The sequence below is a fragment of the Amborella trichopoda genome, chromosome 10 (assembly GCF_054954075.1).
Source record: "Amborella trichopoda isolate Santa Cruz 75 chromosome 10, AtrichopodaSantaCruz75HAP2 v2.0, whole genome shotgun sequence".
NCBI classification, from domain to species: domain Eukaryota; kingdom Viridiplantae; phylum Streptophyta; class Magnoliopsida; order Amborellales; family Amborellaceae; genus Amborella; species Amborella trichopoda.
In genome coordinates, this window is record NC_142345.1 from 17,798,025 (window position 1) to 17,870,113 (window position 72,089).

Genomic DNA, 72,089 nt, shown 5'->3' on the forward strand with positions numbered 1-72,089 from the left:
TTTCAAATTTTAGATCAAACAAATGGCCGTAACATAGTTTTGAAAATTGTTGCATGAAATTATTATGCAACCGTTGCATGAAATCACTGTACTACGATGAAAGGCGGTGATCTCATGCAAGGTAGGTGCTCACACACACATTTACACATAAAGAGACCTGAATAAAAATAAAGATGTAAAATTATTTAAATAATCTCTCTCAACATCAATCGAGAATAGTGGTACATCAACACAAGTCAGGAATCCTGTTTTTAGAGAAGTCAACTTAATTAAGTAAAATATTTAAAATTTGATATGAGAGGTGTGAAAATTGATCATAACTGCTCTAGAATGAATATTTTGCGAAAAGACATATTTTAATTTTAGGAGTTATTTAAAAAAAGAGAGTATGAGATAAAATTTAAGAAGCATTTAAAATACAAAAATCGTGAAAATTCTTCATACCCAATCTAGTGGTAATATTTATACTTGAAATGCAAGCAGGGTATTCAATCCCTGCATTGGTTTCGGGTGAAAACAAAATAAAAAGGGGTGATAGAGGAAGGTCCGGTCAAATTACTTCCGGGCAAGAGTCGAGCCACAAGGCCTTCTCCCACTCAGACCGCCGGCAAAGCTGGCTTCTTGTATACCTAAGCCTTGGAGTTTAAGAGACGGTTTGAAATATGCTTTACTGAAGACGGGGCAATTTACTGAATGAGTTTTAGAAGTAGAAAAGGGAAAGAAATAAAGTAATAAATGAACAAGAGAGAGAGGGCAAGAACCAAGCAAGGGAAGCATTAAACAAAATAGCAATAAATGAAACTAGACCAAAACTAATATGTAAAATAAAAAATAAGAGCTACTCATAAATACTAACATAACCATGAAAAACAAGAAGAAGGAGGTCAATAAATGACTATAAATGAGAAGACAGAGCAAGAAATGACACTTGAGGCCCCTAGGCCCAATGCGTAGAGTCGATACCGATTTAAAGTAGATTATTGCACGATCAATCCCGGCCCTTCTGGTTTCAACGGGCACGATAATATAGGCAGAAGATGACACGGAAAATTTAATTATGTGAGTCACCTTCGGATTAAATTGTAGCTTGAAGGGTATAAGAGTTCCTATTTTAGGTTAGTTGTAGTTTGGGCTAGGTTTGGGTTCGTTCTAATAGCTTTTGTGCTTAATATGTAAATCTCTTTGACAAAGCTTACACGCTTCATATAAAATCTCTCTATTGACAGAGCTTACATGCTTAATCTAAAAATCTCAGCCCAGACTCAAGATTAGATTCCTTATTTATCAGTAAAACCAGCTTAAGACCACTATTGGATCGTTTTTGGTGCAATCTAGGCCCTTCATTTTTTGTCGCCCTTGAGACATGCTTCGATGTACTGGCAAAGGCGCCGAATTCGCATTAATTACCATTAAATGCGGTCAACAGAATTAAATGTGCCTTAAATGCTTTCTAATCATGTGACCTATTACGAGCACTGTTCTGTTGGCAGAGTGTCAGAGGCTTGGCGACACTGGCAATGACGCCAGCACCAATTGAACCGGCTTCACAACGAAATCCCCCATGTGTCGTCTTTTGAGCGTTCTTCCGTATGTTAAATAGACCAGTCGGAATTCAAAGCATATCTAACTTCCTTTGGCGCACTTGATATGATTCCTTTGGCACACTTCTGAGTTGCGACGGTGCCAGACTGTCATTCTGGCTCTTTCGTACGGTTGGTAGCTGATGTGACATTTCCTCGCTGAATCTGAGGTCGGCAACGGATTTTCATACTGACATCTGACATGTCAATACCTTCCGGCATGTATCAGTCCGTACTGACATGGAACTTTAGGGTCATATGCCAGGTTGTGTCCCAACTTTGACTGCCTGGGACCTGGCGTTGGTCTAAGGGACGCCGGTGCCATTGGCAATGATGTAGGGCCCTTCGCTCTCCATGCAAGTTCGTTTATGTGTCTCATACCTTCTGTATCGCCTTTGGAGCTGCTTTGGCACCATTTGGAGTGGTATCAAAACTTTCTACTCCTAAGTTGCCTTTGGTTCGGTAGTCCCGAGTTCTGGTCTACCTTGCTTCATTCCTTGAGTACTTTTAGCTCTATCAAGACGATATTGGGGCTCATGAGGGCTAGTTTACGAATGGGTTAGAACGATTGTGAGTGATTCAAGTATCAGGCTAGTTTACCCGGGGTACTTTGGTATCCCACAGTTTCCTCATTCAAGATCGGGGTGCCTGTAGGTAGTATTTTATATTTAAAAAACAAATGAAGATACACCAGCACATCCAATAAGGGTTTTTAAATTACCTTTTTTAAATAAGCTTTCATACAAGGAGAGAGTGTTAAAGTGATGGACTCCACATACTTTTTATCGACACCAAATAATCTTCAATTTTACCTCATTATGATATCTTTGAAAATAATAATGCAGCAGCAGTACATTAGAAAAGACCAACTAGTGCTTGTTCTTCTTCCTCTTTAACAACAAATTCCTTCTGTTTTGCCTGTAGCAGATCTAAACTAGTCATAGCACTATGATTTGGAGAATCTCTCATGTGTGAGAGAGAGAGGGAGAGAGCGATAAACATGAGCGAATTTCTCAAAACCTCTTTTTAATAATTTTATAAAGAGATAGAGAGAGGCTCCATTTTAGAACTTACAATATTTCATGCAATAAGCATGCAATATTTAAGAAATACCCATACGATTCATGCCTCTCTTTAAAAATATTGTATATTTTAGGAAGTACATGGTATAAATATGCATCCTTCCTTTTTCTAGTTTTTTATCGAGGATACAAAAAGGGGACGGAGCATCTCTCTATGGTTTAGTATCTCTTTGCTTTCTTCATATATCATTACTAAAAAAAAATGTTTTGTGTATAAAACAAAGATATAAAAAGTGTCCAAAATCTGTTGAGTACATTTATGAAATGCTCTAGAGTATGAGTACTAAAACAAAGGTATAAAAAGTGTTCAAAATTTATTAAGTACAATTACAACATACTCTAAAGTGTGAGTACCCTAACAAAACCCATATATATATATATATATATATGATTTTGGACGCCCATGGGCATACTGCTACAGTAAACACCCATGGCCCAGATTAAATCTGGGCCGATCTGACGATCACAAATGTTCGATAGTGTTTGAATTTTAACTTTTTTGTTTTTTTTTTTGGTTTTTTTTTACAAATCCAAATCACTTTAAACTTTAGGCGTGTGGTCTTAAAAAATAGGCGACTCTATGAAAAATATCAAAAAAATATTTTACATGAAAATATTTTTTTAGCCCAATTAACATAAGTTGTCCATTTTGGTGAGATACTTAGATCTAAGACCTTGGAAGGATTTTTTTTTTTTTTTACAAATTTCTTTAGATGGCTTTATTATGATTAGATGAGCAATGTTAAAAAAGATAAAAATGATTTTGAATTTTTAAAGGCTAATATCTTGAAATTCACCAATTGAATGGTCTAGATTCATTGTTTGAGGGGACTCATTTTGACCATATCAAGGGTTCCAATTGAACTTTTCGTTTTGAGATTGATTGTTGAGATAAAGAGTGTGTGCAAAATTTTGGGTCATACAAATACCACAAATATGGTTTTTTAGAAGTGTCAATTGTTGCATGAAATCATTACCCATATATATATATATATATATATAGGAAAAAGATCATGTATGCCCATGTGCGTACCAGTAAAAGTCCAACGGCCCAGATCGAATATGGGCCGATCTGACGGTCACGGTTGTCCGAGGGTGTTTGAATTTTAATTTTTTTCTACAAATCTGAATGATCTGAAATTTGGATTGTGTGTACATCTTAGTGAGGCTCACCTAATAAAAAATATAAAAAAAATAATTCGTGAAAAACTTACTTACCAAAATACCCCTAAAACATTTCGATGGTATTTTGGTCAATTTATTTTATGTAAAATATTTTTTTGATTTCTTTGTAGATTCGCATATTGTTTATGAACACACGCTCCAAATTTTAAATTATTCTGATTGGTATAAAAAACATGAAAAATGAAACATTACAGGACATCTGTGATCATCAGATCGGTCCAGATTTGATCAGGGCCGTTCGGTGTTTACTGTAGCGGTACACGAATCGGCATACTGTAGCATATGGATGCATCCATAGGTGTAGAGGTAAGGTGCAGCTTCAAATTTTATCATGGGATATAATTTTGATGTAAAATGTTGTTAGGATTATCTCAAAATCTATTTTTACATCTAATTATAGAATTTTAAAGTTTAAAATATAGGGATATTTTAAGTAATTAATCAAAGATAAATAAAATTTTTTGATATTAAAAAATTATTAACTATGAGATATAATGACACCACCTACGTGGAACATTATTTGTTTCTTAACCACTGATATTACACCACTATTTTTTTATAAAAATATCTATTATATCCCCTAATGACGAGAAATGTCCATACTTGAAAATGTTATATTGTAAAGGGTAATGAGAGTTTTACAAATGAGTATACTAAGGAAATATTTCATTTGTCCAAATACTCGTAACAAAAAAATGAGATACGAATGGAAATAGTCAAAAAAAAATGTACACCCAAATTCACACCTCTTCTTCAAACCCCACGTTCTCTTTCCTCTTCCTCAGTCTTAAACTACGACTCCTCTCTCTCTCTCTATAACTAGTAGGCATCAGCTCTCTCCATCTTGTCTCCGTCTTTCCCTATTAATCCATCCTCCCACCCCACCTATCCAGCAATGTAAAACTAATGCAGTAGCTAGAGGAATGGCAAAGAAAGTAATTTCTCAAATTCAAATTAGCAGTTAAAAGAAAGCTTTGTTGAGAGTCACAACACGTTTGTAATATAAATTAATATGGCATACATTGTTTCTTTTTACTCAAGTGTGTTTTTGGTTAGCTTGGTCTTTCATGGGAGACACCGTTCAAGGTTGGATGCAGACCATGTGTGAAACCCCGGGCCCAAAATAAGTGCACTATTTCTTTGATTCTCCGATTCCTGTATTTTAGCAATTCCTCCAACGGGAGAACAAAAATCCAAGTTGTTCCAAGTAGAACTCCATGTTAACAATTTGATGCATCTGTATTGAATAGAGAAGACTGATCCATCCAAGTCCCCAAGTTAAAACCTAGAGCTTGTGGGAAGCCTAACTGCTCCATATCCAGAAACGGATGAAGTGCGCTTACGCTTGATGACAATTGCTGATGAGCTAAGAAGAAATAAACACACCATAATGCCCTGTACAACACGACAAAACCAACCACCAAAAGTTATGAAAGATAAATGAGAACATTTGCTCGCCATGGTTAGAAATTTTGAGCGATTGTCAACCATGTCTAATTATAGAATTTATTCAGAGAAAGGCATGTAGGTCAGCTATCTGCATCACAATCATAAGGCTTGAAGATTCATCTCATAGAATCATTCATAAGTGTAAATTTGGTAGTGCTGGAATAGTTTCAAGAGGCCCCTTGCTGATCACGAATATAACCACTTCCTGACTCTCTCGTCCAAGCTCCACTTGGTTTTTTTATCATCCACAGGAGAAGACAAAATTGTATGGTCCCCTTCTCCATCAGGCGACTTCACAGGCTCATCCTTTTACGACAGCTTAACTTCCACTCCCCCTGATCCCCTTGCACCCTATCCAACTGCAGCTAAGGCTTGGTGTTCTTGCTTACCCCCAACCCCAAAAATCCAGTTCTTTACCTGGATAGCCCTCCATGAGAGAGCGCCTTAACCCTGGATCATCTGCAACAAAGGGGTACCTCTGCCCAACCGTGGTATCATGTTCTGCAAAGCCGAAGAGACAAATCATCATCTTTTTCTACATTGTGAAGTGGCAATGGCCCCTTGGACTGACGTACTCATGCTCTTCAGCTGGCTGTAGGTCACCCCCCAGTCAGTTCCGCCTATATTCTCCTCTTACACTCGCACCCCTTGAAATAGCTCTGGGAAACTGTTATGGATCGCCTCCATTGCTGCAACACTATGGGTTATCTGGATTGAAAGGAATAGTAGGACTTTAAGAAGTGAATCAGCCTCTATCCCTACCCTCACAGAGAAACGACGGTCCCTAGTCACCTTTTGGGCTCTCAATAATAGGAGCTTCGCCAAGTACTCCTTCTCCGACCTTCATCGACAGCTGCAGACATTACTTCATCTGAGGGTGATGAGGATATCTCGAGCATCCCTTTCGAGGCCACCGGAAATAGGGACCATCAAGTTCAATTTTGATGGTTGCTCCCTTGGCAACCCTGGCCCTCCGGCATCGGCGGCCTCTTCAGGAATTCGGCAGGCCTAATTTTGTCGTCTTTTGCTATTCCCATCGGTGTGTCTGATTCCACCAATGCTGAGGCTGTGGCTTTGCTTGAGGGTCTTAGGCGTTTCGACCGAACTTGGGAAACACAGTTAATGGTGGATGGTGACTTACTAAACACTATCTCATGGCTTCTGGATCATCCGCCACCCCGTGCAAACTTGACGCCATCTTTGCTGAGATTGTCCATCTGTGTACTTCCCTCCAAATTGCTTGGAGACACAGACATAGGGAGGCTAACGAAGATGCAGACGCGTTAGCTAAGGAGGGAGCAAGCCTCAACCCCCCTTAGAGCACTAAGGCAGATTCTGTTTTTTCCCCCTTTTTTAGGGGGTCTTAGTGGGGCCTAATGATCTTGTATAGCTTTCCTGAACGCTACGGGTTCTGCTTTAGGCACCTTGGTAGGGGAAACGACTGTTTTTGTATCTACCAATACTTTGTACTTCCTTATTTTATTAAGGGTGCAGTTTGTATAGAGCCTAGGCTCTAAATAATCAAATTAGAGCCTACCTTCAAATAGTGTTGAGAAATGTGGTTTCAATATTGAAGATCTTTCTGATAGCCTTAAAATATATTTTCATTATTTATTTATAAAGTTTAAAGCTTAAAAAATAGTGTAGATCGACATATCTATGAAAACTTGAAAATCTTGAAAATTGACGGTCCAAAAATGTGTCACAAAATACACTATTTCCAAGACTTGCGATCAATTTTTTTTCTTGTGTCCATGCATCTTGATGTCGAGATGATTAATTTGAAGATATTTGGTCATCAAAACAACCTCTTCTAGTGAAATTTTTGAGGTAGGCTCAAATTTGATTGTTTAGAGCCTCGGCTCTATATAAACTTTTCCCTTTTTTTAATACAATAGTCAATTTACTCAAAAACAAAATCTGCTCGTTCTTCCCTGCAAAGAACTGAGATAACAGTCCACTTTGTTAGAAAGGCAACTATGGGCCTTTGAACTCTTTTTGATGTTTTGCACATTTAAACCATCGAGATGATATTGTCTTTGATTGCAACAATAGGCCTTTCCTTACCTTAAAAAGTTCTGCTATTACGTTGCCAGACATTCCAAATGAGAGTGAACATGGAGGGTTTCCACAGCGTAAGACCAGCCTGTGGGAAGGGTGGGGAGAATTAAACCAGGACTAATTGCTGAGTGGTTTCAGGTGTCACCCACTGGCCCCCAAATAGAGTAAGCAGGAGACTTCATAGGTGAGTAACTATGGGACAGTGCCATAAAAGGCGCAAAAGTGTCTTTACTTTCTATTGGCAGGATGCACCTGTTAAGCATTTGCAATCCACATCTTTGTAGTTGGTCTACTGCAGAGTATTGTCAATGGCTGACCAACGAAATGAATATTTGGACCTTCGGTAGTGCAGGGGAAAACCAGGCCCTCGATCTCACAGATTGAGAGGGAGACACATCCCGGATTTCCTTATAGAAAAATGATGCTGTGAACCTACCCGAATGGGAGGAGTCCATAGGTCTGTCATTATCATACCAGGTATAAAGAAAGCATGGATTGAAGAGAAGATATACAATCCAAAAACTCAGCAAGAAAGCATGCCCAGGGTTTTTGCCTCTCTTGCAAATAGAAGTACCCTGGGACCAAGTTCAAGTTGATAGAGTTTCAAAAATGAATTTTATAGGAAAAGAAGTAACTGCAGCTACTGTTTCCAGAAAAATAGTTTCAGGTTTTATCATTTAGCACTTGAAGGATCCCATGTTTGTAACATCTGGTCCATCTGGCCCTGATGATAATAACATGAAGCTTTGTCTAGTTTGAGTTGCCAATTTAGCAGTTTATTAGTGGTTTCATCTCTGCAAAGGCTGGAACTGTTTTTGGAATGTCAGAACTGTTATGAAACTTTTGTTCAACATAGGAATCATCAAGTCAGGCATTATGAAACTTGATGTGTACTTATTCACCTATCTCAGGTTCCTTCAATTTTTTTGACAACGATAAAGTTCATTATTGAATGATAGTTAATTTTAACAGTAAGTAGACTATTTTGTCATTTTGTAACTATTTGTAGGATCCTTACATTACATATTATATTATTTGGTTGAATGTTTGATAGAATCAGCATTCTAAAACTCACCCAAGTCAACTCAGACTTCGCAGCCTGCCAAGCCAAGAGCAGGGTACACATGTATACCATGTACAGTACTTGAATGAGTCTCTACAGTACTCACCCAACAACTGCAAATGTCTCAATTTTAAAACGGGGGTAGAAATCTGGAACACCCCCCCCCCCCCCCCCCCCCTTCCTTTTCTTTTCTTTTTTTCCCTTCAATTTTCAAGATTGGTGACCCTAAGTCGTGCAATTCGAGCCAAATTTTTGCCTAATCTATCTGTTAGTAACATCAGAATTGAGAAAACGTCATAAGATTTGATGGATTTAAGAGATCAGGAAATATGACCATGTTTTTGCCCGATTCAAAAATTTGTTATTTCTTCACAATGGATGGCCAATCTTTGATGAAAAATGATCTCTAAGCCTACTTTTGTGTTCTTCATCCAACCATGGGTTGATCTTCACAAAAATGAACACCAAAATAGGATTTGGGAGATTTCAGAAATCATCGAAATTTTTCAAGAGTTTGGCTATCCTGGATAGGATTGAGGGTTTAGATTGGGATTGTGTGAGGAAGCTTTGAAAGGAATTTGAGGGTTCAATTTGAACCAAGTGTGAAGACAAGGGGATTGGGGGATCAGGCTCGAAATTTTGGGTATGCTTCATTTTTTTCAATTTAAATTCATAATTTGACTTATTTTTACTAAATCAACTATAATTTGATTTATTTTTACTAAATCAACCATAATTAGTCATTTATACACACTGTAATGCTATGTAATTTTTATTGTTTTTCTATTGTTTCTGGTTTTTCCCTTTTTCCAGACTTTTCTTATTATACAAACTAATAGCATCATTTTTTTCCTATTTTATGTTTTATATGTCTTTTTTTATTTTGTTTTTGGATTTTTATATTTTTCCTTTTTTAATGGATTTTTTATACCGTTCTATTCACAACTTTTTCGCCCATTTTTTCCAGCTTGAGTAGGACTAGGGTGAGTCAACTCAGACTCACCTGAGTTACGGGGCACAGCAAGGTGCTGAGTACCTTGCCCGAGCCATGTTACCTGGATAAAGAATCCTATTTGCAGCACTCAATGCGGATGACAAGCCAGGATGCAAAGTCTCACCATTTGCTTTTGGCTCATTAAAATCAAAGTTCATAATATGTTCTAAGTAGCATATATCCTGAGCCCATATTATAACTGTGTCGACAGTATTTTGGGTAAATTAAGCTCAATTTTGATGGATTCTCTTGTGATAACCAGGATCTCTAGGGTGCACGGACAAATCCAGAATCACCTACAGAAGACAATGATGTTTTTGAGAGGTTTCGTTTGATTTGAGGAATACAACAATGGCTGAAGAAAGAGCCCTACTCACTACGGTGTGCATCATCTCCAGCAGGGATTGCTGCTTGGACATTGAGGACTGCCTCAATGTCATCACGTAGTTGCTGCCACCTTGGAGAGCGGGCCATGTATTATCAAAATTCTGGAGGTTTGTGCCTGGATAGACCTCTCTCCTTTTCACATTGATTGTGTGATGCAAATGAGATGGCTGACCTTTCGTTAAAGAAGGTTCGAATGTGTAAGCCAAGGTACTAAAAGGCAGTTGCTTAGCCATCTTGAGGTACCAAGAGGTCATTAATATCTTGCCTAGCATTGAGGGTTTCCTTGGGTGGAGCATTATCAAGCAGGCAGGGCATATAGGCACCTAGGGCCTAGGCAACCTTCCCTGAGCCCCTAACAGGTTGCAAAAATGGCCATAGGAAGGGGGAATTGCATCATTTTTCCCCCACCAAATGCCGTAAACGGTTTTGAGGGGATTCTAACCCCCCAAACCCTTTGCCAAAAAGATTTAAGAGAAAAAAATCTCCCCCAAAACTCTCATTTCAAGCAATCTTTCGGGTCAAAATTTCTTTTAGATAACAAAGAGAAATTCAAAAAAATCAAAGAGGGTTGCTTTTGATAGATTGTGGAACTTTAAAAGGAGTTAGGAAATGTGTTTTTACAACCAAAACTCATTAATCCAAATTCTCTGTGATTGGGTTTCAAGAATTGGGGCTTTTATTGATTTTGTGTTTGGTGTTTCAACTTTTGAATTTGCTTACTGCTATTTGATGCAGTGTCATCTTTTGGATCAAATAAACATAATGATCTAGATTGAATATGCATTTTTGCTCAATGTCAAAGCTAAAAATAAGGTTCAACTTAATTTTATGGAAATAGTTATATGGCCGAAATACATCACGTAAAAAAACATTTGGATGGTATCAAAGGTGATAGCACCATGAAAGAAGGCACCAGCAGAAGTTAGAAGGGAAATTAGAGGAGATTACTAGGTTGGTAAATGTGTATGAGGATGATTATTATGAAGGGGAGTCCAAGGTAGGCTCAACTCGAGTGAGTAGACAAGAGGGGTTTGGATGGAAGAAGCCTCACACGAAGGGGGCCATGGATTGCTTTGTTACCCGGATCTTGTGGCCATAGCAAGAAATCATAAACAAATAACGATAGAATATCACTTCAAGAAGTAGGATATAGGTTGGTTATGTCAATACATACCCAACCCATACAGCTCTACCAAAAGGGCATTTCTTTCAATGTCAATTGCTTGAAGAGCTTCCAAGCTATGTTTGTAGCAGTGGCCCAGTATGGACCAAAGTTGAAGTTCGCAAAGTAACAATGGATGATGGTTTTTGGTCAATCAACAAGAAAATCTTGCAGTTCACAAAGCCAATATGGAAGATGATAAAGTTTGCAAAGAGCGACAAGGCTATTGTGGGCGATGCATGAGAGAAGGGATATTATGTTGCGTGAGATAGTTGTGAGCCCGTATGACCAAGTTATACCAAAGAGTGAGAGCCTTAGTTGTGGCCCAATGGAGGGACCGGGCAAATCTTCCACACATTGTTTGGCATTTCTTTAAAGTCCCAAGTATTACTCTCAAGAGTGGTTGTCTATACCCATGCCTGGAGGGGAGACGAGAGTGAAGCCCCATCATGACAAAGAGATATCATCTTGTGACCATAAAGCTCTTGATATGTTGATTTTGGATGACAAAGAACAAGCTAAAGTGCGACAACAGTTTAGCGATTTTGTTGGTAATAGAGGGGTTCTCCCTCCCAGTGTCAATAGCTGATAGGGGCACGATGTCAGTAGGTTCATGGTGGGACCTATATATAGGTGGTTGTCTCAAAATGTTAATTCATCCTGTGCAGAAAGATGTCGAAGCACTTACAGCTACATCCACAGTACGAAAAGGAACCAATTAAACTCAAATCGATCTGAGTCATTAGTTTATGTTCATTATAATGAAAAAACGTTGAGTAGATTGCGGGCAAACTATGAGAACAAGTACAAGAATTGGGATGCTCACCTTGAGGATGACCACCTCGAGAACGATATGGATGATTCGATTAGAATCAAATGAACGAAAATTCGGCCACTCAGCCGCCAAGGCGGCATTTTAAAAAAACGCCTAGTTGTTCAATAGGCGACATTTTCCTAGGTGCCCGCCAAGGCAGTGTAAAAGGCAAGTGCTTAGGCAGCGTCTAGAACCTTAGCGGAAAATTCTTTTTGGGAAAGGGCAAAATATATAATTTTACCCCGTTAAAAGGGGGAAAAAGGGTTTAGGGAGCCATTCTTACTCCCAATAACTTTTTTAGTGAGGTGTAGAGTGAGAAACAACTTGAAAAAACTAGATTTGAAGACTTGTTGAGGGATTGAAAGTTTTATCGACCTCCTTGAATGGTCACAATATTAAAGGATATTCATCCCCAATCTTTTTGAGCCTTATAGTGGTTGTAAAAGAGGAGATTTGGGAACCCAAAAATTTCGGTTTGGTTCGATATTGAATCCAATTCAAGAAGGTTGGTATATTTATATAGTTTTTATTAGGTTACGTATTTTTGTTTCCACAATGTCTAATGATGTTATTCTTTGCTATTTGTATTATTTTTTTTTTGATACTTTGTGATATGGATTTGATATGTTATTGTCTATTTGGATTATTATTTTCACATTTTGTTATTCTTTACATGAATTTACTTGTATAATTCATAAACCATAATTTTTTATTATAAACTAATTGCTTAATATTTAACAATGTGTAATATGTTTTTCCGATTTTGCCTAGATTTATTTTTTGGCTTAATAAGAACTCAATATATTAAATGGTTAATGTATATACTTTTTTTGCTTCATTTCCTATTTATAATTTTTTAGATGACCATTTTCTAATTTTTTCTAGTTTGACATTGTTGTTTTTGTGTAATTTTCAGGCTTAGGTAATACATTGATACTTGATATATAAAGGTTGTAGGTGAAATGCCTTACTCGGCTTCAAGTAAACAAAGTGATACATGTTGGAAATATGGATATTGTCCCAACCCTAGTAACAAGAATAGAGTAGATTGGAAGTTTTGCACAAGTGAGTACAACGCTGACATTAATAGATTGAAAAAACATTTGGCCGGCATAAAAGGGGATGCGACATCATGTACTCAAGTCCTTGCAGAGGTCAGGAAAGAGATGCTGGATAACATAGAAGGGGTCCAAAAGAAGAAACAACAGGTCAAGAAGGGACATGAAGACGTGAGGACCTCTATAAACATCCATGGCATACCTGAATATGATGAAGATAAAGAGGAAGGAGGCTCCATAAGTAGACCTGTTACCATTGGGCATAAGAGACCTCAAACAAGAGGGCCTCTTAATATATTTTTCAAGCATCCTGATCCCGATGTGGTGGTTCGCGAAAGGGAACTGATATAGAGTATTTTAGATAGTACTCAAAAGAAGCAGGAGAGAGGAAGGGTGAATCAATATGTGGTTTGATGGTACTTTCAAGGGGTTCTACCATTTAACACTGTCACTTTAAAGAGCTTCATTGTTATGTTTGATACAGTGGGGCAGTTTGGCCCAGGATATAGGCCTCCTACACCTTACGAGCTCAACGGATCTTTGTTGAGGAAAGAGGTGGAATTAACACACGACTACCTCAAGATCCACAAGGATGCTTGGAGCAGATGTGGGGGTTACTATTATGACAAATATGTGGACTGATAGGACGTCTATTAGCGCCATGAACTTATTAGTTAATTTCCCATGGGAACTGTTTTGTTGAAGTCCATTGACACATCTGATAAGATTCATGATGCGCCCTTCATATATGGTGTTGTGAATCAGTGCATTGAAGAGGTAGGGGCAGCAAATGTCGTGCAGGTCATCACACATATGGCTAGGGCCAATATGGCAGCTGCGAGATTATTGGAGATTTCGAAGCCGCACATTTTTTGAATGCCTTGTGCGGCTCACTGTATAGATCTCATGCTTGAAAGATTGGTGAAAAGAAATCAATGCATGAGATGCTAAACAAAGCCAAAGCCATAACAGTTTTCATTTATAGCCACTCATGTTTTGGCGATGATGAGGGAATTTACAGGTGGGACTGACATAGTGAGGCTAGGGGTCACCAGGTTTGCCACCTTATTCTTGTCTCTAGATTCGTTGAATAAACAAAAGGACAAACTCTGAACCATGTTTGTATCTGAAGCATGGAAGGGGAGCAAGTGGTCTATGGAGGTCAAGGGAAAAAGGGTCTATAACATTGTTATGTCAAACAAGTTTTGGAGTGGAGTTCAGTTTTGCCTTGATATTTTTAGGCCACTTGTGAAAGTTGCTTCACCTTGTTGATAGCAAAAGGCAACCAGCAATGGGCATATTTTGAAAGCAATGGACGTTGCTAGAGAAGAAATCAAGCATAACTTGAAGCAAGGTGAAAAAGGATTTGGCCCTATCTTGAAAATTGTTCATGGCAAGTGGGATCTGCAGTTGGAGAGACCTGAGACCCCTACACTTGGCAGGGTGTTTTCTCAACTCTATTTATTTCTATTCTGATCCTGAGATAGAGAGAAGGGATTCTATCATGGTCGCATTCAATAAGTGCAAAGTAAGGCTCTACACTGACTCTGATGTCCAAGACAAACTGTCCACGGAACTTGACTTATACAGTTATTCAATGGGGACCATTGGGATGGACTTCGCAATCAAACAAATGACAAAGATATATCCATGTAAGTTGAAGATGCATTTATCATTTCAATTTTCTAAATTTTAAATTTACATAGATAAATGTAATCTACTTATTTTTATTGTTAAATGTATAATAGCCTCTTGGTAGGCCAACCATGGAAAAACTGCCCCCAACATGCAAAAGATGGCACAATGGATATTGAACTTGACTTGTACATCGTCCGACTGCAACTGCAACTGCAACTTCAGCACCTTCGAGATGGTGAATATTCTATTTATCCTCAACCTCATCTCCTATCGATTTACGACAATAACTTTATCGATATTTTTTTTTAAGGTAAAGCATTGTAATATGGAAATGGTAAACTATGAAACAGATACATACAAAGAAGAGAAATAAACTCGAGCAGAAGAGACTAAACGACCTTGTTTTCGTTCAGTACAATCAAAAGCTAAAGGAGCACCATCTAGACTGGTTTCAAATTGAAGATCCCATACTTGTGAAAGAGTTAGATCCAACAAGCGAGTGGTTGGTCAAGCCCAATGTTGGGTATGAGCATGTATTCAAGGGAGAGAGCTTGACATGGACCCGAGTGTAAGAGGCGACTGGTTTGGCATAGAGCCCTATGAGAGCTACTAGATCCCAAATACATAGGAAGGGGAAGGAAGTGACCTAGGAAAAGGGAAAGGGGAAGGGGAAGAAGAAGGTGCAGACAAGGACGAGGACGATGATCATGGAGGAAGAGGAGGATGCAAACTCACAGAAGACAAGGTAAGGAGGTTTCTATGTGGAGGAGGAGGAAGACTCTGATGATGATGACTTGGCATCATCATCAGATTCAGGTGGACTTCATGCCAGATGTCGACCTCGTGTTGCTCGTGATGATGAAACTCAAGCTCATAATTGAGTTCATCATATCTGTGGGGTGAAGAAGAGTTTTTATAGTTTATGGCCTTTGTTGGTCAGATGTGACTTTTTTCTAATGACTTTTGAAACTTTTGTAATTTGTGAGTGACTTGTGATTCGTGAGATTTAAAGGACATCTCGAATTGATTTTATCTTTTAATGTTGCTTTTGAGTTATAATTATTTCATTTACAATCTAAAGTCGTAAAAGTTTATGTTTGATCTGTGCTTCCTTCATCTTAACAGTTTATTATATACAAAACTGATCTGTGCTTCCTTCATCTTAACAGTTTATTATATACAAAACTTATTAAATAAAAAAGGGAAATTATCATAAATATACCTTAATTTTTGGCTTATTAGAAAAACGCTATACTTTTCTAAACCTCGTCGACACCCATTTTATTCACTTTTCGCATTTTGTTGATCAAAATAGCCTTCACAGTAGTCGTATGACCGTGAAGGCAACATGATTTACTAAGTACCGTGATGTTTAATGTTTTGAGGCATCATGATACTTAAAATACCGTGATAACCATTAAAGGTATCATGGTACTTAAAATACCGTGATGACCGGAAGGTGTATCACGGTATATAAAATACCGTTATTGTCTAACCCCTCTCTCTCTCTTCTTTCGAAAGAGATTGTCAGTGACGGAGAAGATGATGACACCGACCTGCGCATCGCACAACACAAAGAGCACGTGCGCCTTCTTGAAGAGTCCCCTCCTCCTCTAGAAATCATCACCTGCCTCACTATGGTTTTGGGAATGAGGATGGGAAAAAAAATAAAAAAGAAAAGGGTTTTCCTCATTAGGTTTATTGTCCCTGGCTTCCCTGGAGCTTCAAGTGGGCGGGCGGCCTTATCAGAGGGTGCTCGCTGTACTTGAGAAATGCCCGGCAATGGAGCGACGCAATTGGCTCCTCAGATTTCTAACTCTTCTCTCTCACTTCTTTCTTGCTCTGGGTGGATGGATAGTTGGATGAAGACCATAATGGTATTTTATGTACCGTGATACACCATGTCGTCATCACGATATTTTAAGTACCGTGACGGAATATACCGTGATGCCTTCACGGTCATACAACTACCGTGAAAGCTATTTTGGTAAAAAAAAAATTGAAAAGTGAACAAAAAGGGGATGGACGAGGTTTAGGAAAATATAAGGCTTTTTTCTAATAAGCTAAAAATTAAGATATATTTTTGATAATTTCCCAAAAAAAAGAAAAAAAAGACAATTCTATATACAATAAAATGGGGGGAGGTGTGGGGGATACAACTTTTAAAAAAAACAACACTGGCTGCCTTTGGGCCTGAGCACCGGTCTTAGCTCCTAGGTGGCCCAGAGCCCAAACCGCCTAGGCTGCCTACGACATCTTGAACATTGATAGAATTAGAAGCAAAGATAGATGTCGATGACAGTGATCGTCCACCTGCTTCCCTTACAATCCCGAGGTCTAACATTCCTTAGGGAACTTCTCTCTTGCAAGGAGATTTGCGAACCCCCTCTGCTGCACAATCAACCCAAAGCACAGCTCCTCTAAGTCAAGGCCTGTCTCCATCATCCATAGCGGTGACACAAAGGCTCCATGATGCTCAGAGGAGCACTAGAAAATTAGAAAAATAGTGTGTTGCTTAAAAAATTGTATCATTCTCTCTCATGATGTGATTGTAAGAGAAATTGTATCTCTCATCTTCTGTAGGACTAGAAATGGGCCGGGACAGCCCTCAGCCGCTATTACCTAAAGGGCTGGCCCAGGCCTGACCTGGCCCTGACCAGGCCAAAAACTGGCCCAAGCCCGACCCTAGCCTATCAGAGCCAAGCCGGGTCTAGCTGAGCTGGGTTAAATAAGATTAAAAAGGGTAAACCAAAAACACAAAGAAAAAGAGGGTCGGGCTGAGCTGTCCTTGGCCCAAGCCCAGCCAGGCCCTAGTAACTTAAGCCAGGCCGACCAGCCCATTGCCACCCCTAATCTTGTCATTGTAAGGGCTGGAGTACACTTTTGGACATCTCTCTCTCTACACCCCTTCTAGTGGTTGTAAAAGCTTGATATTGAAATGTAGACTGCAAGGCCATACTTTTGGACGTTGCTCTCCCTCCCTTCATGTGGTTGTAAAAGCTTGATATTGAAGAGTAGATTGCAAGGCTATAGTTTCTCTCTCTCTCTCCCCCCCGCCCCAAGAATTTAATATCTTATGATAATTTTGCACCTTACACATATAGGTTTCACACACACACACACACACCCAATTAATATTTTATGATAATTTTACACCTCACACAACATTTTACGTCAATAAATTATTCCATGCATATATAGTTTTGGGTTATATTTTCTTACATATAGCCATTTAGAGAAAAAGTTTGTGCAATAAATTTTGCATTAGAAGCTATAAATGTCATAATCTATTTAATGAATTGATTTATCTATTATATTAATGTAATGAACAATGTAGTAGTTTAAGGGTGTGGTTTCCATAAGGTTGCAACCGTAAACAATCCAATTAAGGTGCACCTTCAAATTTTATCATAACATACAATTTTGATGTAAAATATATTTAGGATTATCTCAAAATCTATTATTATATCTAATTATAAAATTTTAAACTCCAAAAATAGTTAAAATCAAGTAGATCTATAAACATATGAAAATATTGAAAATGGACGGTCTAGATAATATGTTGTAAGATGCAGCATTTTTGAGACTCAAAATCCATTTATTTTTCATAGTCATACTTCTCGATGTCGAGATGATCAATCAGAGGGTTTTTCAACATTAAAACAACCTTTTCCAATGGATTTTTGAGGTGCATCCGTAGTTCTACATTTTAAGGTTGCAACCTTATATAAACTTTTTCCGTAGTTTAAAGTTTCTTATTTATTTAATAGAAGATTAATCCTACATATTATTAATCAACAACGATGGGAACTACATTGTAAGGCCACCAATCACTATTCACACTTACACAAGGATCTCGTGTTCTAAGTAAATGGAGCTCGCTCCTATAAAAGTTATCCCTCGCTCCATAATATGTTGGACCATTTTTTTCTATTGCGCTCCTTGAGTTGAGAAACTCAAAAAATTGCCCTTAGGAACTTTGCTTTCAATATATAGGATCTCGCACCCTTATATAATTAAATACTCGATCCCATCTAACAGAGAAGCTCAAACCCCAACACACATGGACCATGATCCCTACATTTAAGGCTGTATGGACATTGATCCCAAGCATAGGGATCTTCAGTGTAGCTTCGCACAAATGGGTCCTGCCCCTAATCCCTGAACCATTCTTGATCCCAAACCCAACAATTGTGCTGTATATTGTTTCGTACACTCAAGGTGTCACTAGTTTCAAAATAAGAAAATCTTAGCAAGTGTGATATGAAACAAGCTATTCAAATAGGATGGAAAATTCTCTCATTTTCATATGAAATTTTCAAATCAGAGGAAGAATGCAATGATTGAGAATAAAAACCTGAGCCTAGGAAAAACATTTCATGCAAGAATACTTGCCTTGAACTAAGCTTCATGCTGTTGGATGGTCATTTTCCTTAGATTAGTTAGCATGGTCAGGATCTTCAATGGCACCTTCTTTCCTCGCTGAACACTTAACCTAATGATGTGCGTGGGAATCAAGAGAGGCCAAAAGAAAAACTAGTGGAAGAGACAAGAGGTTCCACGAAGTCTGAAAATCATGATCTATCATTCCGGCTGGTTGATGTTCAAATTGGAGAAGGCATGATTGAGGGCAGCATGCTGCTTTGTGGCCTGCGATAACTGAGGGCAGCATGCTGAAAACTGAGGCGACGGAGGTGCCTCGTTTCAAGAAATGGAGTTAGGTATGTTAAAGGTGAAATCAAAACTACAGCAACATTTGGCTACCAATGATTTTTTTCCCCATAAAGTTGGCATATGAAAGAGGGAGATGGGCTGGTCACAACCTGATTTGTGGATAGTGGCGCAAGAAGAAATCCATGATTAGCATTAGCATTGCAACAAGGATTGCTGAAGCTGTTCCTCCCTTTCCCTCGACCACATCCAGGACCAATGCATCGGAGTCATTCTAGACAATGTGTCCCTTCATTGCAGGTCGTTTCCTTCAAATGTTCATTTGGAGACATGAGCTTTGATTAAAGTTGCAGAAGTAAAGAGCGCAACTCAACAAATACTACTGTAGGAATCAGTCATAATCAAAGCAACAAATGTTTTATATTATTTTCCTAAACTAGCCAATGTGAACATAAATTTGTCTTGATAAAAAATTGGCTATTCAATGGTTGCCAGTTGATCGGACAGAATCATAATCTTGTTCAAGAAATCAATAACAGATGAAATCTCACCAAATTTGCTATAACGCCATTCAGTTCAAGCATGCGTGCAGTAGATGATTGGGAGTATGAAAAATGAAGTGTCCCGCAAATCCTTCACCATGTCACAGAATCAAGCAAAAATTCTTGAGATAAAATAAGGTAATCCAAGAGATGATAGTGTGGACCAGTGGTTTAAAAAACGGATCGGTGCCCCGAATCGAGCACTCCAAAAACCCATCCATATCGGTGATCCGGATTGGGAATCGGCCGAATCGGTCGGATTCAACCTTAAAAAAAAATTCAAAAAAATTATTAAAATTCATTATAAATGTTGTTTTCTAGGAATCCAATAAGAAATGGAGGTACTCCATTAAGAACTTTCATTTTTTTGCATCAATATGCGAATGTTGAGATGTTCTTTCCCCGCATGAACTACTGTTAACCATCAAATTTATATTACACAAAAGAAGAAGCATAGAATTATCATGAATGAAGTATATCATCATACATGGACTATAATAAAGCGTACAATTCGTAAAATACGACCTAATAATAAATGAAAGACGACGTTGTTCTTCATCTTGGACACGCTAGTGCCATTGATTGAATTCGCGTGACAATTCATTGACTCGATCTAGGAACGAATCATCCAAATTAATGGGTACCTGACTATACCCAAATCCCCGAGTGTTAATATTTTGTTGCACTCCTAATCCACGAAGCTTGTCCATCCTTCATGCTCACCTACACCGTCGTGCTCGTCCCTACCCTCTTGCTGTTGGGAATAATTTGGTTGGGATAGGGTGGCCTCAGAATCATCATCTCTCTCATTTTCCCTTATACCCCCTTCCCACTCTCCCTCATTAGGTGCAATAGCACCGATATCTTCCACGAATTGTGGATATGTTGGCGGGCTCTTTCTCTTTCATGTTGCTCATCACTTTCATCATGATCTTCCTCACGGATAGCCTCAAAGAATGCTCTCTTGTGCAACACTGACTCCTCTTCCTCTACTACCCATTCTTTTGTTGTGTTGCACAAGGAATGCTCTCTTGTGCAACACTGGCTCCTCTTCCTCTACTACCCATTCTTCTGTTGTGTTGCACAAGAGAGTGTTCCTTGTGCAAAAGAATCGTTCCTTGTGCAGAAGAATGGGTAGTAGAGAAAGAGGAGCTAGTATTTCACAAGAGAGCATTCATTAAAGCTATCAGTGAGAAAGATCATGATGAAGCTGATGAGCAGCATGCAAGAAGAAGCAGCCCACCAACATATCCACAATTCGTCGGAGATGTTGGTGGATTGGACCTAATGAGGGAGAGTGGGAAGGCGGTATAAGGGAAAATGAGAGAGATGATGATTTTGAGGCCACCCTATCCCAACCAAATTGTTCCCAACAATACGACAGTGTAAGTGAGCTTGAAGGATGGACAAGCTTCGAGGATTTTTTATTAGGAGCGCAACAAAACACTAACACTCAGGGATTTGGGTATGGTCAGGTGCCCATTAATTTTGATGATTCGTTCCTAGATTGAGTCAATGAATTGTCATGCGAATTCAATCAATGGCACTAAGGTGACCAAGATGAAGAACGACGTCGTCTTTCATTTTATTATTGGGTTGTATTTTACAAATTGATGCTTTATGAAGTCCATGTATGATGATATACTTCATTCATGATAATTCTATGCTTCTCCTTTTGTGTAATATAAATGTAATGGTTAACAGTAGTTCATGCCGGGAAAGAACATCTCAATATTAGCATATTGATGTAAAAAAATGAAAGTTCTTAATGGAGTACTCCCATTTCTTATTGGATTCCTAAAAAACAATACTTATAATGAATTTAATAATTTTTTTGGATTTGTTTTAAGGTTGAATCCGACTGATTCGGCCGATTCCCGATCTGGATCGTCAATTCACCGATCTAGATGGGTTTTTGGAGTGCCCGATCCGGGGCACCGATCCGTTTTTTAAACCACTACCGCAAATGAAGGGGATATTTGGTGTTTTCCACGGGAGAAAATTTGAGGAATCAAGTTCAGTAATCTGAAAAAGGATATAGGAAGACGAACAAGATCCGGCATCAGGAAAAGTATAACAGAAAGAAAAAGGATGCCCCCGTTTTGATTTGAACTGCGATGAGCAGATCAAGTAAATGTTACTTCACATGAGAATGAAAGCAAACTTTTTTTTTCTTTTTTTTTGGAAAAAGAATCTACAAAGATTTTTTTTTTTTTTTTTTTTTTTTTGAGGGGCACGTGAAGAACCTTCCCCCTAATACGGAGATTCACGTGAAGATAGAATTGATTGTTTCTTCTTTTTTTCAAGGTATGAGGATGGACGATTGGAGATGAATAAAAGAAAGACCCCTTTCTTTGAATGACGGTTGAAGCAATAGCAAGGGAGAGGGGAAATTTCTAAGGTTTTGAGTAGTTATGCTATCCACATGATTTATGGAGATCATTTCTGGACTTGGAATGTGAATAAGTTAGATATGGGATCAGGGCTTTGGTTTCAGAAACCACAACATTTCGGACAGTGAGGATCTAGAGAGAGGGAAGGGGTAAGAGATATTTATAGACAAAGGAAGAGAGGGAGAAGAATGGAGAAAAGGAGAGGAAAAGGACGAAGAATGGGATTTGCAAGATGCTTACAAGGAGCTGGAATGGGTCAACCTTGAGATCTAGATCTTCAGTTCTAATATCTTGTGAAAATGTCATCAAAATGAAGAAGAAGATGCTAAAGTGAGATATTAGGAATGGAGAAGAAGTCTAGTTGTCCAACCATCTATCATTCTTTTGAAACATGTGCTGGTCATCCAACCACTCTGTTGACCCAATCTAATGATATTATATGTATTAGGGTTAAGAGTACTTCACTCTTATACCCTCCATGTACATGAGAATTACAGTGTACAGTGGTCACATTATTTGGATAATAGACATAAAAATATCCAATATTACCACTACGCCACATGTGCAATACAAATGCAATGTATTATAATGCTAATAGGAAGGCACCAGGTGGGACTATCTTGGAGCAAAATGGTTAGAAGGTGCCTCACTCAGGATCCTTACAGGTGGCAAACCTCAAGTGGCCACCATCGAGGGACCTGTGGGCCTGTGGGAGAAATATAGCCCATAGAATGATCGGCTGATATTAATAAGCGCACCCAATTGGTATCTAGAAATTTGATGATAACACCATCTTCTCCAACATGGACCTACTCAAGATGTATCGACCATCTTCTTTCTCCCCCTCTTCATCTAGAGAAAACATTAAGAATGATCCTCCACAACCTGATGCAAGGAATGATAAACACATATCATTCCTGAACCATCCATCGGTCTTTTGCTTTTTATGATTCAGTTTCTGCAGTGCATCCTCATTTGTGTAATGCATGATAATCTTAGGCCATTATTGACCCAGCCATTAGTTTTCGGTTATTATGATTCAATTTTACAGCTCATCGTTATATGTGTCATCTATATGCCTTGATAAGTACTGATCATTCTAAGTAGCATTTCAACTCTGTTAGTGAAAGACGTGGCCATGTGGAATTCTACGGAATAAAATCAAAAAATTTCTCTGTTCTTCATTAATGTAACTGTATTCCAATAACAAGTGCCACAAAACCATATTGTAAATAGGGAAATTAGCACTATATACAACCTAGGATCTTTCCTTTTACTGCAAAATAAATACAACTCAATCCAAGGGACAAAAACTTTAACTTTCAATTATAATACAAATAATGTTCTTAGAAATACCAATAAACCAAGCAATATTGACTGAAAAATAAACAAAAATATTATGGAAGACTTGCTAGACTTTTCCTAGGGTCCCCCGCTTAGGATTTGATATACCCCACACCCAATTACTTGATAGATGGCACATTCTGATCCTATTGGCCCTGGTGAATTCTTTGAGTCGGGAAGTTCCTTTAGCAAAACCCTTTTCAAATTTGAGGTTAGATCTAGGATTTTCCATTACCTGATAAGGCCCTTAGGGCACGCCACGACCTCCCTTTTGTCTCTCTAGGGTTGGGCTTGCCACTCTCTTCTTGCCTTTGGGTGGACATGCCATGCCCTTTGAGACCAGAGAGAGATGAGAGAGAGGGAGTGGCAGAGAGAGGCAGTGGCAGAGAAGTCAAATGGTTAGAATGAAGAGGGCTACCCTCCATTTATGGCTTTCAAGGTTTCCTGGTTTGCCCATCTAAATTAGAACTCCACTTGGCCATAAGACCCTAAGAAATTTGTGACGAGAGAGAAAAATAATTTGAATCATCCACACTAAAAATCAGCCATCATGATCTAAGGAGGAATCCAGGAACCTTATCCCCTGATTATTTGACCCATATCCACTTCTAGTCAACCTAGGATAAGACCAGCCAAATATCATCATGTATTTTGACTAGAAGTTCCTCTTCTCTCACCAAGAGATTGTAGGAATTCAAAATCAAAAAAAGATTTGGTCAAATAAGCGATAAAATGAGGGAAAGTAGACTCAAGTGGACTGGTCATGTACAATATATACCTCATACAGCCTCGGTTAGGAGAGACAAATTGGTTTAAGTGGAAAGCTCTAAAAGGGCAAGGGGAAGGCCTAAAAAGACATGGATGAAAGTAGTGAGAAGAGATATGGTGATTTATGGCCAAACTGAAGGTATACCCCTTGATAGAGTAGAATAGCATAACAGGATTCATGTAGCCCACCCCAAATAATTGGGATAAAGCTTGTATGATGATAATGATGGTCCCGGATTGTGGATTATAGGTTCCCCACCCCCCAAAGAGCAAGTCACACGCACATATTGCTATAGTACAAGGCGGACTCACTCTAAATCCATGTACATTTATGCCTTTGTAGGGTTGCTTCTCGGAATGCGGCTATTATGTCACCATTTTCAAAAAATAAAAATAGAAGTTTCGAACATCAATACTCAAGGAGATTTCTAGTTAGGACCTTACATTGCTGCCTCAGAGTAAGCACTTAGCTACCTACACGAGGATTTCAAAGAGAGATATCTACCTGATGTAAAAGTGGAGAGATTAATATCTCATATAGTTCTAAAAGGACAAATAAAGGAAAATGCATAGTTTCCAAGGAGATCTTTGACAATGTTGTATGACTACTAAACCATATGAATTCTCCATATTACAATCAGAAAGCATGGGCTTCAACTTGATGAAAGCATAATTTCCTATAAAGAAGTAGCCCCTCAACTCAACAATCAAGGAAAAAATTAGTATATCAGCCTTTCAGTCTCAAATTTAAAGCTAACAACACTTGAGAAGAATTTGCTTACGATACGATTATGGCGCTTAGTGATGAGCAAGTGAACCTAAAAATGAGCTATCTAGCTAATGGAAGAGAAGCAATATTAAAATGTTACCTTGTCACAAAGGTATAAATGGAGCACAGATAGATTCTAAGGAGGCCTTTGTTTATATTGTCAAGCATGTCTTTATAGTTGCTACAACCATTGTTTTTCTCAACTTAGTATCATTTTGTATAGAACCAGCAGCATGAAGAAGTTTGAATAAACTATAAATAGTCTATGAACTTAATGCCTCAAACAATAGTTTTCAACAAGGTTTAAGAAATTTAGAGGAAAATGGTCATTCCAGCAGTGTCCAATTATATTTATTCATCAAGAGCACTATTTTAAGCAATGTATTACCGATTGTATATAGGTCACATTTCACTACTGAGGACAATTCTAGAATGTTGCATAGCTGAACGGGGAACTTGCATCACAGGTTTGAGATCCAAAGATTGATGAATACTGGAATAATTCCTTAGAACACAAGAGATTAGGTTTATTCCCATTCTTTCTTTTTATTGGTAGGAAGAAGCTAGATATGACAAAGGGAATATTCTCTCCAAAGAAACAATAGTTATTCTTATATGAAATTCAGTGCTCGGAGAAATGCCATGTGATACTCCTATGAAGCAAGATCGCTGCAGTCTATGAACTTAAATAAACCAATAAAGGACACAAGCATCCATTATAGAGTGGTTGCTAGTTGCTACGCTCACATTTACCTTGCAAAAACACACAGTAGGTAGCATTGTTAACAAAGTTTTACAAGATCGCAGAAGATGAAGTATTTAATATCATCATCATTGTCAAAGCCTTGTCCCAACTAATTGAGGTCGGCTAGACAAATCTTGCTCTACTATTCTGCTCTATTAACACTCATACCTTAGTAAGGCCATAAGTCCTCATATCCTCTCCCACTACTTCCAACCATGTCCTTTTGGGCATATCCCTTGCTCTTCTTGAGCCTTCCACTTGAACTAACTCACACCTCCCAATAGGTGTTGTACTAGATCTGCGCCACACATGGCCAGCCCATCTAAGTCTACTCTCTCTCATCTTATTGCATATTGGTGCCACACCTAAATTTTCCCAAAGGTATTCATTTTGAATTCTATCACTTCTTGTCTTGCCACTCATCCATATAATAAATACTAACATGATGATCAAAAATGCTATATCACTCCCAAGAAGTAGGGGTTCGGTGGCACCCATTTGCTCATTCTAAGAATTGAGATGCAGAATATATATCCTTCTGGTAGGAGGTTGATCACTAGCAACTGAGTCTCTTTTATTTGCCCCCAACAAAAAAAAAATTGAGCTCATTTGAGGAGGATATGATATCCTACGCAAGTAAGTGGTTCCAATATGGCCTGTGAATTCGAGGAGACAAAGAGTTTAGGGTGAGCATATATTTCAGATTAAAAATAATGCTGCCGGACAAAAATCAAATCCACCAAAACAAAAATAGAAATTAAAGGCTAAATCACCAAAAAACGAAATTGAATCACAATTCTACCAATCCATATCTCATATAAAACAATCACATAGAGCAGAAGACTTTCAACAAGTACGCGAGAATGTAACTGGAGTTGTGAAGACTTCATCCCAAGTCATGATGGGTGTGTTTAGCAAAGAACCAGAAGACAATTTCCTATTGCTGACAAGAATAAAACGATGACTAAGAGTAAAATGATGGAATAGACATGGAATCAAGTAAATCATGACTAAAAGTTCTAACCTCAAACCCTAGAACAGTCAGCCTCTCTTCATCAGCTGCGGGGACACAGCTCCTGAACATAAGATAATTCTGCTCCACGGCCTTCGTTGTGGAAGAAACATCCAGCAATCTTCTCCACCGTAGATGTCTCATTGAAGTTACAAAAGAGATGCTATTTTTTTTTACTGGAAGAGAAGAATCCATGTAACTCTCTTCTAAAGTGGACCTGCCCTTTTGGATTGTGGTGCCGCTTGATTCGTGGAAACCATTATGAATTTCCGCACATTTTATAGGAATGCGATAACCAGTTTCACTGCAGTGATACTTCTCATCATTCTGTGTAAAACCAATGAAAGAACTGAAGTTGAGAAGATGATTTGACAGAAGAAAAAATAAATACAGGTAATATGAATCTGAACTATTAATATTTTGGACAACAAAGGGCGTTCATTCTGGATATCCATTCTCCTATGGAAATATCCATCTGAAATTCGAAGAAACAATAATTTGCAACTAAATATAAAGCCCCAAAACCAAAATCAATCATACAAGCTCCAAAAACTTGTGCACCAAAAAGAACGGGTCATCCATTATTGATTGTCAATAAAGAAACATCTTTTCATTGTTATACAGATGACCAATAAAGAAATAATTTTTCCATGAGAATTGCACAATTTCCAACACAAGTAGCCAATGAATCACATGAAACCATCACTAAAATTAGAAAAAGAAAATGAAAGATGATAAAGTAGACATTTATTTCTTTCCACCAAAAAGAAAAGGAGACAACCTTTTCAGAATACTGGCAGGCGATGCAAGGGCCTGAAGGAGTGCACTCAAAGGTGGAGTTTCCCTTCTTCTCTCTGAACATAAGCAAGCGCCCTTCTAACCTGAAAAGCACCAAAGCCTCACTTTGCATTGTTTTCAAATTACCAAAACAGAAATGGTGATGCGCAAGAGAGAGAAACATGGAGGAGATCACTGTGTTCAATATTTAACGGGAAGGAAAACAATCAGTGTGGAAGCAAGTAGCAGAGAAGAGGAGAAAGGGATTATTGACAAAGGAGAGAGAGACCTGTGATCATTTGCGTGAACCCACGCAAAACAGAAGAAAGCAGCAGCCATGAAATGGAGCAGAACTTCCAGAATCCGCGTAGCAGCCATGGAGCGGGATCACTTCTGGGTTTCTCCAGCTCCGACGTCCAAATGCCCGCAATTTTGAGACCAGGAGGTGCCTCTTCACCTGCAACTTTCAACTTTCAACAGTGGCCGGAGGGAGACCAAACTATTACCATAAAGCGACGGTGTATGATACATGTATAAGAGCACATATACTATGCTCCCTCTGGAGCATAGTTTACTTCAAGTCCCTCGGTCAAAAGACCTGCGTGGAGGATTTTTCTCCTTCCGAAATTTTGGGACAGGAGAAAAAAAATTGAAATTTGAGCTTTATTTCATCATCTTAAAATATAAATATATAGGATACAATTAGGAATTTTTTATTAAAATTAATATATGGGTTGAAGAATTTATGTCCTAAATTTTGGAGTCCTAAAACTAAGGAAAAATTAGATGCAGATACAAACATGATCTCAAAAATATAGAAAGATCCGTACTTCTTTAAAAATTACACAGAAGGTCGGTCTTCCTATGGTTTTTTATTTTTGCCAATTTGGCCCTTGGCTTGTTGCCAATATCAAACCAATTTTTATTTTACGTTTTAGAGTCAGTTTGGATGTACCAAAAATTAAAATATGTTTTAATTACAATCTAAAAATCTTATAAATCAGACTTTGACTGCTCGGACAACCGCACGATTTTACCATTTTTGTAGGTTAAAAGAAAAAAAAAAAACTCTTCTCAAAACAAAAATTACCATCCAAAAAATTCAAGTTAGACTTGAATTTATTCGGATGAAAGTGCGCCCTTTGTCCTTCGTCTCCTTCGGCGCCTCTTCTGCTCTCTCTCGCCTCACACTGTCTCAACCATCTCTGCTCCCTAACTCCCTATCGTCTATTTGCTCTCTCTCCTCTCTCGCCTTTCTGCTCTCAGTGACAAAGCCCTCTCTCTCTCCTCTCTCGCCTCTCTGCTATCATGCTATCAGTGATAAAGCCCTCTGTCTCTCTCAGTGACAAAGCCCTCTGTCTCTCTCAGTGACAAAGCCCTCTCTCTCTCCTCTCTCGCCTCTCTGCTCTCAGGAGAATTGGGGTTAGGGTTCGTATCAGCGCTAAGGTTCAATGAATCAGGGTTTGGATTAGGGTTAGGGTTTTGAGAAGGGCCCTCCGATGAAGAAGAAGTGGTTGTGGTTAGGAGAGGCAAGTGAAGGTTTTGGTCAGTTGAGGGAGATCTTCTTTGACGCCCTTTGATGGAGGAGAGGAGGAGTCTATCGTTCCTTCTTCTGAGGATTGTGGGTCGTCCATGACAAGGGGAGGCTAGAGACCTTACAACCCATGACATCTCTCTCTCTCTCTCTGGACCTATAAAATCAGAAAGGGAATGGGATCTAAAGGCTCTCTATGTTTTTCTCTCTTGAAGAGGATCTGCTCTTTCTCTCTACTTTTTCTCTCTAAAAGGGGTGTCCAAATTCTCTCTCTAGAAACGCTCTCTCTGTTTCTCAGTCCGAGGAGAAGAGGCGATGCAGAAGATGGATCTAATAAATGTTCCTTTGCATTTTGTTTGTTTCGGGGTCGATGTGACAAAAAGGCAAAGATGGGGCATGGTTGACAACACTTTTCAGGTAGGGGGTTTTTTGACAAATCAACGAAATTATATGTCGAAGTAGTTTACCAACATAATAAAATAAGTCGACATAATAAAATAAGACGAGAATGTTTACCAAATGAAGTAGAAAAACTGGCCTTTACTTTTTCCAGATGTAGGGTTGTGTCTTGTGTTTTAAGGCACTTTAGAACCAATCCGATGTCCTAATTATCGAACTAGTCTAGAACTAAGGCCTTAGGCCACAATGACACCAATCCGAGGTCCCAAATCTCAGACCACATACTGGATTGGGAATTTCTAGATCAGTTTGATGTCTTCAACATTGTCCATTTTAGAGCGGTCCGATAAGATAATTAAGTCTACAGGTCCAAAAGTGCCCAAAAACACAAGTCACAACTCTACGTTTAGAAAAACCAAAAAACAACATCAAATAGGCAAACTAGGAAAAGAACTGAAGGGGACTGACCTACTGCTTAATTTTTAAAAAAATAAGGATTTTTTTGTATTTTCCCCTTAGTCCCCAAAATTTTGGGTCTTAAAATTAATGCTAAGTGGGATTTTATCCAAGGGAGTAAATGGATAGTATATTCCTACGGGAGTATAACATCTTTTGGCATGTGAAAAATCCACAGATATTTTAACTCATTAGCGTCAATAAAAAAAATCGTAATTGTATCTTTTATGCACTGAAAAATAAAAAAAAGTTTTGAGATTGAATAGAGACCATCCAAATTTTAATAAGACAGATCTAAAGGTTAGAAATTTCAAATTTCTTTTAAATATATTCATCTACTAGTTCTTAAAGTAGTTCCTAAATTTTCTTTTTGAAAAAAACGTCCCACCAGTGCATGACATGAAATGAGTTAGCGGATGGTAAACAGTGCTTAAATTCTATCTCAACCATCCATCATCTGCTACAAAAGGTTTAGTATCGATGATGTGGATGTTGTCTACTTCCTAACAAATCCTAAAACCTTTTGTTTATTTGAGAATTTTGAACATGACAATTATACAATTGTGTACAAATATATTTTCAGTTTCAATAGTCAATATAAGAAGGACAAGGTTTCTATGAGCTGGCCGACTGGTCTATTCACATAAGTATTCTATCCAAAATCTAGATGTTGGATTCAAAATTTGAGGGAACGAAAATGTCAACCATGATATATAGGAACCTGAAAAAAAAAAATTAAAATAAAAATACAAATTTTTTGACATAGTTTTAACACCATAGTTTTTAAATTTGGAAAATTGTTTCGTGCAGGCTGGACCGCATTTCTACATATGCATTCCAGAAAGTGTAAAGAATCCATCTTAAAGACTGATGCAAGTAGGTGTTCTATCTAAAAACAATAGAAACTAACGGTCCAAATGTTTTTTTATTAGAATTATTGTTTCTAGGTTTTAAAATTTATTTATTTATTCATATTCATGATCTGCATCTTTAAAAATTAAGTCTTAAAATTCATCTCAAAAATAGATTTATTAAGAGGCCCATATTTCTACATATGTGGGTTTGGCCGCATAAAAACCAGGTCCTTTAAATTTTTGCAAGGCTACCATTTTCTAACGTCCATCTCCAAGTTGGATGGTACAAATGTCAGGGGATGTTTTTTTTTAAGTGTGTCCCCTGATGCACATATTATTTTTTCATTTAAAATTGGCTCAACAACTCACACATATCTCACATGGAGAAAGAGGGGGGAGAGGGGATGAGCAAACAAATAACATAATAAAAAATCTAAATATTTCCCACAAATTAAGTGTAAATAAAGAAATTCATCATAAAAAATGCTAGTATCATATTGATCTCTCTCAATAATATAAGCGATCAATGTGAGACATTATCTTATGAACGATTGTTTCATGCGGGCTTAACCGCATTTGCACAATAAACGGTCCAGAGATATAAAACATCCATCTTAAAGATGGATTATCAAATCCGTGGTCTATTTAAAAACAACTGTAACTAATGGTCCAAATGTTTTTTTAATATAATTCTTATTTCTAGTTTTCAAAATTTATTTATTTTTTTGTATTCTTGATCTCCATGTTAAAGATTATATATTCCCTAAAAATTAAAATCAAATTATATTAAAAATATATATTTCTTGCCAATCCCGCATTTCTACATGTGTGGGCTTGGCCGCATGCTAGCCGTGTCATTATCTTAATAATTAGATTAATAATAAACATGGGTGCAGTTATATAAGGTTCCAACCTTAAACAATCAAAGTAATAAACCAAACTACTAATCCTAGATACTTGAGCCTAATAAACATAAAATACTTACCCGAACATCAGCCTGATACTTAGAAACCTAAAACTCATTACCTTAAAGTCCTATTCTTGTAGACTCCTAAAAATCACTCAAATTGGATCAAACTTGACTGCAAATTATAGAGGAGATCACAAACTTTCTAATAGTTGAAGAATCACTCAAATCTGGTATACGATTTGGAAGTTATGGCTTGAATAATTTTGTGCTCGAAAATTCTATTTTGGCCCTTGTGTGCAATTTTAAAAGATTTCAGGCGTTTCATGTAGCTTTTGGGTTGGTCCTTATATGCATTGTAGCTAGTGAAACCCTAGGAAGTAAGGGAATATTTCTTAGGCGAAACATAGAACCCGACCCTATATAAACCCCCGAACCGTCCATAATTAAATCATCCAAAATTCTCAAAAATCACAAGAAAATCCTATAAAATCCAAAAAATATAGAAAAATCTTAGAAATTCAAAAAATCCCTATAAAATCCAGAAAATCTTAGAAAAACCTTATAAAATCCCTCATGAATGAGAAAGACTAGAAAATTAGGAAAATAGCCAAAAACCCTGGGAAAATCCATACAATCCATAAATCTATAAAAATATATATAATTGAGAATATTATAAAAACCCTAGAAACTAAAGATCTAAAAATCCTAGAAAATCTTTAAAAAAAGCCTTAAAAAACCCTCACGCTTAGCCTAAATCCTGAAAATCCTAACCATAGGTAAACCTTAAGCTTATTCTCTACAATTTCAAGACTCTAATTTCAAATTTAAAAGTCTTATGAAGAAAATGCTCTAAGCAAACCAAAAGCCCTAGGATGAATATGCCCTATGCCTTTTTTCAAAAAAAGAGAAGGAGATATGTATTAACAACCTGCGATTTGATACAGGCACCATCTCCGAATCTTCGCGTGTACTGAGCCAATAAGATTGGGGAGATAAGTTTTACTTTCTTTTCCTTCAATTTTAGTTTAATATAATGATTAAGTTTAATTTTTTCTTTACCGATCTTTAATTTTAACAATTAAAAGCATAAAATTAGGAAGGTTTCATCTGAGATCTCTTCATATTTACGTTGTAAGTAGGAGCCAAGTTCGGCAAGGTAGGCTAAAGGCTGCCATCTCATTGTTGGGTCAGTTATTTAAAATCACCTCTGATAAAAATTATATTTTTATTGAAGGGTATTTTAGTTACTGCAAAACCATTTTGAGTAGTATATACCATTTGTAGATAGATAAAGGGGCATGGGTGCGGTTTCTATAAGGTTGCAACCTCAAACAATCCAATTAAGGTGCGCCTCCAAATTTTATCGTAACAAGTAATTTTGTTGTAAAAAATTCTTAGGACTATCTTAAAATCTATTTTCACATCTAATTAGAAAATTTTAAACTCCAAAAATAGTTAAAATCAAGGAGATCTATAAACATATGAAAATCTTGGAAATGGACAGCCTAGATAATGTGTTGCAAGATGCACTATTTATGAGACTCAAAAATATATATTTTTTTTTTATATTCATACATCTCGATGTCGAGATGATTAAATAGAGGATTTTTCAATATTAAAATGATCATTCCGATAGATTTTTGAGGTGTATCTGTAATTCTACATTTTAAGGTTGCAACCTTATATAAACTTTTCCCTTTTAGTTCCTGTGAAACCATTTTAAGTAGAGACTTTCTACACCATTTTGTAGATAGATAAAGGGGTTATTTTTGGTGAGGGAGAGTATTTATTGAGGTTGAGATTGGATGTTTTGGGAAAAAACATCATTACCATTTTGACCTATTTTCTAATTCATTACCATTTTGGCCTATTTTCTAATTTTCATTCATTATAGGCGGAGTCTTAGTGATGGAGTCGACAATGGAAGTTGGCTCGATGGTTGTTTCGTGGCAACATGAATGAGAATGTATAGTGCTTTGCGGATTGTAAAGTAACTATTGTATTTACCTAATGTTGTGATTGTTCTATGATAATTAAATTATCTCATTGTTGATTGCATGTGGATGTAGTTCGATTAGTGAGAACCACCCATACTTGCAAATGCCCTGGTGTTTGGGTTGTAGTTTGGGTCTTTTGAAATCGATTTGCTTACAATAGACGAGTTGGGTCAATCAAGAAAGTCTCAATTCTCAACAACCATGAATAGGTGTTTAACCGAAAAAAGAAATAAAGAAAAATAAGTAAAAAGGAAAAGAAAATTAGGAATAAGAGCAATCATAAGCATACGTAAACCCACACACATTATACGAAAAGTTCTGCTTTTTCCTAAAGAAAAATTTCATATGGAGCTAAGGTTCTAAACAATCAATTTAGAGTCCACCTCAAAAATTTCACTAAAAAAGGTTGTTTAGATGCTCAAATATCCTCAAATTAATCATCTCCACATCAGGATACATGGACATAAGAGAAAAATGGATTTAAAATTTTGAAAATAGTGTATCTTGTAATGCATTTCAATTTTCAAGATTTTCAAATGTTCATATATATGCTCGATCTACAGCTTTAAAATTTATAATTAAATATGAAAACATTATTTTAAAGCTATCACAAAGATTTTCGAAACCACATTTCTCAACACTATGGGAAGATGTGCTTTGTTTTGAGCCTCAAACCGCACCCTTTTCTAAATAACGATTATCATTACGAATATTTTGGAAAAATAATCATGAGTTCTACATTTCATATTTAGTTTTCTAAATTTTGAAATGCAATATCACAGGTGTTAACCATGTAATGATTATTTGGTTGAGTAGCTATTTTTTTTGGGGTAAGTATTTTGTTGAGTAGCTATTACTTTTGTCATTTACTGTACAGACCATTCAATAACACTATCGGTTTTTTTTAAAAAAAAAAATTTAATATTGTGCTGACCATTTCTTTCCCCCATTTGTTACCTCAATGTAACATCAGGGATATGGCCTCCCAACATTATTACAACAATGAGTTATTAAATCATTGTTTGCTTAACTACTTTGGTATTAACACACACCTCGACTAATAACTATCAATATTTTAAAAATTGGCGATCCAAATTGAAATTGCCTGATTCTAATCGAAAATCTACTGAAAATAATCAGGTTATTATTTTGAATGGTTGGTTATATAAAATATATATTATATTTTAAAAAATTTAGAGAGTGCAAGGGCTAGCACTTGGTGCTTTAACCTAAGGTAGCAATATAAATTATGGGGGAGGTTTGTTTAAGCTTTCCATTTTAAGAAATCAAACTAAGACTCACCTCCAAATGGTATCAAAAGATCTTTCAGTGCCAAAAATCCCTATGATGATATGAAAATCTATTTTCATCTCTAAATATAAAATTTAAAGTTTCATATAGTGTAGATCTAGCAGATCTATGAATAATTGAAAGGAAAAAGTTTACATAAGGATGCAAGCTTATAATGTAGAACTACGGATGCACCTCAAAAATCATCGGAAAAGGTAGTTTTAATATTGAAAAACCATTTGATTGATCATCTCGATATCAAGATGTATGACCATGAAAAAAAAAAGATTTTAAGTCTCATAAATAGTGCATTTTACAACATATTATCTACCCCGTCCATTTTCAAGATTTTCATATGTTTATAAATCTACTTGATTTTAGCAATTTTTGAAATTTAAAATTTTATAATTAGATATAAAAATAGATTTTGAGATAATCCTAAGAACATTTTACATCAAAATTATATACCATGATAAAATTTGAAGGTGCACCTTACCTCTACAGCTGCGGATGCATCCGTATGCCAACTGCACCCTAATTGAAAATCTTGAAAACAAGCAATTTAGATAATATACTACAAGATGCATTATTTATAAGACTTGATATCTTATGTCTTGAAGTCCAGATGATTAATTGAAAGATTTTTCTGAATCATTAATGACCGTTTTTGGTGAGTTCTTAAGGTGTGCTTAACTTTTATTTTTTTGGGTGAGTAAATGGGGAGAGGGCTCTACCCTTGGTAGGAATTGAGCATACGATGTAGCATTGCAAATTGTCAAGTGCTAACCAATTAAGCTTGGACTCCTTTCCTAAGTGTGCCTAACTTCTATGATACAATAGATTAAAATGAGCCACAACATTCAAAAAAAATTATTTTAGATTTTATGCCCAATCTAGGATATATTTTTAACTACTTAATTTTACATCTAATGATCAATAATGATTACAATATCTTTAGATGAAAAATAAAAAAGGGTGTGGTTTCTACAAGGTTACAACCTTAAACCATCCAATTAAGGTGCACATCTAAATTTTATCATAATATATAATTTTGATGTAAAAAATTGTTAGGATTATCTCAAAATATATTTTTATATTTAATTGTAAAAATTTAAACTCTAAAAATAGTTGAAATCAAGTAGATCTATAAACATATGAAAATCCTAAAAATAGACTATGTAGATAATGTGTTGGAAGTGTACTATTTCTTGCATTCAAAATCTTTTCTTTTTTTTTATATATATATTCTTATATCTCGATATCAGATGATTAATTAGAAAGTTTTGCAACATTAAAACAAATTTTTTTTTTTTTTTTGGTATGGATTTTTGAGGCTCATTAGTCTTCAGTTTAAGATTGCAACTTTATATAAATTTTTGGAAAATTACTAAAAATCTCTCAAAATGAGCTTTTTAGACCTTCTACCCCCACCTTAACATTTTTTTACTCTTCTTTTTAAAAAATCAACTTTCCTTACTAAAACCGCCAACCCAAAAGGCTCATGGCCGGCTCACAGCTTTTCCTGACGCTGACGGCTTCTTGCTCAAGGCTCATGGCCGGCTTACAGCTTTCTCTTTCACCACCATTGCTTCTTCCTCACAGTTTTCTATATTTTCCTAAGCTTCTTCCTCACCTCTTCTTCCCACCGGATTTCCCTCTCCATTAGCTTCCTCACGGTTTTCCCTCTCCACAAATTTCTTTCTCTCTCCATTGGCTTCCTCACGCTAATCAAATCTCTCTCTAGGCCCTACCCATTCACTTCTGCGACAAAATATCTATTTTTTATCTCCCTCTCTCTCTAAAATCGAATATCTCCATCGAGGGTGTCACTCTCCTAGTTTTTCTCTCCATCTCTTTACAATCGAAAGTCTCGTCTCTATAGAAAGGTCCCAAAAAGCTCTCTTTCTCTACACAAGAAGGTCCCACGAGTCTTTACGAAGGTCCCACATAGCATAGCTATATTGAAACAAGACCTAATACAGGTCGAGGTCGATTTTTGAGGCCCAAGTATGAAAGAATAATTCAATTTAATATTTCAAAATATTGCTTTTAGTATTTATGTTGAAACTTTCACTTTGGGGTTAGAGATTGGCAAGTGAAAACGTATTTGTTAATGACATGAAGTGAAAATGTGAATCAAAAGTTTGTTACTTGTGTTAAAATTTATGTTGTTTCTTATGAAAATGTGGATGAGAACCTTTCCCTAAATTCTGCTGTTGGGTTTTTTATTTGGCCATATTGGCTGTATTGAAATTGTCATTGACAATTGAAGGAATGGATAGGTAATTCTTAAGATGCATTTTTATTCTTAATTTGTTGTAGGTATTGTCAATGTCTCTCTGTTGTTATTTTACGGTATGAATGTTATTGGTGATAGTAAAGTTTGGCTTTATTTTTTTTTATATTATGTTGATCTTATAGATGTTGATCTACATTATTTAGTTTGTTTAAATTTAGTAGCAATTCATGTTTACAAAAATCTTTTGTAAAATTTGCGTAGCTCTTGTTAAAATTTAATTTGTCAATGACAATTGAAAGAATGGACTGATAAATGGCTTAAGATGTATTGAATCTATTTTCTTAAGTTGTTATGGATATTGTCATTTTATTTGTATTTGTTATTTTAAGATATAGATGTGATTGATGGTAATAACTTTTAGGTTATTTGTATTGCATTTTGTAGAAGTTGTAGATGATAATCCATCATCTTTCTTATGTTAAAATTTAGGACCAATTCTTGTTTTATAAAGCTTTTTTAATATTTGTCAAGCTCTTGTTAAAATATAAATTATCATTAAAACACAATAAGCATAGGGCAAGTTCGAGGCTAGTATTTAAAATGTTGTATATGCAATGTATGGAGTAAGATATTACAAATATTGTACAGGACAAGAGAAAATGGGTGATAATAGATTAATTTATTGCATTTTCGGTGGAGAACTCCAAACAAGTGGCGATGGGACTTTTGATTATATTGGTGGTGATGCATTTACCTTTTTTACTGATTGTAGAACTAAGTTAGATGACATACGAAAGTACGTAGCAGAGAGTTTCTTACTTGACCTGCACGTGATATCACTGAAGTATTTTGTCCTGATAGATATAAAATTTATGGTAAACCTATTTATTGACGATGATATTGTTAGAATGTTGAATATCCATGAAGGCGAGAATCAAGTGTTAGTATATGTATTCCATGGGAGTGAACGTAGTTGTGGAAGTACTTCACATAATACTATGGCAATCGAAGAGGTTAGACCCCCACAACCTTCAAATGTATTGGTATTTGGTTCTGAATAAAGCAATGCATCAAGGTTACTTAGCACATGGGAGGATGTGCTTGTTGGGGTAGGACAACAGTTTGAATCTTTAGAAGATTTATGAAAAACACTTAGCAAGTTTGTTATAGTAAACCATTTCGCATAACGTCTTGTTAAAAATGAGGGGTATCATATAAGGGAAAAATGCAAAGGTGATAGATGCAAATGGAGATATATGCTGGGAAGTTTGGCACGATGGATATTTTTCAAATCAAAACATGGATAAAAGATTACTCATGTAATATTGGGACAAGCAATGATATATAGAGAAGAGCGTCACGGAAATTTGTTGCCTCCTTAATCAAAGATAAATTAAGTGACACTACGCATTACAAGGCTAGAGAAATCATGGGTGATTTGTCTCGAGATTATGGGTTAGAAGTACCCTATTGGAAGGCTTGGTGAAACAAAGAAACGACCATCAAAGACATGCATGGTTCGCAAGAGGAAGCATACAACCAGTTACCAGTATATTTAAACCGTGTGACTGAGACGAATCCTGGTAATTATGCGACAGGACAACTATGATTGGGAGGTAGATTTCGTCGATTGTTCTTAAGCTTTCATGGGTCAATATATGGCTTCAAAAATGGATGTCGTCCACTTATATTTCTCAATGAGACATCACTGAAGGCATGATACTTGGGACTCTACTTGCTGCCAACTCACTCGATGGAGATGGACAAATGTTTTTCGTTGCATTCACAATTGTGGATGCCGAAAGTATAGATAACTGATTATGGTTTCTGAAATATCTAAAGATTGATATTGGGGCGGATTGTGAAATCATATTTTTGTCAAATAGACACCCTGGTGTAGTTGATACTGTATGTCAAGTTTTTGATAATGCTCATCATGCCTTCTGTGAGCGTCATTTAGTGGAGAATTTTAAGAAGGATGTAAAACACATACCTAACGATGTTAAAAAGGCAGTTGTATATGCCTTTATCGGAGCATATAGAGCATATAGGCAGCAAGAGTATTTTGATAAGATAATAGAAATTAGATCACTTTTTGAGGACGCATTTAAGTGGTAATCGATATGACCAAGTAATAACCAATGTGGCTGAGTCATATAATAAGTGGATTTTAGAAGCATGAGATATGCCAATTCTCTAGTGTGTTGACTTGATTAGGAGACAAATCATGAAACTAATGGCCACTCGCAGTTTGAAAACAGAAACATGGAATACAAGACTTACCTTGCAAGCACAAAGCAAATTAAAAAAAATCATTAAGCAATCCCTTTCCGTGAGCGTAACTGTGGCATAAAATGGAGCAGTGTATGAAGCAAGGGGTGATCACATGAATTATACAATAAATATTATTGCACGAGAATGTGAATGCTGGGGTTGTCAAATAACAGGTTTACTTTGTAAGCATGCTTGTAAAGCCCTTCAAGCAATGAATAGGGATCTTGTTTACTATTGTGAAGAATATTTCACAGTTACAAAATTCTATGAAACATATTCCGTACCTATCATGCCAATTACCTTGATCAACTTATCTGGGCATAGTTTACATAGACAGCATCCTCCAGAGGAAGTAAGAGTACTTCCAACTTACTCAGGACGCTCCCCTGACCGACCTAAAAAGAAGCGCATCAAGTCGTAGGAAGTACCGGTGCGAGCTATTTATTGTAGTCGGTGCAAAGGAACATGTCATAACAGGGCAACATGTAAAGTACCTATTTGAAGGCACAAGGAAATATTGGTGTTTTTTATTTGGTCTTTCTTATTTGTAGCACCCACTTTTTAATTTGTGAAGCATCATGTTTGGGGCACATACTTATATATATATATATATATATATATATATATATATATATATATATATATATATATATATATATTTCAATGTTGGATAAGGACATGATAATTTGTGAATTGTTTTTCTTTTAATATCATTTTCTACATTATAGGATCAAAGAGAATTTTATGTATGTTATTATCTGTCAATATTTAACAATATTATATTAATTCAAAAGGTTGAGCAACAGAGAGCCTGAAAATTTTAGTATATAATTGCTTAATCTCCTATTTAATATACAATGGCAAGTGCACCAGATTACTTTGGTGTATGTTGCTTTAGCAAGTGCACCTCATTGCTTTGCTGCTTGCTCATGATCTCTCTCTTTACTGCATCAAGTGTCTTTTATTTTTCATTGTAGAGCAGTTTGGTATGTATTCTTCTACTGTACTGCTGTTTGGAGTGTGTTCTTTCAGTATCATGCTTTTATGTTTTTTTTCTTTCTTTCTTGCTTTTGAATGTGCTTCTCTCTCTTTCTCTCTTGCAAGTGTCATGAAGTATTTTCTTTTTTTCTATATGAAGAGTGGGTTTGGATTGAAGCCTTGAACGTACACTCTCAAGGTTTTTCCATATGAATGAAATGTGTTGAATTAAAGGAAAAGTGTATGTAAAAGTAGTACTTTCTACTTTCTAGTTCCCCACATGTTTTGAGTGCATGCATCCCTCCTATGTGCTCTGTATGAGTGCATTTGTATATGTTTTTTTGTAGTGTAGTTGGATGTGTTTGTAGTTTTTTGGGATTAAACTAACAATATTTTTTATTTCATTCGTTTTCCTTGTTGTCTTATACCATGTGACTTGATTCATGAGCTATTATTTGATCAATTTATCTAGGAAATGGTTCCTTGTTTGTTTTTGCTTCCTATCTATAGTTAAAGGAATTTGCATACACATAGGCTCTTTATTGATTGCTGATTTGGGTTGGAAGGACATATGGCTTATGGCCCAATGATTTGGCACCAACCATCCTATTGTTGATAGACTTCTTATTTTTTATAGTCTTCTTATTGTTGCATCCAAATTTGGCATCAACCATCCTATTATTGTTGATATACTTTTTATTGTTGCATCAAGATTTGGCATCAACCATCATATCCTCTTAATTGATGTGATGTGCACATATAAAACTCTAATAATATAAATAGATTTAATGATGCAAGACCCGAAACTGTTAAGAAGAACAAGGGACCCATCCACTTTGTTCGATCAAATGGAAAAGGTACGATAGTCTATTTACTATACTCCATGATTTACATTTATTAGATAACTCTTATATTGTTTATAACTAATATATGTCATTTCTTATTGAACTTCATTTCAGATAAAAAAATGTCCATATTAATGAATCAACTAAAACCTTAAGAAAATGGGACCTAGATCAATGACAAGTACCTTTGGTCGAGAAGACCAAATTGAGCTCATTAATTAACATTAGAGTCTCTAGTATCGATCGTAGTTTATTGAGGGCCTTCATGGGGAAATGGTGCAAGGTGACAACTATTGCACATTTGACTGTTAGTGAGATGACTCTAACCTTGTACGATGTGTGACATATATTGAGGATACCTATGACAGGAGAGCCTGTAACCGGCATCAGACCTACAGACTACAAGGTTTTTCTCATGGAGTATTTAGGAGATTGCCCTAAAGGTGATAGCTTATTTCGTCTTAAGCATACTTGGTTGAGGACGAAATTTGGACAACTATAAAAAAAACCTTCCAAATTAAAACTCCTTCAACACACTCGAGCATATCTGCTATATTTGGTAGGCACAACGATATTTGCCGACGCATCTCAAGGGTCAACGCTTACAAGTTACGTACAACTGTTTCGAGATCTCGAGGAGGCTAGGAAGTACGCATGGGGTGCAACAACACTTGCCTTCCTATATCGTTCATTGTCTAAAGTCATGCATGGGGATACGCATTTTAGTGGGTCAACAATACTACTACAGGTAATACTTCTACTTTTTTTTACATATTTACATATTTGCGTCAATATTTTCATATTTGCAGTCTTTTTGGCTTGGAAAACTAATACTTCTATTTTTTTTTTATGCAGTGTTGGATCTATGAACATTTCCCAGCTATAGGCACCAAACCTAAAACTATCACCATAGAAATGCCTAGAGCTTGCAAGTGTAAGAAACATCCACATTGCAAAGACCCATTAACAATATTTGAGGACATCTTAATTGATATTGTTAGTGTTATGTTTTTGTTGTAAGTGACATGATTAAGGTTAAGACATTTCAATTGATAGTGTTTAATGCAAAGACCCATTAACGTTGTTGTGTTATATTATTGTTGTAGGTGAATTGGTAACCAACCATATGAGTACACCCCACTAGATACGCTTAGTAAAGAGAATGCGTTGTGCCGGTCATATCTGATAAGTTTACACATTGCAGAGTATTATATGCCGGATCGTTTGCTGCGGCAATTTGGAAAGTCACAAGTTATTCCCGTGGGGCCTCCTAAGTGGGCGAGGAGGGAGAAGGGGGGTCTACACCCCACTACTTGGAGTGATGAGTTAGCTAGCGAGATAAGCGACTGGCGGCAACGAGAACGCAATGTTGTCAAGGCAGCCACAGATAAATATAGTGGAATGCCTACAAAGGATTATATGGCCTGGTATAACATGTTCACTCATAGATATGGAAATACTCCCTTGTGCCCCCCTTCACAGTCGCAATCAAATACCCTCCCCCCTCGCAGGCCATGATGACGAGAGGATATTGGTATATTATTTTATTAATATATTTTAGTTTTTATTGATTTAAATTAATTATCTATTCAAAGCAGTTATTTCTATGATTTTTATTATCAACTTGCAGCGATTAACCTGTATAGGGATGCTACAAGCTGCACTTGGTGGTGAAGTATTAGTAGGGGAATAGAGAGGTTTAGTACAGGCGACCCACGATTTGTTAGTGCAGAACATTCTTATTGATCATGCCGAGGAGATGGTGGATGTGAGGGCGAGGATACAAATGGTGGGGATGACGACAACGAGAGCGAGGAGACAAATGGTGGGGATGACGACAACGAGCGCGAGACTGATGAGAAATGCAAGACTGAAGAGAGAGATGGTGGAGATGAGAAAAGAGAGAGCGAGATTGATGAGGAAGATGAGAGGAGAACGAAGAGCAAAAATGATAAGGAAAGAGAGATCGAGATTGATGAGGAAAATGAAAGGAGAACAAAGAGCAAAAATGATAAGGGTAAGGGTATTGCAAGTTGGCCAATGGTTGAGGTCAAGAAAGTGAAAGCCGATGTATTTTTTTGGAACAAATGTAAATTTAAAAGTATGAAGCTCTTTTGAGACATAAGTTGAGTATCGAGATTGAAACTGATGTTAAGTTATTTTTGTACAATTGAAGCTACTCTATCATAGTAGCCAATTAATGAAATGTTCAATATTTTTGTTGTCATTGTATTAATGGAATCAATACCCTTTTAAGTTCTTTTTGTTGTCATTATGTTAATGGAATCAATACCCTTTTAAGTTATTTTTGTTGTCATTATGTTAATGGAAACTGCTTGGAAACTTGGTTAAACAAATGTCAATATATTCTTTATGAAGGAGTTTATAAAGATTGATATGATTGCATAAGCATTTTATCTTTGCATAAGCATATGGCAATCTAATCTTTCTTGGTTCATTACATAAGCACTTCAACTTCATCTTGATCAAGTTTTATTACCTTTTGGCCTTTACATTTGAGCACATAGCAACCTCAACTGTGGGGGTCTCTCATGTTAGAGTGGTAAGAGTTATATTTGAATTGGCTTCATTGGCCCCTTGACATGACTTCCCCCTGGCTTGGTAAGAGTTATATCTTACTCTTGTTCCTTTGATTATCTCTCTTGCTTCTTTTTTTCTTTGTGCTTGTATTGTGTAGTGGTTGCAAAGGACAAGGAGAAAGTCTCTCTCGGCTGCTCTAGAGAAGATCAAAGAAGGTTATAATATTGTATATGGAGTTTTCATCATGTTTTTTGCTTTAATGAGTTCATATTTTTTTCTTTTTCCTAATTTATTCCATTTGGGGCTAATTTTGACGTGGATTTTTTTTCTTTTATTTCTTCTTTGTTAAAGAGCTGATGGTCTTCGGGTTGCTATCTCTGTTGTTGGGTCACTGGGCAAGGTCGGTTGCTGAAATTTGTGTGAAAGCCTCTCCCTTGGGGTCGTAATTCTATCCTTATGAATTAAGGGGGAATATGTATCTATTATGAATTAAGGGGGAACCTTGTGAATTAAAGGGGCATAAGTATCTATTATGTGTTAAAAAAGATTGCATGCTGATTTCTAATGAAAGTTGGAAGCTATGAACAAACCTTTAGGGCATGCTATGATTGTGACATGAAAATCCAGGGACTATACATGATTTTGTAACACGTGATTGACCTATCAAATGGTGTCTGAATTAGATCACCACCATTAGAAAGGTCTCTGAGTCTATTTTAATCTTTATGTTTGGGTCCAATTGAAATTTTGAATAATTTGAAAGTTATACTACACTTTATGCACCTATGTCACTGTTGATAGATTGTGTAAATTTTCAGAAATATCACTATAGTTGCACTAAGGTTGTGTTTGACCAAATGAAGTCCAAATGACTCATAACCATAACCATTTGAAAGATACATGAGTTTACTATGAGTTTCATGTTTTAACATTATCCAAATTCTGTATAATTTAAGAGTTGTGTTTCAAAGTATGTGTATTTACCATTGTTGACAGAATGCAGAAAACTCAGAATTTTTGTTCTTGTTTTCATAAGTTTTAAATGATCGAATGGAGTTCAATTTCCTTCAGACCACTGTTATTTGAAAGGTCTATGTGTCCTTTTGAAGTCACTTGTTGAAAGCATTTTGAAATTATTTCTAAATCAATAGTTATACATCAAATTATGAGAATACGTCACTGATGACCAAACTCAGCAACTTCCAGAACTATTGCTTCTGTTACCTTAAGCTTTTGACAGACCAAATGTGGTCCAAATGCTCTCAAATTACTATCACATGAAAGCTAAGAATGTTAACTTCAAAGTTTGTTATGGAATTATATTGAAATTTCGTATAAAATTGATGTTTATGCCCCTGTTTATGAAACATACCCCAATATTGACGTTTCAGAATCTCAAGATTCTATATTAACCCTGAATTGGTCATGCTCAAACAAGCTTCATACTTTCTGTAATTGAGGGAGGCTCATACCGACTCTGAAAGAGCAATTGAAATGAAGTAAATTTCCCTCATAAGTTGGATGTTATGTCTCACCTTGCACATGCATATTTCTGATAAGAATTACAATGAATTCTTAGTTGTTGTGTAGATCATACATCTGCTATGCACCGATATGTTAAACATGGATTGATTCTTTTGCAAGATGATTGAAGTTATCTGTTATAAGATACTGAAATGGCACAATAGAGAGAGAGAGAAAGAGAGAGAGATGGAGATTTCGTGCAATAGAGGTACTCTAGAGAGAGAAAGATGGAGATTTCACCCAATAGAGGTATTTTAGAGAGAGAGAGATTTCATACAGTACATATATTTTCTAGAGAGAGAAAGAAGGTTGTTTGGTGAAAGAAACCAGTATTTATAGCAGACAAAGAATGAAGGAACAAATGAAGAGCTTGGAACATTTTTGGGGGATCCGGCATTTTTTGAATGCACTCCGGAGATCATAGTCCGACATTTATGAAACGCGCTCCGGCAAAACTGAAACTCACTTCGGCATTTTCTGAAAGCACTCAGGAGATTAGTTCACTATAAAAAAGCAGCCCAACACCTATAAAAAGCACTCTGGAAAAATTAAAAATCACTCCGGCGTTTCTTGAATCCACTCCGGAGATTGATTCACTGTTAATAGGCAGTGCAGAATATAAAAAGGCGCACCGGCAAAACTAAGAAGCACTCCGGCGTTTCCTGAATGCACTCCGGAGAATGTTCACTATTAAATAAGCACTTCGGCATCTGTAAAATGCACTCTGGCAAGATTAGAAAGCACTTCAGCATTTGCTGAAGGCACTCCGGAGATTAGTTCACTGTAAAAAAGCAGTCCGACATCTATAAAAAGCACTCTGGCAAAACTAAAAGGCACTCCGGCTTTTCTTGAACCCACTCTGAAGATTGATTCACTGTTAATAACCAGTCCAGAATCTAAAAAATGCGCACCGGCAAAACTAAGAAGCACTCCGACGTCTTCTGAATGCACTTCGGAGAATGGTCACTGTTAAATAAGCACTCTGACATCTATAAACTGCACTCCGGCAAAATTAGAAATCACTCCGCCATTTTTTGCAAAGCTCTCCGATGATTATTTACTGTTAATATGCAGTCCGACATTTGTAAAATGCACTCCGGTATATTTAGAAACCACATCGGCATTTCATGAGCTCTCTACAGGGAATTGTTTACTGTATAATAGTGCACTCCGGCACTTGTGAAGATCACTCTGGAGAATACTTCACTGTTAAATAGGCAGTCTGGCATCCGTAAAACGTGCTCCGACATATTTGGAAAACACTCCGGCAATTGATGAACTTGCTTCAGAGAATAGTTGACTAAAATTGACACTTGGGCACATGTGGAAAGTACTTCGGCACATAGGTCTATGTAATTGTCCAACCCATGATGAAGCCACTCCAGCGCTTCATTCAAATCAGTCCGGCACTCAACTTCCTGGACGAAAGGCCAATCCAGTAATTCACTACCTCAGTTCAGGGAATAGCTCATTGGAATCACGGGCACTCCGGCATATGAGGAAAGCAGAACGACTGTTTGCCTCCTGGAATCCCAAGCACTCCAGTGATACGTTTCCTAGATACACAGGCACTTCAGTCTCGCGTTTTAAATATTCGATCCGACATATTGTTTTCTCATAAGCACTCCGGCGAATAATAACCGTGGTTTGGTGTTAATGAAAATTGGGTCCATCCACAGGATTTGATCGCACGTTCAAGGTACGAGAAAGGGTATTTTTGATAAAAAATAAACCTTTTTCAGTTGGAGGGTTAGTAAAAAAAGTTTGGGTTTTTTTTTTAAAACAAAGAAAAGATAGATTAGGACGGGTAAAAAGTTTAAAAAGCTCATTTTAAGATATTTTTAATAATTTATTTTAAATTTTTTGGAATATGGGTCCCACAATGTTTTCCGGATAGCACCATCCGAATCAGCATTCTGGCGATCCAAACAGGCGGACTAGCCGCCCCACCGATCTGTTTCTTACGGACCGAGTCTACGGAAAATACGGAACATCCCATAAAGGAGGTGACGGTTACTCAGGCCCCCCTTACCCCGTCCACCGCCATGTAACGCCAAAAGGCACCACCATCTCTATCTCTTCCGCTTCCTTGTAACCCCACAAGCCACCACCATAGCTGCTCTACCCCCTCCATCCTAATTTCACCTCACCCCTCTCTCTTTCTTTCTGGTAATTTCTCATGAATCTCTTTCCCCATGATTCTCTCACACTGTCTTACCTTAAAGGAACACAGTCCGCCTATCTTTTATCAAGTCTCAACTCTCTCTCTATCTCTGCTACCTGGTAATCAGTGGACTCATAGTGATCGATGATCCCGTTCAAAGCCCTTCTGGGGAATCTAAAGATACCCCCTGCAACTACCTCCGCCTCCTCGACTTCGCATCCTCACTCACAATTCATTGAGGACGAGTTCGACTTTGCAGAAAGTTTTGGGCCTCTCACTTCCAAAGCTCCTGTCACACCTCACGATCCGGAAACCTTGTGTGCTCGCTCTCATTCCCTTGTCGGCCCTTCTCCTCGGTTCACGACCCACCTCCCATCCTTCAATTGCTTCTCTCTTTCGTCTGATGACTCTGATGAGGATGAGGATGAGGCCTGCCCTATTGGAAAGTCAATGGATGGAGAGGGGATTGGGTCACCCAATAGAGAGAAAAATGGGCCAGTGGATCAGAGAGAGAGAATGGGCCCTCATGATTTCGAGATTCTCAGGGTGTTAGGACGGGGTGCTTTCGGGAAGGTGTTCCAGGTCAGAGAGAAGCAGAGCAGCAATGTGTATGCAATGAAGGTGATGAGGAAGGATGTGATAATCAAGAAGAATCATGTTGAGTACATGAAAGCTGAGAGGGACATTCTCACCAAAGTTGTGCATCCATTTATTGTTCAGCTCCGCTACTCCTTCCAGGTACGCCATTACCTCATCCTTTTCTATTTTCCCCGTTTCCTTTATGAATTTGACATCCACTATTCAGTAGTCAATACCAGTAAATGAAAAATACAACTCCATATTGTGGGTTGGGTTTGTGACAAACTTTTGGAAGCAACTGGTTTAGCTAAGGCATTGATGCAGAAAAAAAGAAAAAAGAAAATAATATGTATATATATAATTTTTTTTTTTTTTTATCTCTTCAGGAATAGGAGATTCGCAGGGGTAATTAGGTGGCCATGAGTTTTTTTTGTGCGTGAATTGATATTTGATCAATTGGGTAGGAATATAAGTAGGATAAGGTTAAATAACCAACATTGAAGAGGTTTTGGGTAAAACGTGGGCTATCTATTTAGGTTAAAAAAGAGAAAATAGGGATGAGAGAAAATAGGTTAAGAGAGAAAATAGGGACAAGAGATAAAGAAGAAAAACCTGTGTAGAGAGGTTTTTTTGTTTAGTTATTGTTTATCTTCTTTTTAGTCTATTTAAAGGGAAATCTTCTTTCATTGTAAATCAATGAATGAGTTGATTAGAATTTGGTCTTATGAAGAGATTGTTTTTGGGATGGATTCCCTTACAGACATTTGAGAGATAGTTTATTCTCTCGATCTTTTTTTTTTTATTGTTATTTTTTCTGGTTTTATTTTCTCCCTGCATCAATTGGTATCAGAGGAAGTTAGATTTACAGAGAGCAAGTAAGATCCAGAGATAGCCGGTTTGTTTTACAATGCCACCAAAAGCTAATCAAATCCAGAGATATCCGGTTTCCTTTACAATGCTACCAAAAGAAAATCAAGCTAATCCTGCTGCTTTTAATCCAGCTAATCCTCCTCCTATGTTGGAGGATATTGGACCAAAGGCTAGCAGAAAAGGGGCAATGGATGAAGAGATGGGTTATATCTTCCTCGTCTTGAAGACAAAATGCCATGGTTATGAAGGGAGAAACCGCTCTTCTGAACCTTGGCATAGAGTCCAAAGGAATGCTTGGACCTTAGGAGGAGTTGGGAGGGACTAGAGTTTGTTAAGGAGAGGGCAAGGATTTAAGTTAGGGAGAAGGGAAGCATAGAAAGAAGATACAAAGAAGATGTCAGAGGGTGTGGATGACCAAATTAAAGAATCCTCCCTAGATAGGAGGGAGAAAATAGAATTTAGGAGGTGAAGGAGGGAGCTTAGGAGAGGCCAATTAGAGTAAGAGAGGTTTCTTCTAAAAATGGGAGTCCAAGAAAGAAAGTTACCTCTATGCTCAACGTATTGAGCGATGAGGGCGTCTTGATCAGATGCAAGGAGAAACAATGGGGGGAAGAGGTGGTAGAGTGGTTGATCTCCTAACCAATGATCTATTCTGAATTTTATTTTGAGGCCATTTCCAAATGTGAATCTAGTAGAGTTCAAGAAGTGAGATTTGTCGGAGGAGATAGATTTTCGGGCTCCAGAAGCTCGAAAGAGAGGAGAGTGGGGAAGCCATATGTTGTTATCAAGTTTATATTTAGCTTGGACAATGGATTTCCAAAGGAGAGGGTGGGGAGAAGTGAAGTGCGACCACCATTTACCAAAAAGAGCAAGATTCATAGTTCTGAGGTTTTTGAAACCTAGGCCACCAAATTTTTTACGGCTACAAATCTTTTCCTAGGAAACTAGATCGAATTTAAAGTCTTCAGAGGTGCCACACTAGAGAAAGTTTCTCATGAGTTTCTCTAGACAGTTAGCCACCGAGACAGGGATTTGGAAAGTGAACATTTGATAAATGGGGATGTTGGCGAGAGTGGCTTTAATGAGGGTGATTCTTCCCCCAAGGATCGGAATCTGCCCTTCCGAAGTTATCCCAAAGTTGTATCCTAGGTTTCCCTAAACAAAGAGGAAGGCCCAAATATGTAGTGGGTAGGGAGTCAACAACACACCCAAGATGCTGGGCTAGGAAGAAAATGTTGGTGTTGCTAACCCTGATACCTAATATTTTGGTCTTAGAGAGATTAACCTTCAACCCAGTGGCAGCTTCAAAACACCTAAGGAAAAGCCATAGACTATCTACCTGGGGGGTCTCAGCTTCAAGGAAAACAAGGGTGCCATCAATGTAGAGAAGATGGGTAAGGATGGGTCCAGAAGAGGAGGTTTGGAATCCCTTGAGGGTTCTTTGCTCATAAAGTCTGGTAAGGGATTTGGTGGAAAGCTCATCAATGAGGGTGAACAAGAAAGAGGAGAGTGGGTCTCCCTATCTATGGCCTCTAGAGGTGGAGAAGAAGCCCAACGGTGACCCATTGATATGGACAGAGAAGTGGGGTTGGAGATACAAGCCATGATTCAGGATCTCCATTTGCTGCTGAATCCCATGCGCGATGGAAATTCGTCCAGGAGACTCCGTTCAACTCGGTCATAAGCTTTTTCCCAGTCAAGCTTAATGACAAGTCCATTATCCCCTGAAAGGAATCTAGAGTGGATAGCTTCATGGGCTGACAAAGCACCATCCAAGATTTGTCTGTTAGCGACAAAGGCAGATTGGGTGTGGTCAATAACATAATGAAAGACCGCCTTCAGACGGGGGGCAAGAACTTTGGCTAGAATTTTGTATGAAGAATTTAAGAGACTGATTGGCCGGAAATCTCTAAGTTTTTCTAACCCTTCAACTTTAGGAATGAGAGCTAAGAAAGTACAATTGATAACATAATTAATGCGACCTCTATGGAAGAACTCAGAGAAGGTGATGATGTCTGGAGCCATAGTATTCTAAAAATCCTGGTAAATGGCAACCAGGAAGCCACCTGGACCTGGGGCTTTGTCACACCCAAAGTCAAAGACAACCTTCCTAATCTCTTCTAAGGAGAGGGGTCTTTCAAGCCAGACCGCTTCCTCGGCGGACAGAGTTCAGAAGGAAATATTTCCTATGGAAGGTTTTAGAGCATAAGGTAAGGAGAAGAGGTTTTTGAAATATCTAACAAAGCGTCTATTAATCTGGGCCAGCTGGGAGAAAGTGCAAGGGCCAGTTGAAATTTGAGAAATGGTGTTTCCCCTACGCCTGGTGCTAGCAGTTTTATTGAAAAAAGCACTATTGTGGTCTCCAACTTTAAGCCATTTAATTTTGGATCCTTGAGACCAGAAGGTTTCCTCCTATTTGTGGAGAAGAGGATTTTCCTTGGCAGAGGCCCTATTTGCTAGTTCTTGGGTGGAGAGAGAGTCCTAGACTCTTCAAGGGTGTCAACGGAATGAATGAGGGCCATACTATCCCTGAAGTTGCTGGGAATGGAAGGGCTCCATTGTTTGATTGAATCCTTCAAAAGCTAAATTTTATTTGATATGCAACTCATTGAAGTCCTCCTCTCTTCTCTCGAACCTATATCTCACCCAATTCCTCATTCTCCCTTGACACTAGAACTTACCAAATCCATCCTTTTCTCCTTCCTTCTCTAGCCCATAACTCATCCAATAGCTCCTCTCTCTACCTAGCAACTCAATGAAGCCCTCCTTAACTCCTTGGTCTACCCCGTAGCCAACTAAATACCTAGTCTCTCTATCCTGCTCTATCCATCTTGTAACTCATTGACGATCCCTCTATCTTCTATATGTATGCCTTGGATCTCTAGTATTTTGGGAGGAAAATTCTCCGCTTTTTTAATTGTATCTCTACAAATGCGTGCTGGAAAGAGCTGTATTTCTTTGGATTCCACCCAAATTTAGTGGTTTGCAGAAATTTTAGGATGTATATAGCTCAAGAAAGAGTGGCATATATGAAATTATGACCATATATAATTTGGATCTGCAGTTTTTGTCGAACTTCTTAATTCCATATATTGTGTCCAATCTTATTTTTTGTACATACTCCGAGCTTTCTAACTTTTTGAAATAATACGTATAATTATATGGTAAGGGAAATTTACTAATAGTTGCAGTTGAGACAAAGTTCTTTTCTGAGTTTGGGTCTGTATATTAGTGGAGAAATTGTAGCTAATTCTATGCAATGCATATCAAAATAAAAGGTGGGTTTAAGTTTGAAAATGGAGGATCTTTGAATGCTATTGATCAGAGAAAAAATGGCTTGAGAGATTGGTGCCATGCAAACAATGTTGCTTTTCTACCATGCTTGATTGTATTAAACGAGGGTATAGAATTTCAAGGAGGGTGAAGCTCCTTGAAGTTCCAAAGCAGAGAGATAGACAATATTACTTGGACATGTCAGGTATTTTGAGCTATTGTTTATTCCCATTTTTTCCATTTTGGGTGTTCTTTTATAGCTGGTATTGGAGTCTTGTTTGTTAAACTGTTTTGATTAATGGCTCTCTATATGAATCAAAATTTAATAAATTTTCTTTTCGTTTAACATCAATTTAATAAAGTTTCGTTTTTGAGGTAAGTGGCTTTGATGTATAATCTTTATATAGTATAATTTTATATTGATGATTCTCCTTGGTTCTAAATAGACCATTGGAGTTATAAATGAATTTCCTCTTGTCAATGTTTTTTGTGACATCTTGTATGATACAAAGGGGATGAAATACTGAATTTAGGGATCTTTAAGAAAAAGCAATTGGATGGGAGCTTAAATTGAGCTATTGGTTTGAGTTTCATAAGTAAAATGAACTTTTGGGCATCAATAGTTTTTCAAACAGCAAAAACAATCTCACATAAAATTCTAAGAAATAAATAAGGAGTTAAATAGATCTTCAAAATGAAAAAAAGAAAAAAGAAGATAGAAGAAGTATCTTTGCAACTTGAATCAATTAAAGGATATCAGTCGTTCATTAAGTAAAAACAGGAAAAGAAAAACATAATAACACTTACAACTTGAAAAGAGATACTATTATGCAAAAGCCAGGTTATATAAATGGGTTACTCTAAACAGCGTTTGTGCATATTACAGTTTGGTTTCATAATAAAATGTCAGGTTCACCGCACTTGTGAGCCCATGGATTCGATAATGTTGTGCATAGAATTGTATAGTTTGGCATTTTCTTTGATCAATTCAGAGCACTTTGGCTTTGGAATGCCTGAAATTCTATAAAAGTGCATTGAATGTTAAATACAAATGATGTTCAATATCATGTGGTACTCTGGAACATTAAATAAAATCAAATAAAATGTTTTCCTCCGGAAAAAAAAAAAAAAAAATGAAGCTCGACATTTTTTATTTATTTAAGAAGATAAATCAAATATGTAAAAAGAAAAACAAGAAAAAGTTATCAAGAGCTGCTGCCAAATGAAATGAAAGAAAGAAAACAAGAGGAAACTTATAGTGCTTTTTTACTTGTAAAACATTTTCTGCAGTCTTAAATTCTCAAATGCAAACAAAAAATCGATTGACCTTCTATAGGCACCACCAATGTTTAAAAAACCAGTCGAGATCCTTTGTTTTATTTATGTGACTGTTTCAAGGCTGTTCTTGTTTTTAAGTCTATATCAGTTTTTGAAAACATGGAACTAGGACAGGAACTGGGCAGGGCCTGGGCTGAGTCGACTTGGCAGGAAACAAATAATGTCACTCGTTGGCTCTCACGTGATTTGGGTCAGACCCTGAGATGTGCGTCTCCACCATAGAACTGCCTGGGTTTGTATTGTGACTCATGTGGTTCAGTTCACTGGCTCATGTCCACTGTGGTTCAGGCCCATCCGGACCCGGTAGGCTGCATGGATCCATGGATATTCCGATTCAAAAGTTTGATATACACATTCTCTACAAGCTTGTTCTCTTGTTGGTTACTATATCCTTTTTTTAACCAAATTGCATTGTTTATTCTGCAGACAAAATCCAAGCTTTACTTGATTCTAGATTTTATAAATGGAGGGCATCTTTTCTTTCAACTTTATCGACAGGGTATCTTCAGGTATTCGTTCATTCAAAGCCTTTTGAGTCACTTGGTGTGGACTATTGTTTTGATTCGGATGCCACTTGGATCTTTCCTTCCTTAGCGAGGATCAGGCAAGGGTTTATACTGCTGAGATTGTTTCTGCCGTTTCACATCTTCACAAGAACGGGATCGTCCATCGAGATCTCAAACCTGAAAACATTCTTATGGATGCAGATGGGCATGTGAGAGAAAGTTGTCCTTGCACATATTTTTGAACCTTTGTAGTTAATACTCATATGCAGTGATAACTATGTATTTTTACAGGTGATGCTTACTGATTTTGGGTTGGCAAAGGAAATTGATGAATCGAGCAGATCGAGCTCCATGTGTGGAACAACAGAATACATGGCCCCTGAAATCATACTCGCAAAAGGTCACAACAAAGATGCAGACTGGTGGAGCGTTGGGATTCTTTTGTATGAAATGTTAAAGGGGCAGGTACTCATCATATTAAACTATACATTGGTTTCTCTGATCACACTAGCATAATTCTCCAATTTTTCTTGTATCTCGATGTTTTCCATAATATCACAATATGTTTTCCCCTCATTACATCATCATCATCATCATTTTAGCCTTTTCTCAATTAATTGGGGTTGGCTACATGATTCTTGGTTCTCCATTCTGCTCTATTAAATACCATATGTTCAGTGAGGCCATAAGTCCCCATATCTTTTCATATTACTTCCAACCAAGTTTTTTTGGGCCTACCTCTTGCCCTTTTCAGTCTTTCCACTTGAACTAACTCGTACCTCCTTATCTAAATTTCTTTTATCACTTTCTTAATACATTCAGCCAACTCATTCCATTACATTGACATCATGTTCAGAGTTCCATTTTCCTTCTTCATTATTTCCTTGTCTATTAAATATAAATATAAGTTTAAAAATATATTATTGGTTGCTATTGATAAAAGAAAAAGAATAATATAGGTTGAAGGATGTTTATATATATATATATATATATGCCTTCTTTGTGATACTTCTCCTGTTTTCAGTTTCCCCAAGATTTTCTTGATGTGTTTCCTAGAAGAACAGAATGCCAGCAAATGGAGATTAATTCTATGCTTCTTCTGACATGCATCACGGTGGTAGTAGTGATAGTAGTTTTGTTTATAGTAGCATTTTGTTATTGCAATTGTTGTTGCTCTCTTTACTTTCAAATAGATCCAAATAGAATTTTTTCTTAGTTTTTGACAACATTAGGTGATTCTTGGGGTGGCTTTTGGCAGCCTCCCTTCACACATGTCAACAGGCATAAGCTTCAACAAAGGATCATCAAGGACAAAGTGAAATTGCCACCATTTTTGACCAGTGAAGCACATTCTTTGCTCAAAGGGGTAATAAAATAAATCGCTTAAACTCGTCTTGCATCCATTCTCATTTATTTTGGCAAGGAGCTTATGTTCATGCATTTTCATTTTCAGCTGTTGGAAAAGGAGCCTTCCAAGAGACTGGGTAGTGGTGCTAACGGAGGGGAGGACATTAAGAGGCACAGATGGTTCAAGCAAATAGACTGGAAGAGATTGGAAGAGAGAGAAGTAGTACCAAAATTCAGGCCTGATGTTAGTGGGAGGGAATGCACGGCTAACTTTGATAAGTGTTGGACATCCATGCCGGCAGATGACTCCTCGGCCCCCACGCCCACAGCCGAGGATCACTTCAAGGGATACAGTTATGTGCCTCCTAACCCTTGGCTTTCTGAGCAAGGGTTTAGTTGATAACCTCTATCCTTAACATTGGGTATTCCTTGTTGCACATGCACTAGCATGGCTTGTTATCAGAGCACAAGAACTCCTATGTACAACTAATTGATATGAAAACGTGTGTCCTCCGATTTGTGGTGTTAATTTTAGGCTTGTAATTCCTCATTGACATTTGATGTGAACGGCTTACCCAAAAGTCTGATGTGGTTATGAATTGTCCATGTAATAAGTAAGAACAGCCTCTCTCATAGATTCGTTCTCATAAATCTTCAGCACACCTATGTCGACTGTACTGGGTGCCATCGGTTACAGTAGCCACCACTAGATTTTGTCCTTTCAGCATAATGGCTCATGGGACCTTGAAGCTCTTGCATGGTCTTGGTTAGGGTTTTTGCATGGGATCATGCAAATAATTAGGTTTCTTGCACTTGGTTTGTGACAATGTTATCTGCTAATACACATTGTGTCGAAATGCATTGTGTTTGTACACGAATTCAGATAACATAATTTATGATCTAAACAGTGCCATATACGTCACATGGCATATGCCCTTCAGGGTACTTGCCTGATGACTCACTTTGAAATGTCAAGGAAAATTTCAGAGTTCAAACTGTGTTGAAAACTGCAGAATCAAAAGCCTGTGATAAATTGCAGATAAACATCACCACTGAACAATCTAAGAGAAAAACAGAGAGAAAAATTGCTATGATTTACAGTCGAAAAGAGGAAAAATGCACCATCATCTTGCTTTGCATCTTTTTTTAACTTGTGGGAGGCAGGAATCGATATCTTACTTTCGTAGTAAATAACTTATATATTTACATTGGGTTTTGAGGCCTTGACAGGTGCTTCTTGTGGCAACCTTGAGATTGTGCCTTTGTATTCAGTTTATCTACAAGAGGAAAGCTCAGAATGCCTAGACATCTCGATTTTTCTGAACTTGTAGAACATGATACATGTATGACTTGCCAATGCAATGTGGTAGTTCCGGGGCTTGTTATGCAATTTACAATAGACTCTTTAATATAGGGCATGGCTTAGATAGGGTGTCACCCTTAAACAATCAAAGGCATCCCAGAACCACTCTTTTCAGATATCCTGTTCTATTAAGATAGGAAAAGTATTCTATGATCCATGTGATAAGAGAAAAGCTATGTACTATCATTGTCCTTGTTTGGCTTGAAAGAAATTGGAGAACTTTCGAAAGTGTGGCAGTGGATTTGGCAACCATAAAAAATAAGATCTTATTCAATACATGGAATTGATTTAGAATTACTAAAGAAGGAAGGGGGACTTCAAGAATAGATGTCGATGATAATTTTGATCAATTAATCTTGTTAAGATTTCTTAAGGTGAGGCCTAGAAGTACTTGGCAGCCTCGTTTGAGTGGTTGCTTTAAATTGAATGTTGATGGCTTTTCTATGGGAAATCCAAGTAGGGTTGGGGTGGGTGGAGTATGCAGGGATTCAAGTGGGAATTTAGCTGTCTGTTTTGCAGGATTGTGTGGTGATGCTATTGCGAACTATGTTGAAATGGCAGCAGTCCTACAAGGTATCAAGCTATGGAAGGAGATGAGCTTGGGGGACTCCCTATTGTGGAAGGGGACAAAGAATGCGATGGACTAGTGTAATTGCTTATCTATTACACCTTGTCGAATGAGATATATTTGGTTACACATTAAAGAATTATTTGTTGGCAGCAACATTACCTTCATCCTATATATAGAGAGGCTAATACTTTGGTAGATGACCTTGCTAAGAAGGGGGCATCCCTTCCCTCGTTAAGGGTTTTCTTTTATTTGTTCTAATGTTGGTTTCTTTTTTTTCATTTTCTCTGCTATCATGCTTGTAATGACTCTATGATTTAAATAATATTCAACACTCTTGTCAAAAAAGAAGACGAGAGTGTTATGTACCACTTCGGTTCATGGCATGTTCTTTTGGTCCCACTCTTACCCATTTGATTGGACGGTAATAATCATGGTTTATAAAAATGGATTGGCGACCTAGATCGTCCACCTCAAAAACCATGTTGAATTGGTGGATTGACATGTCGGATCAGAGAATCGGCCGAATCGACAAGTTTCTCCTAATTTGTTTTAAAAAAATTGCTATAAATCTCTAAAAATGGTGTTTTCTTAGTTTCTAAAGGAAATTAGAAGTGATGCACTATTACTTTCATTACTTGGTAAAAATAGGTGAATACTGAGACATTGTTTTCATATTTGGATGTTTATAATTAAGTGGCACACTATGTAATTTTATTACTTTGTAAAAAAATAAGTGAATACTGAGACATTGGTTTCATGTCTTGAGGTATAAAGCATCCATCTTAAAGATGGATGCAAATAGGTGGTCCATCAAAAAACAATTGTAATTAACGATCTAAATGTTTTCTTAATATAATTATTATTTCTAGTTTTCAATTTTTTTGTTCATATTCATGATCTCCATGTTAAAGATTATATATTCTCAAAAAATTAGGATAAAATTATATTTAAAAACATATATTTATTGCCAAGCCCGTATTTCTACAATATGTGGGATGGCCGCATAAAAATTGTGTTTTTTAATATAGTATTATAATATGGGTGAAGTTTGTATAGAGCAGAGGCTCTAAAAAATCAAAGTAATGCTCACCTTTAAATAGTGTCGAGAAATGGGTCGGTGATCCAGATCATTCTTGAATCGTTTGGATAAGTGAAACGAAAAAAAGAAAAGAAAAAAAAATTAAATAAAAAAATAGAGGCTTACGCATCTTAGAAAATAAAATAAAATGAAAAAGAATGTTTTAAAAACAGTGCATCTAACTAATTCTTGATGCGCATGGTATGGAGGGAACCAAATCCTTTTTCACGGGGAAGAAGCTTTACTTATCACTTCTGAAACAACAATGCTCATCTCAAAGCCGCCCAAAACAAACCAAATGTTATAGAAGATACCAGATTTTGCAATGTTTTGAAAAGCGTTTGAAGTTCTTGGGAATCCCGCAATCACCAGATTCCCGTGGTTTTAGAAATTAATGATGTTTGGGAATCATCAGCAGCAAAGTGCAACCTTTTAAGCATGAAGAATAACACCTGTGGATCATGAAGGAGATTCGTGGTTATAATGTGATTTAGAATAGCGAAGGCAGAATTTCGAATTTATTTGTCGAAAAGGCTTCCCCCTGCTTTTCTTTTTTTTATATATATAGGTGAAGGAGAAGGTTGTTGGGTTTGTGAAACAGTGAGAGGACAAGGAGACACAGAGAGTCCACTAGCAAAGAAGCTGCCTGCCTGCCTGCTCAAGAGAAAACCCTCTCTCCTCTTCAGAATAATTGCTGAGAGAATCTGCCTTTTTCTGGTCCCCTTGCCTTCAAGGATGGATGTATTTGGTCGGTCAATTATGTGAGCAGTTGAGAGATGAGGGTTAGATCATTTTTTTTTTTTGTTTTGTTTTGACCAAGATGGAAGTCACAATTAGCTGCACGATAGATAGAAAGGACTTGCAGTTTAGGTTCCCCAGGGTTGCCCGTCTCCGGATTCTTGAAAACTTGAAAAATTCTAATACCACAACAGGTGTTGCATAATCGTGATTATACTATATAATTGTCTTAAAAGCAATGGTTTAAAAAGCGGATCGGTGATCTTGATCTGGCACCTCAAAAACCGATTCGGATCGGAGAATCGACGATCCGGATCGGGAATGGGCTGAATTGGTTGGATTAAAGCTTCAAAAAAATTCGAAAAAATTATTAAAATTCATTATAAATGTTTTTTTTAAGAATCCAATAAAAAATGAGGGTACTACATTATTAACTTTCATTTTTTTTATCAATTTGTGAATATTGAGATGTTCTTTCCCTGTATAAATTTATTTTAACTATTAAATTTGCGTAACATAAAAGAAAAATCATAGAATTATCATGAATAAAATATATAATTATATATGGACTATTATAAAGAGTAGACTAATCAGTGAAAGAATGACCATTAAAATCTTGTTTTGGAGAAAAACCCTAACCCGTTAAAAAAACCCAAACTATTACAGCCTAACTAACTATAATCCAAAATTATTACAACCTCACTAATTATAATATTATATACTGAAATTATAAATATTAGTTTACATTTTATCATTATTTTATTAGACAAATAATAACAAATTTAAAATATTTTATAATATTATCTAATTTAAAATGTATTATTGATAATTGTAAGAAAAATAGTACATTACATGATTTATAATGTAAAAATTCATAAATAAAATAAAAAATTTGGTTATCAATGTAAAAATTAATAAAATTCATACAAATTTTGAAAATAACACTTCAATTTTTCAAAAATTTATTTTTTTAGGTTTCTATAATAAATTTAATAAAAGAGATTGTTAGTAGAAAGATGGAGATTTCAAATAGAATAAACTTTTTTTTTTTTTTTTTTTATACCTTTCATATTATTTACAAAAATAATTATACTACTATATACAACAAAAATTAACTGTTATATAAAAAATTAATTTTTTTATTTTTCATTTTTTTATGTCTTTTATATTATTTACAAAAATATTTATATTTATACCAACCACTATATACACAACAAAAATATTTATATTTATAGCAACCACTATATATACAACAAAAATGCAACACATGCCCAAGGGGATTCGCATACAACAAAAATATTTATATTTATACCAACCACTATATACACAACAAAAATGCAACACATGCCCAAGGGGATTCGACCTTGGGACCTCAAGTGAAAAAAACAAAGTCATAACCATCAAACCATCTAACTACATGTGATTATAAATTGCTGCTTAATAGACTATATTTACATTTCATTTTCATTTAATGATGTTTGGGAATTATCCCACATCGAAAGATGGGTATTCAACTTTGGTATATAAATACCTATACAATATGAACTATAAAATGTATATAAGAATATTAGGAAAACCTCGCACGTGCGCTTGGACACACGTGTGCACATGCGAATGTGCGTGGGGCACGCTCGCACCTGCGCTCAGACACACGTGTGCGCGTGTGAGTGTACGTGGGGCATGCTCGCATGTGTGCTCGAACACATGTGTGCACGTGTGAGTGTGCGTGGGGCACGCTCGCACGTGCGTGTCATGCGTTACGTCTCTAGAACGGGGCTGAACCGGATGGGAATCGGCGGTTCCACTCTAGAACCAGGCGGTTCCCGTTTTTGGGTGGAACCGGCACGGGCAAGCGTGTTTCCGGGTTCGACTCGCAGTTTTTTAAAGCACTGCTTAAAAGTGTTTACATGCAGTCAATACATTAATTGCAACGTCCAAGTACTAAACATAACTCAGCACCTCGCAATATTTATTATATTGAGTTAAAAAATTGCGACTCAAACTTAGTTGAGATTCAGATGATCCCTTCACTTGAACTATTGGACTCGGAGAGATAAGCTCTCATTGCATCAACATCCATGGAAGAATGTGTTTCCGAGTCGAACCGGGCGAGTCCGGTTCGACTCGCCGTTTTTTAAAACACTGCTTAAAAGTGTTTACGTGCAGTCAATACATTAATTGCAATGTCCAAGTACTAAACATAACTGAGCACCTCGCAATATTTATTATATTGAGTTAAAAAATTGCGACTCAAACTTAGTTGAGATTCAGATGATCCCTTCACTTGAACTGTTGGACTCGGAGAGATAAGCTCTCATTGCATCAACATCCATGGAAGATATATGATGCAAAGTTGTGCGGTTGAGAAAAATGCTAAAGAACACATTCTTTCCTGCCAATTTGCTCTTGGAAATATGCGGCCTAGCTTAATTTGGTCTAAGTTTCATAAAAGACCTTGGGATAAATCCAAAGTTATGAAAATTTTCAGTTAATGGCAAAAGATTACTTTGTGTTTGATACTGAGGCAAGAAACGATCCCTTGGTGAGGAGATTGATGAGGATGAGAGAGACAGGAGCCTTAGGACTCGCAGATGATGTGAGCGTGAGCTTCTAGAGGCTGTGGATGAACTTTTTAAAGATCCCGTGGGTATGGAGGTAGTCCATAATCCCATGTCATTGGAGGAGGTTCGGGAGCTGAGGACCTTCTTGATCTTTTTGTTCAAAGACTTTATGTATGTAGATGGGTCGCAGGGATGGGCCAGATATAAGGTGGTCTGAACCACTAGGGACTTGGAGTATCTGGAGTGAGTCGCCTGGGCACTTGTGATACTTGCTTGGCTTTTCCAATGCCTTGGTAAGATCACGAAAGTCGAGGTGACTATGCGGGAGGATGCTCTATCTTCCTTCAGGTATGTGAAAGTTTTGTTTAGTCATTGTTAGTATGTTCCCTAATCTTTTCATATTGGTTTTTAACCTCTTATTTGTTTTTATTTGGAACTAGGTCTAAGCTTGGGAGCATGTTGCTGTGCCCCGTCCCATTTCAGGCGAGATAGTAGAGCGGTTCCCCCATATTCGCAGGTCGCCATTAGAGCTCTGGCAGACCAACTCATTTTATCCGCATTCTTTCTACTCCTTGTTCTTCAATACTATGTCCGAGCATGAGGTTATCAAATTCCCTTTTTGTTGACTTCCTTTCTTTTTCTTCTTTAAGAATTTTCTTTGGGTCATTCGACTGGGAATTGCTTTTTCTCTTTTTAAATTACCTGAGCTACTGTTGTAGAGGATAGGACAACCATCTACAAGAAGGCAGATCATATCTTTCTCACTTGGGCACATCTGATTTGCATGGACGTGACCGAGGCTTATCACTCTGAGAGTGTTCTACGACAGTTCAGGCTCCATGCTGGTCCTTGGTTAGATGCCTCGATCTTACCCTTTGGGTCGGGATGACCTGGTGGCATGGCTGCTCTCTTAGGAACCGTGTAAAGGAGACGCATGGCTGCTCTCGGGCTAGTGCACATGGGCGCCCTCTTAGATCACGTAGAATGCCCCTTGGCCTGTAGCCAGTTCGGAATCGTCTCCATTGACATGTTTATTCTTACCTGCAAACATACACACACATTAGAATACAGACAGGTGGGTCTGAGGACCCCACCTTGTCATAGGGTGAGTGCACATGTACGTGTGTACTCAAAGGAAAATATAAGAATCAACATAATGGAGTCCATGTCTATTCGACAGCCTTACAAGGCTCCTTGACAAGGGACTCTTAGTGCATATTTTACAGAAAAGAAAAAAAAGGGAAAACAAATTAGATGGGGAAGAGACATTAAAAGAGAGAAAAGAATTTTAGAGGGGAGAGAAAGAAAGAGAAGAGGATAGAGAGAGAAAAAGAGACGAAGACTGGTTTGGCTTTCACTTAGCTCTTCAAAGAAAGAAGAAGAAAAGTAGAGAAAGAAAAGAGAGCTGAAGACTGGTTTGACTTTCACCCAGTTCTTCAGAGAAAGATGAAAAAAAGAGACGAAGGCTGGCTTGTTTTTCACCCAAGTCCTTTAGAGATAAAATGTATTTTTTGAAAGAAAAGAGAGAAAAGAGGAACGAAGGCTAGTCTGTTTTTCACCCAGATCCTTCAGAGTTAAAATGTATTTTTGAAAGAAAAGAGAGAAAAGAGGAATGAATGCTGGTTTGGCTTTCACCAAGATCCTCAAGAGAAATAGAAAGGAGAAACGAAGATTTGTTTGTTTTTCACCCAGATCCTTCAGAGATGAAATATATTTTTAGAAGAATAGAGAAAAGAGGGTGAAGGTTAGCTTGGCTCTCACTAAACCTTTCAAAAGGGAGGAGAGAAGAAAAGGAATGAGAGAAGAGAAGAGAAGAAAAGAGAGAAGAGAAGTGAAAGAGAGAAGAGAAGTGAAAGAGACTGAAGAATTTTGACTTGGTGACTAGCTTGGTACAGTGGCAAGACTGGCCCACCGACTGATCTGACGCGAAAGCTAGATGGGCATGGTGACTAGACCGACACGACGGCTAAATTTCTCGGCGACAAGACTGGCACGGTGGTTGGTCAGGCGTAGCGACTGGTCTGACGGGGCAGCTAGACGAGCACGGTGACAAGACCAGCACGACGGCTAGACTGCTCGCGACAAGACTAGCACGACAGTACAAGGCTCAGCCTGCCCTCTGGTCAAGCAAGCAAAGGAGAGAGAGGAGAAAGGAGAAAGAGGTCGTGCTCGACAGTATGTACTGCCGTGCAAGATGAAGAGGAAAGAGAGAGAAGGTAGTGTCACACCCTGTAGTGTGTGCTGCCGTGCAGGATAGGAAGGGGGAGACAAGAGAAGTAAGAGAGAGACAAGAGGGTCACAGTTGGCAGTATTCACTGCCGTGCGAGACAGAGAGAAGAGAGAAGAGAGAAGAGAGAAGAGAGAGAAGGTCACGCTCGGCAGTGTGCACTGCCATGCAGAATAGAAGAAAGAGAGAAGACGGAAGAAAGAGAAGGTCGTGCTCGACAGTGTGTACTGCCATGTGGGACATAAGAAAGAGAAAACAAGGAAGAGAGAGAAGGTCACGCTCGGCAGTGTGCACTATCATGCGGGACAGAAGAAAGAGAAAAGAGGGAAGAGAGAGAAGGTCACGCTCAGTAGTGTGTGCCGTCATGTGGGACAGAAGAAAGAAAGGAGAAGAGAGAGAAGATCACACTCGGCAGTGTGCACTGCCGTGCATGATAGAAGAAGGAAATGAGAGAGAGAAAGGAAAGAAGAAGAGAAAGAAAAGAAAGAAGAAGAGAGAGAAAGGAAAGAAGAAGAGAGAGAAAGGAAAGAAGAAGAGGGGGAAGAGAGAGAAAGAAGAGAGAAAAGAGAAAAGAGAAAGAAAGTTACCTGTAATGCCCAAGGGTACCCACCAAGATCTTGTCTCTCCTCTCTCTCTCTCCCTAGATCGTGACCCAAAAACTTAAATGAAAAGCCCAAATTTTATTAATCAAAGAAGGGTCCTTTACATTAGCATATCACATGCTTATATAGATTTTAGGTCTAAACATGGGTGGATGCCCAAATTCTAACCTAATTGGTAAAAATTAACAATTAAACGAATTAACAATTTTGCCCCTTACCCACAAATGATGAAATTCCAAACAAGTCCCTATCATGGCAATGTAACATTTACGATCTTCCGGGATCCGTTCAGGGTCTTTCTAGTATTATTTCGACCACAAGATTATTCTTTTCTTGATCAGCTCAGGAAGACGGTGGTTTTGATACCCATTTCGAGCCATGAATCGAACTTTCGAGCCACCATCATGACGCAGCAAAAACACGGGAAAATGTGCATCCTTAGATTTAGGATTCAACCGGTTTCTCAGTGTTCTTTGCTGATTTCTTTGTTGTAGCGTGATGAGCAAGTTGCCAGGATCATTTTCCAAGAAGAACTCGATTTGGTGCCTGGATGACTGTTTTTCGAATTGGGAAAATTTGGCCGAAGTCTAGATTCCAGTGGCTGGAATTTGCCACTGTTCATCCCTGATTTATGAGGAATTCGATCGTCCATCACGCGAGAGGTTTGACCCAGAGGAAGCTCTCGACCTTGTGGTCATAACGGGTCTTGTTTTATGACGATCTGGTGCGCGAGCACTGTGATGCGGGCGTTCGATCAAGGGGACGTGCTGCTGGAAATTTCCTATTACTTTTCGATGAAATTCTCTCTTTGATTTCTCTCGGCTTGGGCCGTGTCATTATGCATGCCATATATCAAATCGACCAGGTCGATGAGATGAACATGCTCCCAAAATTTGAGCTCGATCTGACTTGAGATAAGAAAGATACGACCATGGAAAGTTTGCCCCTGGAAATAGTGAAGTACAGTTTCCATAATAGTGTAATTTAGCCATAACTTGCTCCAAAAGCATCCAAATGCACCGAAAATTGGTACCTGATGGTTTTCAAATGTTTTGAATCCAATGGAGATGGTCTGGAGACCATTTAACACTATGATAATGGTGCTATAGTTCAAGATCCATTTTCAGTATGATAAAGGCAGAATTTTCCAAAATGGTTTTGTCGTCTACACTGCCTTAAACTTGTCGGTTTACGATGAAACGTGGTAGGTGTTATTAGGAGGCCTTTAGGCACGATCTTGAACCTTCTTAGGCCATTCTGACACTTTTGGAAATTTCACTTATGGATCAGGGTTTATTGTCCTACGGCTTCTGTAGTCCACATGCATTTTGGTACCCGCGGGCCTAAGTCACAAAATTCTTTCTCTTTATTCATATTGGGGATACAAGTGATAGAAAATACCTTCAAACTATCCCTTTTTTCTATACTTCTTGATGGGAGCGTCCAGTCATTAGAGTGAGCTATCAAGAGGAGCACTGGTCAGGTACAACTTGGAGGACAGAGTGGGAGCAAAGGCATGAGATCAGACTCAGGCTGAGTGAATAGGAGGCTATCGTGCCCTTGGCATTGTATGATGAGAAGTTCAGGCCTGCCTCGAGAGATATCATGTATCTTTCTCCTCATGCTTGAGATTTCATGAAGAGGCTACGGAGAGCTGGTCATGGAGAGAAGGTTAGTGTTGAGGTGGATCATCTAAGGACTCGGCTGGAGCATATGACATAATTTCGAGATCATTTTGAGGCACATAGTATAGAGTTGCAATCCGAGGTTGAAAGCATGATTGCGAATCTTCAGAGGCTCGAGATAGAGAGGGAGCAGGAAAGGACATTGTTGAGGGCTGAGAAAGATTGAGCACAATCTAAGTTTGAGATGATTCGGATTTCTCAAAGTCATGCTCGGGCTTCAATTGTGGGTCCTTCCTGGGCAGTTGTCGTTGTTTCGGTGAGTGCAAGATGTGATGTAGGTAGACTGAGTGAGAGTCTCACCCAAGTGTGTGATGAGCAAGTACATACTTTTCTTTCTGCTCTATTTCTTTCCTCTTTTCCTTTATGCTTTCCTCTTATCATATTTTTGATAGTTTTTGAGAGACTTCGTTTTCCTTTCTAGGATGCACATAGGAGGTAGTCAGAGACACTATAGGTGCAACTTGCTGATCTGATTCTTCAAGTTGCATTGGTGAGTGTGGCATTAGAGCATGCCGGTAGCGATCCTGCATAGGCGATTTGTGGTTAGAGGATGACCCTAGTGAGGCCACTTGTCTCTTCTTCTCTTGTGGCTTTGTGAGACATTGGAGCTGAGCTTAGAGTTTGTTCAAGAGCGAGTGAGCAGGAGGCTTCCAGTGGTCTCATGGTTGATTTGAGGGATCATGACTGAGGCTTCCACTGGATATTTTCGTTCTTATTGCTACACACCTATACTCATGTTTTTTTATTTTGTTTAAAACTGAGTCAGTCTATCTAGGGTATATGTAGTGCGGACCGGTAAGAAATGTGCAGCCTTAGTTAATCGGTCCACAATAACCCAAACACTGTCGTGTCCCATGCCTGACCTTGGCAAACTGGACACAAAGTCTATAATGATGTGCTCCCACTTCCATTTAGGTACAGGCCCTACAGGTCTCTGATGTTCAGCCTTTACTTTCTGACAGGTCAGACATTTAGAAACAAATTGTGCCACATCTTGCTTCATGTTATTCCACCAAAAGGTCTTCTTTAAATTTTGGTACATTTTTGTGCTTCTTGGGTGCACAGTATAATGGGAGTGGTGCGCTTCCTCTAGAATAGCCCTTTTTATCTTCTCATCACTTGGGACGCATACCAGTTCTCTACATCTTAATAAATCATCACTACCCGACAGAAAAATCCCCTTCTCTTTCCTGCTTTAAGTCTCCCCAGAATTTTACTCAGCTGGGGGTCTGCCTTTTCAGCTACCCTGATCTGTTGAAAGAGTTGAGGTTCCACCCTTATACCTGTAGTTATTTTTATCTCAGAACTAGAGGGTAAAGTCGGGCACCACTTCACTGCATCTTCTATCAGTTTCATCCCTCGGGCCATCATATGTGCTACTGATATCCAGAGTTTTCGACTTAAAGCGTTGGCTACTACATTTGTCTTGCTCGATTGGTAATTGATGGTACAATGATAATCATTTAGTAGGTCCATCCATCTCCTTTGCCTTATATTCAACTCCTTCTGAGAAAATAAATACTTGAGGCTCTTATGATCTGTAAATATCTTGAACTGGGCTCCATAGAGATAAAGTCCCCAAATCTTCAAGGCAAAAATCACAGCCGCGAGCTCTAAGTCATGAATTGGGTAATTTTGCTTGTGCAACTTTAACTGCCTGGAGGCATAAGCTATAACTTTCTCTTGCTGCATTAATACACACCCTAATCCCTTATGGGAAGCATCAGTGTAGAGTACAAAGCCTTCATTTCCTTCGAGCAAAGTTAGTATTGGGGCTGTAGTCAATCTCTTCTTTAATTCTTGGAAACTCTTCTCACAATCATTTGACCATATAAATGTTACTCCTTTCTGGGTCAGGCTAGTCAGGGGAAGTGCTATCGTTGAAAAACCTTTTACAAAACGTCTATAGTATCCTACAGGACCCAAAAAACTATGGACTTCTATCACATTTGTCGGTCTTCCCCATTTAAGCATGGCTTAAATCTTACAAAGGTCAATTGTGACCCCCTCCTTAAAAATAACATGCCCAAGAAGACTATTCTTGAAAGCTAAAACTCGCTTTTCCCTAGTTTAGCATATAACTTTTCTGTTTTTAGGTTATGGAGGACCATTCTCAAATGCTGTTCATGCTCTTCTAGATTCCTTGAATATACCAGAATGTCATCTATAAAAACCACCACAAAGTCATCCAAAAAGGGTCTAAACACCCTATTCATCAAATCCATAAAGATGGCAGGGGCACTAGTCAGCCCAAAGGGCATTACTAAGAACTCGTAGTGACCATAACGAGTCCTGAATGCTGTCTTAGGTACATCTTCTTCCTTGACTCGCAGCTGATGGTATAACCTGACCGAAGGTCGATCTTAGAGAATACTTGGGCCCCTTTGAGTTAATAAAAAAGGTCATCAATTCTAGGCAAGGGGTACTTATTTTTCACAGTGACATGGTTCAACTGCCGATAGTCAATACATAGCCTCAAATACCCATCCTTTTTTTTAACAAATAAGATAGGCGCACCCCAGGGTGGCACACTAGGTCGAATAAAACCCTTCTCCAGTAACTCTTGTAATTGTTCTTTTAGATCTGCAGGGGCCATCCTATGAGGGGCTTTAGAGATGGGGGTAGTGTCAAAGGCCACATATATCTCAAATTCTATTTTTTTGACTAGGGGCAGAGAGGTTAACTCTTCGGGAAAGACCTCCAGATACTCTCTCACCACCGGTATCTCTTCTAAGTTAGACCGGTCATCCCAATTTTCCACTACGTAAGCAAGACACCCAACACAACTTTTAGTCAGTAAACGGGAAGCCCGAATAGCTGAAATAAAATGCAGAGGAGGAACATCCTTGACACCAATAAAATTCAACTCAGGTTGGTTTGGGCGTCTAAGGGTTACAGTCTTATTACGATAATTTATAGTAGCATGATGTGTAGATAGCCAGTCCATGCCCAAAACAACATCAAAGTCTTGGATATCTAACAATATCAAATCTATATGCAGCTCACACACTTTAAGTAAAATCCCACAATGTTTATAAACAGTATCAGTTTCTATAGATCCCCCCATAAGTGTGCATACTACCAATATCCAGTCAAGCAAAGAAGGTCTAGCATTTATGTGGCATGAAAAGTGAAGTGCAACAAAAGAGTGTGTGGATCCAGGATCAACTAGGATTTTTGCTTCAATGCCATAAACGGGGAGTGTATCTCTGATAACTGAAGTTGATGCTTTAGCTTCTTGGTTGGTGAGAGAAAACACCCAACCTTGAGTCTTTGGTCGGTTCTCAGGTCCCCTTACTGAGCAATCTCTAATATGGTGGCCCGGCTTGCCACACCTGAAGTATGCCCTAGTCTTCCTTTGGCAATCAACCGCCAAGTGGTTATCCTTCCCGCAATTTGGACACGTCGGGCGTCGATTCTCTCCTACATCTCCCGGTAACGTCCTCTGAATCTTCTTGCTCCTCTGATTTTCTCTTCCCCGAAAGTTCCTCTTCAATGGTGGTCGAGCTTTTCTCCCCGAGTTTCCAAACTGGTCTGGTCTCATCTTCTAGTTTCCTCCACCACGGGACTCTTCATCTTCCTTTTCTTTCTTCATGGCCTGATCCACTAAAGGGGAAAAAGTTTTTAAATTGGCTGGTATTACTCCCCTCCTTATTTCTGGCCTGATACCTCTTTCGAACTTACTACTCTTCCACGCCTCGATATTAATGATGTGTGGCGCATACCTTGACAACTAAGAAAACTTGGCTACATACTGCTCCACAGTTAAATTCCCTTGCTACAGCTCGATAAACTCTACTTCTTTTCTTTCCCTTACTGAATCAAGAAAGTACTTTTGATTGAAGGCTTCTAGAAAATTCTTCCAAGTCATTTCTGTCCTTGTCCTTTCCAAATATTGTTCTACCGAGCCCCACCAATGCTCAGCGTCCCTTTCAAGCATGAAAGTGCCTAGCCTTACTTTCTACTCATCAGTGTAGTTTAAAACTTTGAATACCTTATCCACCTATCTCCTCCATTTCTCAGGCTTTTTTACTTCCCTAAGCCCTAAGAAGGTCGGAGGAGCCAGCCTCCTAAACTTCTCTATTAAGCTACTATCCTTCGAGTCAAGGGAAGGTGTAGATGGGGCTGGCATAGCTTCCTTCATCATTTGTGTCATAGTCCCTAAAGTCTTGATGAATTCACCGAGGGCCTCAGTGATTTCATTACTGGAGCTTGAATTATTGGCCCAAGTTCTCGGCATCTCCAACCTAAGACACAAACACTCAATTACTAATCTACCTAAAACTATCCTAAAGACACTTCTAAACTCCCTAGGCCAAGATTCCTGTCCTGGCTGTTCTGATAATATAACTATCACGACCCCGCTCCCTGACCCCTACCGGAGGGCGACAGAGCGTGGGATCGCTATTGGAGGTCGCAAACGTCATTCAGGTGGGAGTGGTTCAACGCATAAAAACACGGAATTGAGAGCAAACTACGAAAGTAAACTAGAATAAATCCATTCATCAATTCATTAAATTTCAAAAGTCTTTACAATTTCTTAGAGGCACTACTGGCCCAAAATGCACAAAATGAAGTATACATCATTCTGCTGAAATCACCAAAACATATTGTGAAAGTCTTCGGAAAACAACTTCTCAAACTTCTTAATTTCGTGCTTCAAGCCCTCAAATTGCCACCCACCTTGGTATAACTGCCACCACCCTTCACTTTACATTTATGAGATTAAAATGGAATGATCCAAAGGCCTAGTAAGCAGATCATCACCCTTGCATTCCTGAGTAACAGTATATACATGATAACTTGACCATAGTTCATCAGAAATCGCATTTGTCTTACAGCGTGTAGTCACATATCAGAGTACACATGAATGCTGTATAACGAAGGTAAGAATCAGTTAATGATTACTTGTTCTCAAAATGACATCTACCAGTTACCGTCAGATAGTCTTACAGAATACATAATTCAGATAAACATAACATATTAATTTACTCCCGAAGTAGAAGCCACATCGATTAGGCTAAGCCAATCCTGTAACTTGGGACTTCTACCCTCAATTAGGAGGGAGGATAATGACAAGTGGGTGCCCCACTTCATAATATCCTCACTCACTCACACATCCCCAACGCGCTTTGGGATTTTTGATAGGTTGAGGCCTTGCAAGACACGACCATCATTGGTGCCTTAGGCGAGAGGGCATTACACCACCATTGGAGGGCCCAATGCATAGTGCCCATGACAATTCGGGCGGCGCGACCCTCCCAGTTATTTACAGTTACATCTTGCTTCCACTCCTATCATAGGAGTCGAGGTACAGAATACCCGACTACCAATGGAGGACCCATTGCGTAGAGGTCACAGAATCAGAATATCCACTACCAATGGAGGACTCATCGCGTAGTGGTCGAAAATCATAGGATAACAGAATTCATATAACAGAATTAGAATATCCACTACCAATGGAGGACCCATTGCATAGTGGTCAGAAATCACAAAATATCAGTATTAGAATATCCACTACTAATGAAGGACCCATTGCGTAGTGGCTAGATGTCACAAAATATCAGTTTTCATATAACAAAGTCAGAATATTCACTACCAATGGAGGACCCATTGCGTAGCGAACATGGCATGTATAATAGTATCAATATGACAGAAATCACAATATCCACTACCAATGGAGGACCCATTGCATAGTGGTCAGAAATCAATATTCATATAGCAAAATCAGACAATATCAAGATCACATAATTAACAGTATCAGATTCATATTATAACAGTATCAACATGATATAATCGCATTATCAGAGTCACATAATCTTAGTGTCGATGTCACATTTCCTGCAATTTCA

General features: G+C 37.8%; 3 protein-coding genes, 1 long non-coding RNA gene and 1 pseudogene across 8 annotated transcripts; 4 read left to right on the forward strand and 1 right to left on the reverse strand.

Annotated features, from left to right (window-relative positions):
* Positions 1–4,820: 4,820 nt before the first annotated feature.
* LOC105421018 (structural polyprotein) lies at positions 4,821–29,402 on the reverse strand. Of its 2 annotated transcripts, XR_016043043.1 has the most exons (6): positions 28,585–29,402; positions 27,784–27,951; positions 27,499–27,598; positions 26,730–27,044; positions 18,869–19,452; positions 4,821–5,242 (listed from the first exon to the last, which is right to left on the reverse strand). XR_016043043.1 is itself a non-coding variant. In XM_020670165.2 (5 exons), exons 2-5 carry the CDS (start codon positions 27,870–27,872, stop codon positions 5,126–5,128), a joined length of 621 nt encoding a protein of 206 aa, XP_020525824.2. In that variant the 5' UTR covers positions 27,873–27,951; positions 28,585–29,377; the 3' UTR covers positions 4,821–5,125. The 2 variants fall into 2 exon arrangements, 1 of the variants encoding a protein (XP_020525824.2); XM_020670165.2 differs by lacking the exon at positions 18,869–19,452 and having other exon boundaries at positions 28,585–29,377.
* Positions 28,599–33,705, forward strand: LOC110007678 (uncharacterized). Of its 3 annotated transcripts, XR_016043044.1 has the most exons (3): positions 28,599–29,445; positions 30,694–30,759; positions 32,592–33,705. It is a non-coding gene; the product is annotated as an uncharacterized LOC110007678 (long non-coding RNA). The 3 variants fall into 3 exon arrangements; XR_016043045.1 differs by lacking the exon at positions 30,694–30,759; XR_002281747.2 differs by lacking the exon at positions 30,694–30,759 and having other exon boundaries at positions 33,542–33,705.
* A 4,127-nt stretch (positions 33,706–37,832) lies between these two features.
* Positions 37,833–39,984, forward strand: LOC148780074 (uncharacterized; annotated as a pseudogene).
* A 143-nt stretch (positions 39,985–40,127) lies between these two features.
* LOC105421026 (protein MAINTENANCE OF MERISTEMS-like) lies at positions 40,128–43,488 on the forward strand. Of its 2 annotated transcripts, XM_088850016.1 has the most exons (5): positions 40,128–41,713; positions 41,834–42,018; positions 42,126–42,204; positions 42,377–42,804; positions 42,901–43,488. In XM_088850016.1, exons 1-4 carry the CDS (start codon positions 41,632–41,634, stop codon positions 42,412–42,414), a joined length of 384 nt encoding a protein of 127 aa, XP_088706142.1. In that variant the 5' UTR covers positions 40,128–41,631; the 3' UTR covers positions 42,415–42,804; positions 42,901–43,488. The 2 variants fall into 2 exon arrangements, 1 of the variants encoding a protein (XP_088706142.1); XR_002281739.2 differs by having other exon boundaries at positions 40,128–42,018; positions 42,475–42,804.
* A 4,064-nt stretch (positions 43,489–47,552) lies between these two features.
* Positions 47,553–56,063, forward strand: LOC18438866 (serine/threonine-protein kinase AtPK1/AtPK6). The gene is made up of 6 exons (XM_006849042.4): positions 47,553–48,237; positions 53,986–54,068; positions 54,154–54,274; positions 54,357–54,530; positions 55,324–55,431; positions 55,519–56,063. Exons 1-6 carry the CDS (start codon positions 47,644–47,646, stop codon positions 55,810–55,812), a joined length of 1,374 nt encoding a protein of 457 aa, XP_006849105.2. The 5' UTR covers positions 47,553–47,643; the 3' UTR covers positions 55,813–56,063.
* Positions 56,064–72,089: the final 16,026 nt, after the last annotated feature.

Coding starts and splice junctions, on each gene's coding strand:
- LOC105421018 (XM_020670165.2), bottom strand. CDS start 27,872: ATGGCTGCTACGCGGATTCTGGAAGTTCTGCTCCATTTCATGGCTGCT. Junction 27,599..27,783: donor GTTCACGCAAATGATCACAG/GTCTCTCTCTCC, acceptor GGTGCTTTTCAG/GTTAGAAGGGCGCTTGCTTA. Junction 27,045..27,498: donor CCTGCCAGTATTCTGAAAAG/GTTGTCTCCTTT, acceptor GGTTTTACACAG/AATGATGAGAAGTATCACTG.
- LOC105421026 (XM_088850016.1), top strand. CDS start 41,632: ATGACAGGAGAGCCTGTAACCGGCATCAGACCTACAGACTACAAGGTT. Junction 41,714..41,833: donor TTTAGGAGATTGCCCTAAAG/GTGATAGCTTAT, acceptor TATATTTGGTAG/GCACAACGATATTTGCCGAC. Junction 42,205..42,376: donor AATGCCTAGAGCTTGCAAGT/GTAAGAAACATC, acceptor TTATTGTTGTAG/GTGAATTGGTAACCAACCAT.
- LOC18438866 (XM_006849042.4), top strand. CDS start 47,644: ATGATCCCGTTCAAAGCCCTTCTGGGGAATCTAAAGATACCCCCTGCA. Junction 48,238..53,985: donor AGCTCCGCTACTCCTTCCAG/GTACGCCATTAC, acceptor TTTATTCTGCAG/ACAAAATCCAAGCTTTACTT. Junction 54,275..54,356: donor TTATGGATGCAGATGGGCAT/GTGAGAGAAAGT, acceptor GTATTTTTACAG/GTGATGCTTACTGATTTTGG.